General features: G+C 32.4%; 2 protein-coding genes across 3 annotated transcripts in view; one reads left to right on the forward strand and one right to left on the reverse strand.

Annotated features, from left to right (window-relative positions):
• Nucleotides 1-13500: 13500 nt before the first annotated feature.
• Nucleotides 13501-38564, forward strand: LOC118192390 (potassium channel subfamily K member 6-like). Its single transcript, XM_035363343.2, has 5 exons — nt 13501-14394; nt 31677-31805; nt 33989-34200; nt 36704-36890; nt 37966-38564. The coding sequence occupies exons 1-5, from the start codon at nt 14181-14183 to the stop codon at nt 38187-38189; spliced, it is 966 nt and encodes a 321-aa protein (XP_035219234.1). The 5' UTR covers nt 13501-14180; the 3' UTR covers nt 38190-38564.
• A 12847-nt stretch (nt 38565-51411) lies between these two features.
• Nucleotides 51412-72089, reverse strand: part of trsn (translin) — a 21213-nt gene continuing 535 nt past the window's right edge. For both annotated transcript variants that reach the window (XM_085812977.1, XM_085812976.1), the window contains exons 2-7: nt 70229-70306; nt 69942-70035; nt 60361-60457; nt 56879-56994; nt 56573-56652; nt 51412-51782 (exon numbers count right to left, since the gene is read on the reverse strand). In XM_085812977.1, coding sequence (XP_085669103.1) covers nt 51546-51782; nt 56573-56652; nt 56879-56994; nt 60361-60457; nt 69942-70035; nt 70229-70300 — 696 coding nt within the window. In that variant the 5' untranslated portion in view covers nt 70301-70306 and the 3' untranslated portion in view covers nt 51412-51545. The remainder of the gene's footprint in view (nt 51783-56572; nt 56653-56878; nt 56995-60360; nt 60458-69941; nt 70036-70228; nt 70307-72089) is intronic.

Raw genomic sequence — 72089 nt, forward strand, 5'->3', positions numbered from 1 at the left:
AACTGGTTTTGTATTCTTTGATTCCAAGTTATATTTTTTCAACGTTTCGGCTAGAGTTCGAACTACACGAAGCAGTGGCGTAGCTAGGGTGGGGCAAGGGGGGACATCTGTCCCCGGGCGCAGCATTCAAGGGGCGCCAAATTGATGCTACGAAATTTTTTAATGAAATGTTTTCCATTCTTGGCACACAGAAAGGGGCGCAAATTTTCAGTTGTCCCCGGGCGCTGGAAACTAGCTACGCCCCCGACGCGAAGATAGACCAAAAGGGATTTTACCATAAAATCTTTTCACCGGTTTTTTCTGGCACAGTCTCTTTGATAGTTCCTTTGTTCTCTGTTCTTCAGACGGATTAAGTTATGTTTGTGATTAAAGAATATATTTCGCAATCAACTAAAGTGTCTACAATTGTATGAAAAAATATGTTAACGAAACAATTTTGCTATTAGATTAAAATTACAATACCAGGAAATAACTCTTAATTTTTCTTTAATCATTCTTAACTCAAAAGTTCTTAAAGTGCACTTTCAGAAACTAGCTGCGTCGTCAATTGTAATCTGTATTATTCCACTCATTTCGATATCACGTCTGCGCAAGGCTGAGAACTTTGAATCTGCGGCTAAATACACTTGTCCTCTGGCCCTTTACATGCCACCCTCCCTCCTTTTTTCTGTGATTACCACTACTAGCCGGTTTTCTGGAACAAAACTGCCGAGAGAAAAAATGTCAACAAATAATCGCGAGAGACATTTACCAGATCGAAGTTCCACATAAGGTGGAGTCATTGATAATGCATTGAGTTATCGATTCACGTGTCGTCCAGTAACCAGACTCTTCGGATAAGATATTTGAGATCACAAGTTCTAAACCATGAAGGTCTCCATATTTGACCAAACTGTCTTCGGCAAATTTTTATTTTAATTCACGAGAGAAAATTAAGTGACAGATGGATTGGCTGCTGAAATGTGCTTTATGTTGTTCGTTTGTATATAATGCAGCATATACAAAGGAACATACATTTTCAATTATATAAATTCATTGCTGACGGCAATATACAGGTTTGGGCTATACAAACAGCCTTCGACACAAATTGGCTTCATTAACTTTTGGCCTTTAATTCTGTATAAGTTCACTTTACGAAAGGTTTCAGTTTCTAGTTTTAATCTGTAGTTTGACGAATGCACAAATGGAAATTCCAGAGAAGTAAGGAACACAAAACAATGCGCTATGTTATTTGGAATTCACATCTTGAAAAGAATGCATATTTATATATAAATAAGGTATAAGAACTGATTTCTTTTAATCTATATGTGCAGAAATGAATGATTTTTTTAATACCTGAAATAAAATGTTATTATTTTCACCACGCGAATAGTGCCCTGGTGAGGCATTTGTTAAAAGTTATCTAGTGATTTAAAAAAACAGAGCATAGCTACATCTTGAATATTAAGTCTTATTTCTAAATTTAAATAGTCGCTTGCAAGGCCAGCCGCCTAAAATATTTATAAAAAAGAAAAAATATATATATAATGATTTCAGTTAGTGTAATTTCATAAAAATAATTTATATTTCTAATTAGATCTCTCGTAATTTGCATGCATTTTTATTTAAATCAAACAGAATAAAAAGCAGAAAAAATATTCTTAACCACGTTTATTGCTTTTAAATCGCTTAGTTTATTACTCAGTAGCAAACAGACTAAATTTGAAAGGTACATATTTTACAATTTGCTAAATAGCAACATGCTGGCGCTTGGAGGATAAAAGTACCGAATTTCAGGTAGTGGCAACACATCTTTTAAATAGTCAAATTTGTTGATTAAAACTGAAAGATAAGTATCTCTCATTTTGCCGAATGGCTACAGTCTGGAGATTTATTTCGAAGAGTGTTACCATTGCTCGCTTTCAAATCGCAGATTTTATTAATCAAAAATTTATAATTCGTACAAAATATGAAGTAAATAAAAAAGGAAAAAAAAAAAATCTGAAAATTTTCAGATTTTATATTACGCCCAAAGGGGCTTTTATTTAACGTTTCATGTGCTATCTTTATTTATTAAATATCAAGTTCTTCGCACTTAAACCATAAAATTCAATTCAACAGCAATATTACAATATAATTTGAAAAGAGATTAGAGATTAGAATTTCCGATACACAGTCTCGCACGCTGGAGATTAAAATGCTTATTTTTTCGTACAGTGTTGCTATAGCTCGCTTTGAAATCGTTGAGTTAATCAAAAATTCGTTAAAGTTTTACAAAATACGAAATAGGTAATAAAACAAATTCCAAATATTGGCTTCCAGATGCCCATATTTGGGTGGAGAATTACGTTATTCAAAATTTGATGGCTCTAGGTACCGTTGTTTTATCACAATGCGAGAAACATACATACATTTGAAGCGGATATTTTATGTTAATCTTTTACCCGTAATAAACTTCTAACTCTTTAAATGATTAAAATTAGGTAACACAATGATTTAAGGAAAGGAACACGACTCGTTTATTTTCTTCAGATCAAATCAAATGATCTACCAGTTGTTGCTGCGTGACAATCTTATGTTGCCATTTTAGAAAAATTAAAACGTACAGAAATTAAAGATAAGATGAAGAGGAAACATAGAGGACGCTACACACTTCCCTTCCCAGTAAAAACGATTAGAAGATATAATCCTTTAAACTGGGGTAGAAACCTGACAGAGCTTTCATTGCGGCGGCGACAAAATTTTACCTCGGGGTTCTCACTGTGTGTGCGGATCTGGATAATCCATGAGCCTGTGGGTTTCAAGAGGCTGCTCATCATTGTCTTTTATGATAAAACATGGTTTCAACCTATCAATGAAATTCTTTTGACAGTTCTATTAATTTCAATGTCAAAATACTTTGGTGCTCGGTTTTTGACAACATAAGGCCCAAGATAAACTGGTTGCAAAGATGAAGTGGCCACGTTAGAGTAGATGAAAACATGTGAGCAATTCAAAAGGTGTTTTGAAATGAATATGGTTACGTTGCCATGGGTAGTCGTTGCAAAAGGTTTCATGTTACGGATAATACTTTGTAGTCTTTACACGAACTCTGAGTGTGTGAGATTAGGGATAGTGGTGACGAATTCTCTTCTCTAAAAAAAACTCGGCTGAAGAATATCCTGTCTTCTTTCAGTACAGAGCGTAATCCGAGAAGAACTAAAAGTAAAGCGTGTACCCAAGATTTACTTTGTTGTAAATGTCATTTTATGCTTGTCTTTATACTCCTGTGTTGTCGTTCAATCAAACCGTTCGATTGGGGTTGGTATGCTGCTGTTCTGGATTTTTGAAAAACCGAAGTATTTGCGCAAAGATGAGAAAAGTTGACTTTCAAACTGACGTCCTTGATCAGATGTAATACGCTGTGGTATTCCAAAACGAGAAATGCAAGTTGAGTTCAACCCTTCGCAACAGTTTCTGCTGACGGATACGCCATAGGACGGGCTTCAACCCATCTTGAAAAACGATGAATCATCGTTAGATAGTATCTGAAACCTTGACATGAAGGGAATGGTCCAACAATATCAATGTGACCGTGTTAAAAACGTTCAGGTGGAACTTGAAGTCCATAAGAGCTGGCTTTGTATGTCTTTAGACCGATGTTTACCTTAGATCGTAGGCATTTCATACATTCCCTACACCATAATTCGCAATCTTTATTGATATTTGGCCATATGAATCTTTTCGTTATTAATTTTCTTGTACAGAATTTAACTTTCTTGTATTATTAAGAGCTCTTTTTTATAATCCCTGTATGAGATAGGGTATGAATAGAAGAAAATATCTGTCGGCGAAAGTTTGAGGGATATATGGGCGGTTACCGTTGGTAGAGACATAACAATAAATCGATTTGTCGGTGACTGAAATGGGAATACAAACCCCTCTCAGCCTTGAGTTGTTTTTTTAAAATTGTTAACTCTTCATCATCTTGAAATTCTGCAATAGTTTCGTAATCAATTGGAGATGGTATTAATTCTGGAAAGAGCATCTATAACAACATTTTCTTCTCCCTTGACGAAGCGAATATTCGTTGAAAATTGAGCAATATAACTCAATTGGCTTGCTTGTCTAGGAGAGGCTTTGTCTGAATTTTGTTGAAAAGCGAAGGTGATAGGTTTGTGGTCCGTATAAATGTTGAAAGGCCTTCCCTCTAATATGTACTTAAAATGCTTTATGGCAGTGTAGATGGACAAGAGCTCTCGATCATATGCGCTGTACTTTCTCTGTGATAATTTAAGGAGCGTGAGAAAAAGCTTAATAGACACACCTCTCCCTGGTCAATTTGATGAACGACGGCCCCGATAGCTGCATCTGAAGCATTGTATATGAGAGTTATAATAGCGTCAGTTGAGGGACGAACCAGCATATTAGCCAGACAAAGCGCATTTTTGAGGTTTTAGGACGCATTGCGAGAATCTTCGGTTCATGTTAGCGATATTTTACAATTTTTGCATCTTCCAGTGAGTAGTGAGGTTAAAGTTTGTTGAAGCTTGGCACACTTTGGGATGAAGCGGTGATAAAAATTGATCATCAATAAGAACCTGTGCAAGCTGGTGGATGATGTGGGTTCGGGTATATTTTGTATGGCATCAATTTTAGTCGAAAGAGGTCTTATTCCTTCAGTTGTGATTTCATGCCCCAAATAATTAAGTTTAGAAATGCAAACATATATTTTGCGACATTGATGCATAAACCATAGTCGTTTAACCCTTTGAAAAACTGTGTGTAAGTGCTTACGGTGTGAGTCTCGTCTAGAGAAGCGATTAGCATGTCATCTAATTAGCAGAATGTAAAGTCTAATCCTGATAGTACTATATCCATGAATCGCTGAAATGTGTATACAACGTTGCGTAAACCAAATGTAATGAATGGAATTCAAACAGCCCAAAATGTCATAGCAGCTGTTTTGGGGATGTCGCTTTCGGGCATTGTTAATAAGCTCTAATTAAATTAATGGATGAAAAAATATTCTTTCCGTGTAGAATATATCCACAGTCGGTGAGGAACGATGGAGGATATCGATCAGGAGTGTTGATATTATTAAGATTATTAATCTCCACATAGCCTCCAATCACCTGATTTCTTCAGGCTGAGATGCAGAGGACTGGCCCAGCAACGTTTTGAAGACCTTCATGACCTTGTTGCAACATAAACTCAAATTCGGCTTTTGATGCTTTTAATTTTTCGTCTGAGAGTTTTGCGACCCTAGTCGTAACAGGAGCCCCTTAGTTTCAATGAAATGTTCAATGTTGTGACTTTTGATTTTATTATTGACGTGTGTTGGCCGCAAAAGATCTGGAAATAGTATGAGGATTACTTTGTACTGATTCTGTACTGCATGAGCCATTAGTGAAACGACACCATAAGAGAGTCACTAAAAGAGGACAATGAAGTGATACCATCAATTAATTTACGATTTTTGCTGTCAACAAAAGGTGAAAGTCAGACAAACAGTCAATACCTATTATTAGTTTATTAACATCAGCTATCATAAAAGGCCAATTTCTCAGTCCCAAATCCAATTTTAGCAACTTTTGCCCACAAGTTTTAATTTTGGTTCCATTCGCAGCGAAGAGCAAATCGCTTTGCAACAACTCTTTTTTCTTTCGATAATGGTGGAATCACGGAAATTTCATTGCCAGTATCGATTAAAAATTGGGTGGTGCTTTCTTTGTCGCAAATAAAAGGACGATTGGCCCTTTGTCGTGTGCGAGAGTCGGGGATTCAGTTTTCCTGCGGGTGAACGTTGGTTAGTCCAATTGCAAGGATTATTGCATTTGAAAGCCTTATCGCCAAATCTTCAGTGAAAATAACATAAACTTTATTTGCGCTACTGCGCCTATTGCTAGAATTACTTCTAGAGCGGGATCTGAACTGTTGAAATAATGTCTTTTATTCAGTTCGCTAACTTGTAGGGATAACTCTGAAATCTGCTCTTGTAGTTTAACTAAAATTTTATCATCTCTATAGCAAGCTACAGCGGCATTCTGATGTGACGTGGATTTTATTTCCCACATTTTATTGGTCATTGTTGCCAATTTGGCTAAATCATCGCCGCTGATGGATAAAATGCTCTAGATTGTCGTGGGTAACCTTTGAAGGCAGTGTGTTTAAAGAAAAGCTTCACCTACCTAATCTAAATTCTTCATTCACATAACAACTGTGAATATTTTCTATCACTTAGTTCCACCTCAGTTAATAATTTTTGGGATTTTTACGTTTCGGTTTCGGCGAAGATGGAAATAAGTCTGTCTTTAATAGCCACCTACTTGTCGTACCTTGAGGGATTGATCAGAATGTTCGGCACTTGTGAAATAATTCAGCGTTAATGGAACTTACGACATAATCGTATTTCTTTTGATCTGTCGCAATTGCAGCATTTCGAAATTGAGCTTCTAATTGGAGAAACCATATCTTTGTAATCCTATTTTCAAAACGCTGGGACTTTGCTAACTCTAGCGATTGATGTCGAAGTGTCGCTTTTGTTTTCGCCTTCGTTTTCTACTTTCGATTCTTGAGTAATGCGTCCGGTAGTCACCAATGAACTGGATATTTCATGTTAATCTATTACGCATAATAAACTTTTATCTCTAAATGAATAAAATTGGATGACACGGTGACTTAAGAAAAACAACACAACTCGCTTATTTTCATCAGATCAAATCAAATAATCTACCAGGTGTTGCTGGACAAGTCATCTTACGAAAATGCCATCTAACGAAATATATCTTATCTTATGTTGCCATCTTGCGAAAATTAAAACGTATACAGAAATTAAAGATAAGATGAAAAGGAAACATAGAGAACGCTACACATTTATGCAGATTCTTCATCATTTAATTTCTTTAAATATCATACAGGGAGATAATATTTGGTGGCAACAATTTGAAAAGTGATGCATCGTTTATAGCGATTCGACGAAAAACTCCGAAACGTAATTAATAGCCCTTCCGGGCTAACATCCTTTGGGCTGAAAATTCGAAATTAGGGTTTCAAGGTGCATATGTTCCGGTAGGAGGCTACGCATATTGAAAAATCTGTGAGTTATATACGTATACTTACATTCATACATGCCAGTTCTTCATCGCTCTTTAAAAAAGAGTGAAGAAGGAGTTGTCTTTTTAAATAAGGAAGGCAGAAATAAAGAGAAATTAAAGAATTTTCTCTTTCCTAACCGCGTGCCTTTAGGGTGTAACTGGTAGCACATTTGGCTAGTATTGAAGGTCTTGCTTCTTGTTCTGGCATGGGAATCGGTGATTTTTCATCTTTCCTGCTCCAATAAATACTGAATTGTTCTATAGCTTCCTCGCTGTGCAGTGACAAAAAAAAAAAAAAAAATAATAATAATAATCCTTATGACACGAGTTGAAAAGTCTGTATATGGCGTTAATTTATAGCAAAATAATACCGCAGGCTCTTCATACCTATTGATTGACACTGATACTTTAATCAGTTCTTTTTAATACATGTTTTATGTTCTATATCTTGAATTTCTAATCATTAATTTCTAAACTATTAGGCCTATGATAATTCTTAAGCTATTTCATTATTCATAATATCAACCTGGAATTTGAATAAAATTACATCATTACAAATGCAAATCTGGACTGTTTTTCAGATTAGTCTATTGTTTATGTTTTGATATGATTGGCTTCTATCTTTGCTCTAAAAATACAGACTGCTTCCAACTTTATCTTGTTAATTTTGATAATTTTTATTTTCACAGACTAAGAAGTATTATGCGAGTCACATGTTTTGTTACGCAACAGATTAACGTCTGAATTCTATAAAACTGTCGCTTCTGGATGGATAAAGTAAGAGATTTCTATTTCAAGTGATATTTGAAACATGATTTCAACAAGGCTTTTTCATCATGATATTTGAGAGAAAAACTGATGGAGGAAGTAACAGACTGACAATATCATCAGAGTAATTAATTTATGTTACAATAATTTTAATCCCTTATATGCAATATACGTTATTTGTAGGATTTAATGAGTCTAGAAGCTTACGTCGAACTCCCGCAGACCCTACTAGACTGACAGCTAATTATTACTTAGTCTGAAACGAATCACAAAGTTGTGAAAATGTTAAAATAAAGCTCTTTGCTGTGCTTACTTTAAAGGAAGTATTGTAGTCGCGAAAAATTTCGGGTATCGTATTTCAACGAAAATATCCATTTTGACCGCTCTCGAATCCATTTGAAATTTATTTTTTGCGTGGCATGTGTACGTGCGGACCGAATAAAAGATTTCTTTTTAAAAAACGGATTATAAAACGGACTTAAAATGGATTCAGAAGAGATTTGTTTCGTGACATCTGTATATATGTATCTCGCATAACTCAAAAACGAGTAGCCTCAGAATATTTAAATTTTGTATATATGGAACTGCTATAACATACAGTTGTGCACCTCCCTTTTTGGTTGCAATTTTGGCCGCACCAGAGATATACAAATATCAACTCTGCCACCCGCTCGGTGAGCTAAGTATTTTTATTCTTACATGTTGGTAAGTAATTGAATTATGTTTTTCTTATCTTCCGGTTAAGATTTTTATGCCTTTAGGTAATCTACATGCAATAGTTGCAGAATTATCAATTATTTAAAAGTTGTTTAGTAGAACTAAGCCTAACGACGTCGCCATTTGTTTGCATGTTTTTCACCAAAGACAGCGTCTTTCTGGCCGAGTGCGACCAAAAGTAAACTTTCAATTTTGTGCACCTAAAAATCTGTCTTCCTGCCCATTAGCCGAATTGCTTGTTTTTGCGTAGAACTTTAATTTTAATTGTAAAAAAAAATAATGTATTTGGCGTTAAGCTACAGTGAGTAAGAAAAGAATACAAGTATGGTTACATTCTTCATATTGTTGAACAGTATTAGAAAGCACAGCGAAATGTACCAGTACATTATAATGCTGTTTATTGTGCTTAGAAGTAAATTAGCATAAGTGTTGTCATCAGCAAAGGCTTTCAATTGTCGTACTCTGATTAAACTATGTTTCTGCTTGAAGTTTTTGACAATAGTATCATTTCAAGATGATTATCGCCCTCTTAGTCACCTGATTTGCTGCTTACATATTTTTCCTTGCTTCTAATAGTATTAATGCACAGCAAGAAATTTATTATAAAACCTTAATGATTGCAATAGAACTAATTTTTGCAGCCAGTTAGAATATTTCTGAAAAGTTATGATATATCATAAATTAAAAGACAATTAAAAAAATATGTGATTATTAATTTAATCTAAGTTTAATATTAGATAAATAAAAAAGTTAAATTTCATAAAGCAAAATGTTTAACAATTAAAAGTTTTACGGAAAGGAATTTAGACAAATATAAAATCAAGTTTAACATTGTGGTAATTTTCTAAGAACAGAATAATGTCGTCCGAAATTTGCAGCCTTATTTTGTAAAGTATTTACTTGGAATGTTTATATACACGATCACTCCATTTACTGGCATTCTGAGTATATTAAATTAAAGCATAGATTATTGTTATATTTAATTATTGCTCCTGATTAAAACTAAACCGAACATTTTTGGGTAATTTGGAAATAGAATGTTTTTTCTAGTTTTATTTTTTATCGATTTAGAGAAAGCTATAATAATAAATATAACACATATTTTATATTTCAGAATATAGTGGACTCCAATTATCCATCAATCTCGGGACCATTGTCATGATCGATAAGAGAATAAACAGTCAATAGAAACTTCTCCCATCAAAACACCCAAATTTGGGCAATCGGAAACGAAGAACCATTTTCATTGTTTTATACATAGTATAACAAAAATCGAACTTAACGACTAAGACGAAAACTCCTTACATAATTGCTCCATAGCTTATTTACTATTATCTTTTGTAAAAATATAGTGCTTAAAATAAATCTAAAACAATTATTTTCCTCGAGAGCTTTAATTCACAATTTAAATTGAAATAAAATGCAATGTTGTATTTTTTACTTATTGCGGCAACAAAAGCATATAGTATTTATGTTATATTATACAGTGCGTCCGTCATGGTGCACTTTTGATCGGTCACAGGAAAGCAACAAAACAAGGCAGAAATGTGAAATCTTTACCAAACAAAAGAAAACCTCTTAAAGTTTCATACCTATTCAGTGTAGTTAGATGCATGCCGTCACAGTCTACTCCGCAAAGAAAAATTGCCCTATCACTTTATCATGCATCAGGCTACACCACACGTTCACTTTAGGGCTGTTACGTTTGTACTGTACGTGGGCATGAGGATTTTCAGCAGTCCATATTCAGATGGTATGGCGATGAACATGTCCACTAACGGGGAATGTCGCCTTATCGCTAAACATAATCTTCTGCAGAAGTCCGTTACCACTTTCCACCTCATGAAGCATATCTGTAGCAAACGCAAATCGTTTGGGTCTATCCGTCGGTTTGATATCGTACAACAGCTGCAATTTGTAAGGGCTTCTTAGGTAACTCTTCCATATAGCCTTTACAGACTCATCACTGACCGATGGCCTGCCAAAACGGGGTTTGCCCAACAAACTGCCGGTATCCTTCAACTGCTTATCCCACCGATTAATGTTATTTCTATGTGGTGGCGGTTCGTTGTACACGCGGCTATATTCACGTTGCATTTTGGACACGGATTCGAATTCGGAAAGCCACAGAAGACACTGAACTTTCCTCTTTACGGTCCACATCTCGACTGGGGTGGGCGCGGATGGGCTGATCTGCTCCTTCGCATTTCGCGGTGCTACGTCATCACCTGTGTGCGCACATGCCTGCACATAAACTACGGAAACTTGGAGAGTTTTCCTTTTGTTTGGTGAAGATTTCACATTTCTATCTTGTTTTGCTGCTTTCCTGTGACCGGTCAAAAGTGCACCATGACTTTACGGACGCACTATATATATCATAACAGGACAATGCTTGTTCTTTCATGTATTATATAGTTAAAATAGTAGCAATGAGTTAAAATGCATACAGAATTTGATTACAGTATGTATTTTAATGCTACCGAACGATATACTAATAGAACTTAACAGAAAAATTTTTAATGGAAGAAATTTTTCTATGTGGTTGTATTTGATAGGACAATACTGCATTCTTCAAAACAGAATTGTAGTTTTTCATTTTAAATATGGTGATCAAACAATCATATTCTTTTCCAGAATATGGGGTATTTTAAATTATGGATTTTTTCCCGGTCCCTGGTTTTTATTTTTATATTTAATTTTATTCTTAATTTTTGGCGGATTCATACTTTCCATTGTATTGTCTACGTGACAGATGAAAAGCAGAAACCGGTCCTCAAAAGGATAATAGATAATTGAGTTTTACTCTAGTACTTACATTGAAACGTATCTTTAAGTCAAAGTATTCTCTTAAAAATTCACATGCTATCAATATTTGTAAATATTAAACATTAAATATCCGCAGAAAACAGTTTTAAAATTCCGAATGAAATTTTTTAGGCTGAAATTTAAATTGCAAATGTCTGAAAAGCTTAAATGAAATAATGTACCTTCTGTTTCTCATACCTGTTTAAATTCTAGCTTGTTACTTAAAGTCTGTGTTTCAAATTTTATATTCATGGCAGGAATAACGAATTCACGATTACATGTTTATTTGCTTCTGAATTTCTGAATGATATTTCTCGTTAGTGTAAAATAAACCTCCTTTCCTTTTCTTTTAAATTTATATGCCATTCGTGAAGTAAACATAATCACCCCTGAAAGTAATTTTTCAAATAAAATAAGAAGAAATCGAAAAGCTTTCAGATTTTATATTATGCCCAAAGGGGCATTTTTTTTTATTTATACATAACACACACGAGAGACATACACACATACATACGTTTCCTTAAGTTACATACGTTTCTCGATGGAGATAAAAATATTTTATTCTGCACAGTGTGTTGCCACCGCTCACTTTAAAATCATCGAATTTCTTAGTCAAAAATTCGTTACAGTTATTACAGTTATAAAGTATAAAATAGATAATAAAACAAATTCGAAATTCCAGATTCGTCTTCCAGGTGCTTATACGCGGGTAGAGGACTACGTTATTCAAAATTTGATGGCTCTAGGTACCGTTGTTTTTCGAGAGAGCATACCAAATGAGAGAAGCATGTATACATTCATATACATCCATTATTATTTAATTTCTTTTAATGTATTACAGGTAATATTTGGTGGCAAGAATTTGAAAAGTGATTCAGCCGTTTATAGTGATTCAACGCAAAATGCCCTTTCGAGAATAATGGGCCTTCTGAGTTAGCGCCCATTCGGGATAATAATTATAATAATCGCAATTTTAATTATTACTGGTTTAGGTCAATTAAATTTTTTATCAAGGTTTGTAAAATAAACAGATTTTTCAAAATCAAAATATGTAAATATCTAGGAACAGCATTACTTCTTTATAATATTGTCAGCAGCTTTACAAGATATTAACTTAATTGCAGACTGGCTCCATGGAAAGCTGTAAAAAGTGTTATAAAATGCACAAGATGAAACAATACTTTTTAAGAAGATATTAGTTATAATCTTTATACATGCAATGAAAAGGACTGAATCTTATCACTGGTATACATGAAATAGTTCTTTTCAGATTGTAATACGACTGAAGAGGATTTAATCATGTTTCCTTTATTTTCGAGTCAGCGGAAGAATGTACAAAATGTTCTAAGTATTCATTTTCTCTCAAATGTGAAAATATGTATATGTCTTCAAACATTTGCAAGTTTACCAATGGTTGGGAATGGCAATTTCCTAATCTGCCCTTTCTCGTTCCATTTTGTGCTCAAAAGATCTAAAATACAGGATATCAAATACAGAAAATAAATAAAATAAGGATCGTTATTTAATTATGACAAAGGGCTCAAGAGCTACTTCCATAAGGAAGGAATTTTTTTTGGAGGGGGGTGGAAGCTGGTAGTTTCTTTCATCATATACGGCGAAAAATATAAATCTCAGGCAGCCAGGACATTCTCTGAGAATCGAATTCAGGGGCACTGGAATTCAGTGGTTTCAGTGCATTAATGGAGACAGGTTGTACTTGGAGAAAATCGAAAAAGTGCTCATGCAGCTGCTAGCTTATTTCGATCGTATCAAAAGCTGGAATGTTCGATCGCTGTCAGCCGCTCAGCCACTGATGGCCTAAAATAAATAAAGAAGGAAACAAACAAACAAAAAAGACAAGAAAAAAAGACTTGTTTTTTCAGCTGTAGCTCTACTTCATAGGTAGAATAGTAATTTTAGATTAAGTGGACAAAATACTTCATCTGATCATCACAATAACATCATTCACAACCAATAACATCAATCACATACACAACTAAAGAACAGAAACTGTAGTAACTGGCCATGAAGATTGTGACTAAAAATGGCGGAACCAGTTTGTTGGTTTACACGTGAAAACAAACGATAAGAGATAAAGACGTCACTCTATGATGTCATCTGCTCTATAATACGAATGCTTTCAGCCGGTTCTGCCAAACTTGACACTTTGCTGCAGAAACTGCCGTCTGTTTACTTTGTTGACGATCAAAATCCCCAGCGATTCGAAATTTTTCCGTAAGTTTTCTGTCACCACTTCTCTTGTGTCGTCGTGCTTAAAACGTATGGAAAGTTTCTGAATCTCGGGGATTTAGTTTGTCCCGAAATCTTTGCTTTTGGAGTTTTTAGAGTTGTGCAGTGTTGAAAAATATTCATTAAAAATGATTCCACGCAGAAAACCAGTTCACAGTGCTCGCGAGTAACCAGCTGATACCGCCAAGAGTTTCTAAAGTGTTTTGCACCACCAGCGTATCTACCATCAGTTTACAAAAAACTTTCTTGAGACTTTTTTTCCTCTACATTTACTACTTTGAATTTTTACTGTGTCAGACTTACAAGTTTATCGTATCACATATATACAGAGCCCTAGTTTCATACTTTCATCGTCATATTTAACAAAATAAAGCTGCTAATATCTTAAAAATAAAGTTTGGAATTCTTTCTTCTAAAATCCCGATGAACTATTTGGAAATAATGTGTTCTTCATCTAAATTAACTTGTTCTAAGCAGCTGCATTGGATTTACGGTCAGGTGAGGTGACAGATTAAGCCCTTACTATACTAAGCGAAATATCGAATCTCAAGAATATTTGTTTGTTGCCAACAGTTTTCAGCAATAATGAACTTACTTGCCATTTTGGCTTGCCAGGAGGGATTTCTCGCTAAGAATAAGAAGAATGTTCTTCTTATTTTCTATTCGATTTGTTTTGCTCTCTATTTAGCTCTTGGAGGACTAAGTTTTTTGGTGTTGGAAGGTCAGCAAGAAGATACTATGCAGCAAAAGATTTTGGATGTCAAAACCAAGGTTACTAAAAAATACCCAGATGTTCCTGGTATGTTAATTTTAACAATTTAATACACTTGCTAATTATGAATAATAATTAACTTATCAGTAAAATAAGTGAAATTTTATCTTGTTCCGAAGTTTAATATATGTAAATGCCAAGACAAGTTTACGCTTGAATTAAATAAACAATAGCTTAAAAAGGCCTCAATAACTTATTTTATTATCATTATTATTTATTATTCTTTAAGAAACTGATGAAAATACTTTTTCCCGTGATGAAATATGGTAGCTCATACAAATATATTTTACTTATTTTAAATAGATTACATAAGTATATATTTTGTTTGGCCTCAATAACTTATTTTATTATTATTTATTATTTTAAGAAACTGATGAAAAAAAGTATTTTCATTGATGAAATATGTTAGCTCATACAAATATATTTTATTTGTTTTAAATAGATTACATAAGTATATAGTTTGTTTATCGGTTTTGAAAAAACTTTGTTTGAACTGGTACTTTGTTGAAGTACTTTTGACATTCCTTAATGCTTGAAAACAGTATGTAATTATCTTATTATTACCTTTTAACTTTGTTTATGAGTATAAACATTTCTGTTAAAGAACTATATATTTAATACCAAATACAGACATTTGTTAATTAAAAAAACCTTTAAGAATATCGTTTGTCTTTAAAAACATCGAAAACATTGTACCATATACTTTTCTATTTTAGAGGGTTAATAAGCATATAAACGTATAAGAATTAATTTTCCAAAAATTTTAATTTATTTTCATAACTAATAAATTAATAGGAACAGGACAAAATGATAACTATTTTAGTAAAGCGCACTCACTACCAGATATATATGAAGTAACTATGTTTGGTTTGGTTTGGTTTATGCTATTACGACAAAACCTCGGAGGCTATCAGCCTAAGGGGAGGGATGCCTTCGTGGAAGACTTTTTAAGGAAAACTGGCTCGTATACATGTTACACATGGGGAAAGTTACGAAATTGCCCATGCAGCCAGCCCATTCTCGGGATTCGAACCTCAGACCAAATTATCAGTGGTTATCGACTTTACCACTCGGCCTCTGGTGTGCATGGATGTTTAGCTTAGACTAAGTGAATAGTTATTAAAAAAAAACTTTATTTTATTTTATTTAACTTTTATTTCAAACTTTTATTTTATTTTGCTATTTTTTCCCCACAAACAGAACCCCACAGACAAAATTTTTTATTTACTATACTGCAAATGAAGGAATTTTATTTTTGTATTTACCGATTTTATTCGAACGAAAATTATATAGTAAAAAAAAAAAAATAATAATTTGATTTCTGTGAAACAAAATGCAAAATATATTTCTCTCAGTAAAATTAAGGAATAAAATTACTTTTATTAGCCTAAACATGTAAGTTATATTTATTTTAACTTACGAAAAAATAAAGAAACTGACTTTTGTTTAAAGGAAATTGACATTTTTGATTGACATAAATTGACATAAATTATCACATAAGGGTTATATACCGCATTAAAAAATACAACATATTTTCGCGAGAAGTTATAAGGTATTTGTCCCACCTTCTTGACATGCCTTCGTGGTGAGGTGGTCTGCACGCTGGGCGCGTATTGGAAAGGTCCGCGGTTCAATTCCCAGCGAAGGCTTCGCTAATTTTTCATCTTGCCTGCTTCCAAAAATACCTAATGTCTCTACAAACCTTCCGTAATTATTTTCCGCTGTTTTCCCCAAATATACATCGATTTGTTTTCTCTCAAAAAACGTCAGAGAACTGCACAAAGTTGGCACTGCGCACCAGCTGTGTGCCAAACATATTTCGTGGCATGTGGCATGTGGAAGACCAAATTTGAAATTTGGAATTTGTTTTATTATCGATTTTATATTTTGTAAAACTTTAATGAATTTTTGATTACCAAACTCAAGAATTTTAAAGCGAGCAATAGCAACACTCTACGGGGAAAAAAAAAAAAAAAAAAAAAAAAAAAAAAAAAAAAAAAACACCACCTTTTTATTTCTAGCGCGCGGAACTGTGTATCGGAAATTCTAAAGAAAGTCTCATCTTAAAATTATTTCGCGACATTGCTATTGAACTGAATTTTATGGTTTAAGTGCAAAGAACGTGATATTTAATAAATAAAAGTAACACACAAAATGTTAAAAAAACGCCCCCTTTGAACGTAATTTAAAATCTGAAACATTTCAGATTTTTCTTTTGTTGTTTTTTAAATTTTTAAACTTATGTAATAAATACATGATTTCAATGAATGAAAAATGTGAAAACATATGAATAAGCTAAAAATCTTAAATTCCTTCTGCGCAGAAAGAAAAGCAAGTAAACCTTGATAGCTGTAGACTGGATAATTTTATATTCAATATAAATTGATAAGTTCAATATTAATTACCATTATATGTATTCTTTTGCGGTTCAGAGAAATTGATATGATTTTGTCTAAGCTCGAACTAGAATTATCAATGAAATATTAAATCACGCAAACAAAAATAATTCAAAAATGTCAAAATAAAATTACGAAAGAAATTTTTTTACGTCTGGCGTCAAATCTATTCCATAATGTATAGTTTACAGTTAGAAATGTCAGTTATTTATAATGAATTCTGTGTAAAATTTATTTATTATGTGAATTATGTGAAATTTGTATTTCCTTAGAAAACTTCCCATTTACTGCAATTAAAAGTGGTTCCAAACTTAAGAATAAACCATTGTAGATGCAGAGAACTTTCACTTATTGTCTATTTATATTGATATTTAGTCATTTGAAAATGTTGAGATACTTCTCTAAGCGGTTATCTCTTCTTTTAAACCGCTATTAGCACATGGTTTCGAATTCATAGCTATTATTTTAGCGATTTTACCGCACGTCCGCTGGTAGTCCAGTACTGGAAGGAAAACATACGTCAAAGCAGAAGTATTAGGACTCTCTTCTTCAGAAAATTTCTGAGCAAAAATAATCATTAGGAAGACTCTTTGAAACTAAATTCGGCGTTATTCCTGCAGTTTTCTGTTTCTTAGTTTTACCATAAACAGTGATGATTACTACTGTCGAAATCTTAAAACTGTACATTACACTTAACAAAATTGGTCTAGTTTGATTATTAAAGATACTTTATTTCTGCAAGGCAATGCATGCCTTAATACTGCCCATTAAACGATTTGCACTTTCTGAGAACCCAGCATGGAGTTGCTGCCATACTTTTATTACATGCCGAATTTTACGTATTTTTTTATATACTTGAATTTTTAAACAAATTCTTCAAAGACAGAACATTAGAGAGAAGAACCTCCCTGACCTAGGTCTTGAAAGCCCTTAACATGGTATTGATGCCTCAACATCTAGAGGCGATTCATGAGTGCGCCACCACTGTGGTCAGCCAGGGCGATAAATATGGACAAAGTCAGTTTTATGAAACGCAAGACAAAGACAACCGGTCGCCTATACAAAAAGAACGACGAAAACAAGTCAACGTCTGTCCCCCCAGTGCTGACCAACGGAGGCTAAACTCCCGAGGTACCAGTACGGTCGCTGCCGAGCCTAAACTGATCACCAAAGAATCGTGGTTCTAGTAAGGCGAAGGCAGTCTATTTACTCCAGGAGACGAGTCTACCTACGCACAGATTTTAGCCAGACCGCCGAGGATTGCCTCCCAAGTCGAACTCCTGGGGGGGGGGGTGCCAGTTGCGGAAATGCTCCGGGGCGACAGCATTTTAGAAACAGGCGATCAGGTGAAGATGTTAGGTTTTTCGAAGCAGGAAGCAATATAGGCTGCGGTAAGGATGGCACCTGTGCATTCCCGTAAGTATACATTAAGCATCACCAGGTTTTGCTAATTGTTAAGCTTCTCAGTTTTGATGGAGAACATCTCGAAAAGAGGCGGTTCGAAGATTCCCACCCTTCTTCCCCAAACATCAACCTCTCGAGAGAACTTTCGGCTCGCCATGTATTTTGAATGATCCTTTGCCGCTACATACCTTATAAACATCCATGCTTTTTCCGGTATTCGAACCCACGCCCATCGGTATCGGCGTCAGCGTCACTAATTACTAGACCAGTTGGGCGTCTAAAGGCGGAAACATGTGAAGCAGGTAATAACTTCAGACCTTTCGATTGCAACCGGACGTGCTTTCCCATTAAGTGCTTCTACGAAGGCATGCAGGAAATAGAGAGAAAATACCTTGCATTCTCCCACTACACACACTGAAAACGTGACAGGATCCTGTCATGTTTTCAGTGTGTGTAGTGGGAGAACTAATTGCCAGATTCCGGTGGTGACGAATTATCGTCCACCATCATTTTAGTTCAGACGCCACTCTCTGAACATTGATTGAACATTGATTTCATAATTTTTAGATATTTCAAAGCAGAAAATCTAAAAATTATGCAATGCCCTCATCGGGATTGGAACTCCGGACCTTTCGATTGCTCGCCGGACGTTTTTTCTAATTATACTTCGAAGGCCAGCGGTAAGGACAGAGAAAAATACCTTAGAAAGTAAACATTGTTCTGGAGTTTTTTCTACGCTGCTAGAATCGAAGCACTAGTGAAACGCTGGGATAAATGTATTACTGTAAAGTCAGAGGCATTACACTCAGAAATAAAAGTCGTTTCCACTATCTACGTGAGTTATCCTGAAAAATCAAACGTTTCAAATTGACTTCAAAACCCTTAGTAATTTTACTTGATTAATGGGTTTTCTTCATCAAGCACGTGTAAATCGCCATAATGGAAGACAGGGATTTTTAAAAATGGTATTGTTTTCATTCAAGTTCTTCACGCTAAATTACCACTCCTTAGTGAAACTGTCTGTCTTCTGTCTTATTACATTGCCTGAATCGTTTAATATTTAAGTGTGAAAACAAGTAGTTTCTAATCAAGAACTTAAGGTTCTTTTCAGATTCTTCGCTTGAAGCTTATAAAGCAGGTAAATGTACAACAATTGAGTACAAAGGTATAACGACATTCGCAGATTAAAATAACGTTATGCGTTAAGACTATTGTTAAGTATGTATGGTATAGCTCACTTTTTCATTCATTTCTTACCAATTAAAATAGAAATGCCCATTTCAGTCACGTAACACGTTACCAAATTTTTGTCAAATGGATGCATCATCGGGATATGCTCAATATTAACACAAAAAGTTTTAAAACCGCAAACACTAATTGAAAGGCAAGAGTTCTGACGAATTCTGAATGTACATATCATTCTACTTTTCAGATATTGGGAAGCAGAGATCCGGAAAAAAAAATAAATAAATATAAAGCCAGCCCCTGCCCTTTTTTTAGCAGAAATACGTGTTTTTTCCTTCTCCTCTTCCCTTTTAGAGAGAAAAAGAGAAACTTTAGTATATGAAAATCTTCAATGTTTAAAGTTATTAAGATATTCAGAGTAAAATGCAAATTCAAATAAGATTTAATCAATTTTTTGTATAATTAACTCTATGTATTCATACGTTTAAATTTCGACAGCGTACTAAAAATACCATGCATGTAAAAGTGATTTATGAAGTTTCATAAATCACCTATATACTCTAATTTATAGATTTCAGGTTTAACTCAGTTAAATGTAAATGACAGCAGTTCAATAATCCATTGTGGATTATTGCTTCTACCTTCTGCTATGTATGTCGGCTTGATCGGTATAGTGGTTAGTGATGCTAGTTGCTGTACAGTTGGGACCTGAGCTGGAATCTCGTAGAAGGTATGAGTGTTAGTATATATACAGTGTCTGAAACACGGGGCACTTAAATTGCTGGCAAGCCTACAAATTTACCCCACTCGAATAGTTTTAGTGGTAAGGGAAGAGGGATAGCAGATCCATGTATCTATGCCCTTGGGGTGTTCTCCATCAAAATTGGGGTGAAGCCATACAGCTAAGGCAGTGGGACTATACTTACACAGCCAATGGTGAAAATCTAGTGTTCTTCCTACTTCTTTTTATTCTGCTTATCTGCATACGCTGGAGGTAATATACATTCTTTTTACAACGAAAACGTACAGCGAAAAATACTGCATACCAATAATCATGTCTAATAAATAATAATCTTAAAATTAATAATCATAACTAATAATCATGTCTTCATACTAATAATCATGCTCATCAAAATTAGGTGATTATACGTTATAAATAAAATTTTACACAATAAAACCAGTAACTTTAGACACACATAATTGCAGCAGTGGACGGTTAATTACCGCTGTTGGAAACTGAAATGAGTACGTAAATTGTGTTTATGATGCTTTTTACATGCAAAATATAAATGCTGAAAATGGCTTTTAAGTTTAGAGCTCGGCAGTTTAACAGTAACGCAGTTTGAGGGTTTTCGTATATACATGCATATATATATATATTTAATATATTTTTAGTGTAGTGTTTCGTGTAAAATGTTTCACACATAGTGCTGCTCTATTAGCGCTCTTATTATACTGCATAATGTTTCGTTAGGGCTCTTTGTCAGATTAGCTTTGCGGAGAACAAGCAGACTGAAAACTTGTTAAACGAACCAAGTCGTTTGAAATACTGGTTTTGCAAAGTGTTGTCAAAAAAAAAAAAATCTACGGAATCAGTTCTAAAATAACAGGCAACAGTTTAATATTAGCAAAAATGATGATTATTTGTTACTACTTGTTTGTCCGCTGTTTCAGCAGAATATCATAGAACTGTAATAAGAAATGTCAAAGGAAACAACATAAACTAATCACAGTCATCTGTAGGACTAAAAGCCGACGTTAAGAATAATCAACACAAAGTTCCAAGATAACAATAAAATATAAAATAAAGAAATTTTAAATACCGAAACGAATGATAGCAATCTGTTCTTTTCACGGAAGAGATGAAATTCAAAGTACAGCTACCATGAATCATCCATGAATTTTCGTTTGGCATGGGTACGAAACTTGAAGTATTCATACTCTGTACTACAGCTAACTAGTAATTAAAGACAAAATTTAGGAGGGAGCTTAATATTGGCAGTCGTAATGATTCTGCATTACGAAAAATGATTCATTTTTACTAGTAGAAGAAATCCCGTGACATATCGTCGTATTTTATGTTGTTGCAAACGAAAATTCCTTTCTCTATATGAACTCTGTTACGTGTCTACTCAAAGCAGAAATGATTAGAGATATGGTGGAAGATGAGGATATACAAGGCATAAACCATTTTGTACTACCACCAGATTTTTTAGTCGATTAAACATTTTTGGCCATGACAAAACGGTAAATTAATGCCGAAGAAGAATGATAAGGAATATTTCGAAGATTTCTCGGTAAATTGCATTTTATCGATGTAATGCACGCCTAAGAATTCATTGGCTTACATATCTTGGACTCTTATTTCTTTGTTTAATTGTTTTCAACATCAAAAACCCTTAATTTATAGCTGTAAAGTTGGCAGTTCTATGCACATGTAATTAATATGAATAATATTTTAAACTATTTTACTTTTCTTATATTTTAGTTTTCAGTTTTATGCTTATTCTTTTTTTCTTTTTGAAAAAATTCACTTGTCAGTTATCTGCTTTTGTTACATATATTAACGTTCCACTTTCATTCATAAATGAATAAATAATTTTAAAAAAATTGCATAAAAATTCTCCTCATAAAATGTTTGGTTGCTATAGAGTAAAATAAAAAGCATACTTTGCATCTGAGGGAATAACTAAAACCTGAACCAAAACCTGAAACTAATACGCTAAAAGGCTCGAAGTCACCCACTTTCTTTTGCAAAGTCCATTACTTTTGAACGCTTGTTTAATAAAGTACTATGATTGTCTTAATTTTGTATGACTCTTTGAGTTATGGATAGTATACCGATTCTTAGTTTTAAGCTTTTAAATTAAAAAGAAGAAGGGGAAAAAAGAGAAATTTATTTTTAATTGAACTAGTCTTTTTTTTTTTATTTTTTTAAATTTTTTTTTTTATTTTGGGCAACTTCTGAAATTTCGTAGACTTATTTCTTAACCTTATAGAAAATTCTAGATATCTCAGACAAAGAGCAATAATTGAAGAGTCTTGATTACGTAGAAAAGCGCTTCTGTTAGATTGACGATGCTTTGCGTAATAGATAGAAAAAATCTCTAGAAATGTTGTAACAAATATTTTTTATCTTTAAAGAAATTGCGCAAGTTTATATCACTGTAAAAAAAGATATCTGAGTTACAATTTGAAGTATTTTTTTTTTATTTCTCTTTATTATTGAGCATCTAAAAATAGAAATACTACATAAAAAAGATAAGACCATTACTTTTTTGGATTTTAATATTTATTTAGATGCAGCTTTGTAATCAGCATTTGCAGATTTCTGTATAATATTTGAACCTAAAATAATTGAATTGTTACTTTACAATCAGAATTACACAGTGAAATGTTATTTAATTCAAAATTGGCAATAAAGAATGCTTTTTCCTTATCTGCCTCGGGAAAAGAAATCAAATATTTTTTGCACTGTGCAGGGTAGTCAAGAGCCACGAAGGAACTCACTAGTTCACTACTAAATAGGAATCGTATCTACTTCGATACTTTTGCGGACTCAAGAGATGCCCAGTACTTTCTCTGACACTGCATACGAAGAATTTTTTAATTCATCCTGCACGAATTAAAATCTAATGTAGATGATACTTTTGCACATTTGAGAGACAGCTGGAATATAACTGCGCAATATAGAAATATAGTTACACGATACATCATTTGGCCCATCATGAAGATTTTACATGTTGGTATCTTGCAGTCAAATGTAGAGGTGGGGAGAAGAAGAAAAAATACCTAGATAAGAATAAGTCTTCCTAAGTACCAAATGCGCAAGAGTGCAGCTCAGAGCTGAATTATCAATAGCTTAGGGCATCAAGGAAATACACAAAAACATACTTAGGGACTTCAGGGAAAAAAGAACTACAAAAATTTCCCATTTTCGGTTTTATAATGAAGTATAATATGCAGCTACACCAGACCGAGTGAGAAGGAAGTGGGAAAGAAACCGGCTAAAATGTATGTGAAAGTAACATAATTTTTTTAAGCGCATACGGCTTCACAAAGTCTTGAAGTGTCCCTTAGTGTAGTTTAGTTGCTATCAGACTGAACGACATATTGCCGGACAACGCGTGGAGTGGAATATTTTCAAGAATGTTTCTCACACAGATATGGTACCGCCTTCGGTCCATAGGCGGAGTCTGACACCAAGGAGAAATTATCTATCATTCGCATTGACAGAAAGAGATTCTCCTTTTCATTAAGCTATCAGCAACTCCCAATGTTTTAAGTCTCAACATAAAATATTGGGGTCTAGCCTTCAAACTCACTCCGGAAAATGCCGTTTTCAGAAAAAGTGCTTACTAAACCTCGCTTTTCCCGGTTCTGACACAATTTTTTAGAGGCAACATCGCCAGGATTACCATCACCCCTGAATGTGTTGCTTTCCCACGTTCTTCGACGATTAATAAAACTACACTGAACTCCCAATTATTTATCAGTTAATTTGATGATTATGAATGCATGGGTGTGCATAGAAAATCAGAAAACATGTGTAACTCAAAAAGTAATCTGTATATGGTAAAAAGTGAACTTTTCAAGGCTTTTAACTGAGACATGGCCAGCAGTGTTTAAAATAAAACTTAATTAATATAATAATGATGTTTGCATAGCTTTTTAATATTTTTTGAAAAAGTCTGATATACTTTGTTTGCGAGCCATTTTACATCATTTCTAGCAACTGTTAAATTTTGATGAAAGCAATGAAGTCATTAAATTAAATCTACGTTTCTTGATTTATGTAACCTAAGATTCACATTCTACATAATGTAGTTCTCAGTCTTAATTATATACCCCCATCATTTTTTATTTTTGTGCTTCTAATCAATCACTATATGAAGAAGGTCTTAATCTTTTAAAATCTGATAGACTTAATTTTCCTTAACTTTCTCCTGATAACCTTCTGTGTTTCGTTAATTAACATTTTCAAATACTGGAGGACCAGGAATTTTTTGTAAGAAGTCAGACGCTATTAGTTTTTCTTCTGCAAAAACTTCGAAGCCTTAAAATCTTTCTGGTGAAAAAATCTTATCTGGTGCAATGCAACTTTTTTGAATCATGATTCACTCCCTCTCTTGATTTAAGGGAAGATGGCATGAATAGTGCTTATGCTGTAGAGCCATTAGGTTATTTCGAAGCAGGAGACATGAAAAATGTGCATTGCCCTCGCCGGGACTCGAACATCGGACCTCTTGAATATACGCCGAATGTGCTGGCCATTACACCACGAAGGCATGCTAAGAAGGCGGGAGAAATACCTTACATACTCTCCCTTTTAAAGGGCAAATGGGGATTACGGGGCTCAGTCGCCAAATTCTGGTGGTGGAGAATCATCACCCACCACCTTTTTTAGTTCGGGCGCCTGACCATTACACCAAGAACGCATGCTAAGAAGGCGGGAGAAATATCTTATAATGCTAGTTTGATTTTTTTCTTAAAATGCTGTTTGTTTAAAATCTTTTTATTCATAATTCTCCTTATTCTTACGTACGATTAATAAGCATACCAATTGTCGGTACTTTTGTATATAGTATTATCCTTATTACATGAAATCAAAAATGTCCCAGCAAATATATTTATTCAGCATAAAAATTAACTTACATCGTGCTCAAGCATTCTCGTTTTCGTAACCATTGGTCGCAGACAAGCATTTCTAGTTACAGAAATGTTTTAAATAAAGCAAATATTTATATTTTGCAATTTCAAAATTTAAAAATTCACTTTCGTAAAAATTACAGAAATCTAACTTTTTCCACATACTTATTCTAAAAAATAAAACTTAAAAAGTTTGATTCGCTCTTGATGAAACGTGATGTAGATTTTCAATCAGAGTTGAAGTCATACTCAAACCACTGGCGAAATCCACAAATTCTGAACACAATTCAAGCACAATTAAATGCAGAATGATGAAATAAAATATTTGCCATTGATCATGAAGGAATCTTCCTCAGAAATAAGAGTACTATATATAGGACAAATGTGACTATAAGATATTGCTGGCTGCGAGATTTGGGCGGGAAAATGAGGAACCAACCTAATTTCCTCAGGGATGATCATTTTGCTGATCAAGCTCAAGAGCGAAGTGTTATTTCATTCGCCATGCATTCTAGATATTAGTCCAACAGTCTTCCACCTCTTTCCAAGATTAAAAGAGCCTTGAGTGAAAAAAGCTTTTCCTTCCCGGAAGAGATTTCTTCAGTCGTTATTCTAATGATAACTATTCTGAGATGTCGGAATTAGATTTTTGAGTAGCAAAAGTACTACGCAGTGGAACCGTAAGAATAAACTACCTGAAATAAAGAAACTCGTAAGAATTTTTTTTACATTAGTCTTAAAACAACTACTCTCTTAGATAAAAAAGAAAAGAAAAAATGTACGTTTCGGCTAGAAATAAAAGTTAAAACTGTTTTTGATATTAGATATCCACCAAAGAAGTGACAAATTTCACACTTTGGACTTTGAATAATACTAAAATTACGGTATATAAGACTAAACATTTGCTAGAAAGTTTGCTAGAAATGTCAAAACTGTGAAAATAATATGCCTGCATAATAATGTGAATAATTAATAGAACTGAAAGCTTCTCTGTCAGTTCTTATTTTAAACACAGCTTTAGCCTTTAAAATATTTTAAAACATTTATAAAAATTGCAATGACGTAAACTAAACTAACGAAAAACACAGCAGAGTCTGGTTTAAAAAAAAAAAAAAAAAAAAAAAAAAAAACATAGGACAAGGAAGGAGAAGGGAAGGACGATTGCAAACAATCTTTCCGGAAAAACATCGATGATTCCTTGAATACGGTTCGAGTCGTTACAAACAACAATTGTACTTTTGAAATCCCATATCATCTTTAAACAGATAGATTTACAACAAGCTTTCTTCACACTCAGTAATTTTATTTAAAAAAATCTGATGTGTACACCACATGACTTCCTTGTACGGAATATTAAATTATACGCATTTTTACTTGCATTTTATTTAAACTTATTAGATTGAATTAAACCTACTTCGCCGACAGCGCATAAACCACAATAGAATAAATGCATTCTTTAAAATTCACTTTGTTTACCATAGCGACACTCTGGCGCTAGGTTTACTTAACAGTATTATATTTCATTCATATTTTAACTCAGAATGCACAAAATGTATATCATTTAAAGAATTATCTAATCGTTGCCACATGTTCTATTCAAATACTATAATAAAGCTAGAACGATGTATAAAAGAAATTAAGCAAACAAAACAAAAAAGCAACAGTTTTTCACAGACGATTGAGTATTTCTCATTTAATTAATTCAGTTCTCACTTCGCGAGAAGGCAAAAATACATAAAAACTCAAAATATCTATATTAAAAATTACGAAGTATCTTAAACGCTTATTTCCTCGAAAAAATTCCAGAAAGAATTAAACATGATTTAATTGGCAATAATAAATGAATGCGTTATCTTTGTTGTTGCGAAGCTAAGTTTCTCTAGATTGGCAACAAATCCACTAGTCTCCTGTTTCACATGTAAACATCAATGGCCGCCATTAAAAACAGGCTTAGCGGCAATTAAACAACTTTAAAATTGCTGATAATTCTAAAAATATTGCACACAGATTTACTAAAGGCATAAAATCCTTAACCGGAAGATAAAAACAACATAATTCAATCATTTTTAAAGCAAAAAATGTACAATTTAGAAACATATAAGAGTAAAGAAACTGAGATTACCGAGCCGGGTAATAAAGTGGATATATATATGAATATATTTATATACGTTTGGTGCGGCCGATTGCAACCAAAATACGAGGTGCACATCTACATGTTATAGCAATCCTATATACAAAATTTCAACGTTCCGAGGTTACTCGTTTTTGAGTTATGCGAGATACGTTCGTACAGACGCCACGAAAAATTCTCTTCAGAATTAATTTTAAAGCAGTTTTATAATTTTTTTGAAGGAAAAGAGTATTTTATTCTGTCCTTACGTACAGATATCACGCAAAAACATCCTTAAATTGCATCTGATACCGATCAAAATGGATATTTTCGTTGAAATATGCTGCCTGAAACTTTTCGCGATTACAATACTTCCTTTTTACTTCGTACAAGGAAGTAAAAATTATATTATACGTATAGCAATTTTCAATAGTTTCAAACTGCACCATGTCTGCGACTTCTACAAATGTGGCGGTATCATTGTTTACGTGCTTTACGTGCTTTTTTACGTGTCCCTATGTTCCGCGGAACACAGTTTAAGTAACGCTGATCTAGATGAATGAAATGCAGGTCAAGTTTAACCTTCACTGCCATAAGTCGAGATTAGTTTCATGATGTATGTGTAACACCATTTGCTTTTTAATAATATTAAGGGCTTTTCAGCGAAAAAGTAACAGTGAATACTTGCAATTCGAATTGCTGATATCCTAAAATAAATACATTATGAAAAGAGTATTTAGTCGGACTCGACTGGATTATCAGCTTATGGTAAAACACACTGCGGAAGGATGCTAGAATGGAAGACAATCTAAGGAAAAGTGAAATTTTTTAAAATGTCCTTCACGAAAGTAACTTAAGAAAATAGCTTACGCACATTTTGCTGTAAATAAAAAGTTTCACCAGTCATCAAGCATCAAATTGAAACATCTTATAGTTGTCTTGTTTTTCTTGATGATTAAAGTTTTTAAGAATTTCAGGCAATATATTACTGTAGAACTATAATATGGTTCGTAAATAACAGTAAAACTGATTTTTAAGAATAATTATTTCTATAAATTAAGAATAGAATAATGCCTAACTTGAAAAGTGTGATTTCGTAAATCACATATACACACTAAAAAAAAAATCTGATGTGTACACTACATGACTTTCTAGTAAGGAATATTAAATTATACGCATTTTTTGGTGCATTTCATTTCAACTTATTTCTTCGAATTTCATTAGAGATATATTTTTCATTCAATGAATTCAGTTCTTACTTCGAGGCAAGGCAAAAATACATAAAACTTCAAAATATCTTTATTAAAAACTGAAAAAAAAAAAAAAAAAGAAAAGAAAAGAAAAAAGAAAAACAAAATACAGTTAAAACAATTAGAAAAAACAATTTTTAAAGCTAAAATTAGAGTTTCTACGGAAAAAAAAAAAAAAAAAAAAAAAAAAAAAAAAAAAAATGGCCAGCGGTCAAGAAGGCAGATTCTTCGGTTCACAAAACTGAAAGTTTACTTTTAATTCCATTCGGCAAAAAGACACTGAAGGTGCAGAAACTGAATTCGCTATTTTGCTAAATTTCAAATGTAAACAAATATGGCTGCCAGAGTAAAAAAAATAAGGCTAAACCGCAATTAAACAACTTTTAAATTATTGATAATTCTACAACTACTGCATGCAGATTAACTAAAGGTATAAAATCCTTAACCAGAAGATAAGAACAACATAATTCAATAATTTTTAAAGCAAAAAATGCACAATTTACCAACGTATAAGGATAATAAAAAAAAGCTGAACTTCTAGAGCCGAGTAACAGCGTGGGTATATATATATATATACTTTTGGTGCAGCTGATTGAAACCAAAAAGGGAGGTGCACAATTAAATGTTATAGCAGTTCTATATACAAAATTTCAGAGTACTGAGGCTACATATTTTTGAATTATGCGAGATAGATATATACGTACACGTACGTCAGATTTCGCGATTATAATACTTCCTTTACTTCGTACAAGAAAGTAAAAAGGATTTTTTAATGTTGATTTTCAAGACCTTTATGATTACCTCACAGTTAAATATTACATAGTGAAAAAAAAATATTACATCGAGTAATATTTTATCTACAGGAAGTTTTCAAAGGTCGAAAAATCTCTTTTTGCTAAAGATCTAGTCCTGTATCAATAGCATCAACACTTATAGAAAACTGGATGACGGCGGTTTGACGGTAAAAAGCGATTACAAAGGAGGGAGGGCTTATTTCCTTATACCGGCAAAATCAAGTTGAAGTGGCGGTGCAAAGTGACAATCAATTCTTCTTAAAGATAACGATAGTTCTATTACGTAATTCACGTCTGCTTTCATCTCCATGACACCCATGCTGCCAATACAAGTATTGTTATCTCTTTTGTATAAATTACTGATAAGCCTTTAATAATAAAAGAGCTTTAAGAAATACATCACAAATAGGTAAAACTACGTAGATAATAAATTTATTATCTTAAATTAAGATACTATGACCTTGATTATAAATTCTTCTTCTTTTCTTTATATTACATGTGCTTTTACTACTTTTAATCAATTTACTGCTCATATTTTAGTAACTTCTAAAGCTAAATAACCGTCGAAATAATACATTATTTAATATAAAAATTAATTTCATAGAGAAAGATATTGATAAATTTCGATATTTGGAAACGGCCGTATATATTAGATTAAAAAACAGCAGTTAAATTTTCACTATTAGCTGAGTTCTCTAGTTTCATTAGAATCTGAAACATCGAATAAAAAAATGTAGCTTTTTTACATCTTCATATTTCTGATTTATATAAAATATCTTGAAATATCAAACACAGAAACTGCAAGTTTTAAAATTTCAGGCAACATTTTTAGCAAAGTTCCCAAATTGCAAAAAGCTTTCAAATTTTCACAAGTCTTGATGTACTTCTTGATGTGAACCTAAGTGATACACACTCCGCTTGATTCAACGCTAAAAATGCCTCTATTAGAATAACATAGCATGTACAAATTTTTCGAACTGAATTTATAAGAAGCGATTATACGCGATTAATTTCAGATAGCAAATATATTCGTCTCTGAGCATCATGCAGTTAACTGTCTTCTCTTTGGAGGGGGGGAAAAATCTTTGTCTATAAGCGGAGTTAACAAGATGAACAGATGTTCGCTCGAAGATATAAATGAAAAAATAGTAAAATAATAACTTTCATAATCAGCTTTGATCTGTTTAAAAAACTGCCCTACAATTGTGCGTCACTTCAGTCAAGTCCTTACTACTATTAATTCTTCAGCCTTTGAATCCGGTAATAGCTAATGTCGACTAAAAGTGTTCTGCTTAATTTCCTATTCGTAAAAAGATGATATTTGTGAAATTTATTTATTTTATTTTTTAAGTATTGAGACATCCTAGTAATCTGGAAAACTTACTAAGTCTGAAAGCATTCTGCCCTAGCACTCTGTAGCTACAAATGTACCTAATGCTTCTCAGTTTCTTAAATTCGCCATTCTAGCTAAGATAGTAATCAGGAGAAACTGGTTATGAGGGTCTGGTTACAGCCTAAGCTCATAAAATCTGAGCTTAGAGTACGAGTACCAACTTCTTATCCATTCAAAAAAAAGCAGGAACGATTTTTCAAAACGTATTGCATTGTCAGTGCTGTAGAGAGAACTGCAGGTAATATTATCTACGAAACGAATGATACGATGACGAAAATATTAATTGTGAATTGGAAGACGATGCCATTCACCTGGATTTGAATGTAGCAGAGACAGACTGAAAAATTTGAATCGGATATTCACTCGCATAGGAAAGAGAACTTCTTAATTACATTTAAGAATATTCAAATACTGAGAAACTTGATTAATGTATATTAGGATTAAAAAAAACTAAAAACTAGCTTTTCAGTTAATTTCAATTATTATTAATTAATCGTTTTTGAGATTAAGCTATTCGTAAATTATTTTGAACTAAGGCAGCCTCTAAATTTTAATAGTAAAAAAAAATGCTAAAATTTCACGGCTCATCACGGAAATATGTCGTGTTCCTTCCATATATTTGGATTTCTGACCATAAAAACCCCAAACAGTAAATATTATTAGGTAGAATACAATACACCTGGCTGAATGTCACGTGAATAAGTTAGATACCCTTTCTAACAAGTACTATTTGAAATGAAAAATTTAAATAACACAACGAAGCATTTGCAGTTTTTTATGTAAATCAGAGGAAACTTTAATCAATGAACACCTTAGAGTCAAGTACAAAAAAAAGTTTCATATCTGGGCATTCAGAGGAGTTGAAAAAATATTGCCAGAAACACATTCAAGATCTTTCCACTTTCCTTTCCCAAATAAAATGGAATATTTGAAGGAATCCTCCCCCCCCCCAATAACAAGTGTAGAAATAAAACATTTTCTTCCGAAATTAAAATATGTAGATACTGCTAATAAAGTAAGATAATTTAATAATTAACCTGTTTTTTATTTTTAGATGATCTGAATAATTTGTAGCTTTATTTTTTATTAGACATAAGATATTAATACACCCCCATTCTTTTGAAACAGCTGAAGCTTTGGATGAATTTCTAGACGAATTAGAAGACATAGGAGTTCGAGGTGTTAGCTCCACCAACCATACTAAATGGACATTTGGAAACGCTGTTTTCTTCTCAGCCACTTTGCTTACTACTATCGGTTAGTTATATCTCATTCTTGCAATTATTATTTCAAAAACTTTTCATTCTATAAAAAAGTGCTTGTTAGTGAATTGACTAAAGGTTACTAACTTAGTGAGATGTTGTCTTTTATTAATACGCAATAAGCTTAAAAAATGTACTTGCATAATTTCCAAGCGTTTGTTTTTATTGCATCAAGTGTTTAATGAATAGCATTTATTTGAGGAGGATGACCATGAAATGATACAGCAAAGAATTATTTTTGGTAATTTCTATCTCCGGTGGTATCTTCCATTTCCCAAAAGTGAAAGATTTTAATTGTAGAAATCGTAAACTGGAATATATTCCAGTATACCCAGAGGGTGTTTAGACATTTTTAGAATGATTTCGGGCCATTTAATTAATGTTTGAAATGTAAAGTATTTTTTTTTTTTTAATTTTTGAAATGATAGCCTTTTTTCTGGACTATTAGTCTGCATCATAATTTCCATGGCTTTTCGTAAGATTTCCAGGGGCATTGATTTCTGTTTGTCTATCACTACAGAGTCCATCAATCGTGGTGGCTTTGCGTTTAGAAAGAGCTCTTTACAAAACGTCAAGGGCATAAAAGTCCATATGTGAAACGTCAGCAGACTTCACAGGAATATGTTGAAAAGCTACCTTCATTTTTTTCAAGAAATGCAGTGATATTCGAAGTATGACTTGCTGCTTTGTCTTGATGAAGTTCCGCTCTTTAAAAACCATTGGAGCAAAGAGATTGAATTTTTTTGTAAATATCGCACGTAAAATTTTCTCTTGATAGTACATTAAATTCATTTAAAAATTTTTTCTCACTCTTCTTATTTTTAATTTCCCATTGTAAGAGAATTCTACAGCAGTCATAAAACCTTTACTGAGACTTTCTTTGCATTGATGGAACCAGATTTATACACTTTTTCTCTTAGTTTTTGTTAATACACAGACTTTTTTTGTTGCAGCCACTTAGGTAAACCCATGCTGCATCAAGGTCACAATATATATTCATTTATCTCTCGCTAAACTATTTTCACGCAGGGTTCTACAAACTGTTTTACGTTGAATCACATGCCTCGTCAAAAGCTGGTGAAAATTATGTTTTTTACCTTTTTAAGTTGCAAATCTTGTTTAAAGACTTTGTAAGTTGATTTCTGCGTCCACTATTTTCTCTTGTTGCCAACCATTTAAAATTGGAAACATTACAAATCGTACGTATCTTTTTCGGGTATTGTTCGCGGGTTTTCGTCCCAAGTAGAAGTAGTGACTGGCGGTTTTCCCCTTTCCGATTAATAATACTGTTTATTTTGCATTTTGATATTTTAATATCATGGATTTCACAACGTTTTTGAATTATGGAATAGGAATTGGCAGATAGGCTCTTCGAAAAGAGCAAAACCATATCCTTAAATCCACAACTTGCTTACAAGTGACATTTTGAAAGACGAATAAATATGAAAATAACAGATGATTTCCTCATTTCAAATAATAAAATGTTGCCAAAAATTTGTATTCTTAAACATTTGCTTTTTTTTAATTCTTAATCGAAATCGTTTTAAAAATGTGAAAACATCCGTAGAAAGAGAACTTCTTAATTACATTTAAGAATATTTAAATTCAGAGAAAGTGAACGAAATACGGAATACTTTCGGTATATAATTTTGCATTCGGCTTAAGCTACAAGTTGGAAAAACATACTGAGATCAATTATAACCACTTATTCTATTCTACTAAGATATATGTTTTGCCATATAAGCAGGGCTAGGAGAAACTAATTTTTTTCAAGAGCGGGCGAAACATTAAGTTTTTTTTTTGTTTTGTTTTTGTTTTTGTTTTTTTTGTTTTTGTTTTTAATTCTTTATTATCGAAACTGTTCTAAAAATGAGTTAACATCTTCTGTATTTTCCTATAAAACAAAGTAAGAAGCTGGAAAGAACGATCCCATCTAATTTTTAAAAAAAATGAGATTAATTGACCTTTGTTAGCACTATGTTTGTTAGTAATTCCAACCTATAAAATGATTAAATTAAGTTAAAAATGCAAGTTTTTCTTCACAAAGTTTCGTTTCTAGAAGGAATAATTCATCAAGTGTTCTTCAAAAAATATTTATGCTTTGATTTTGAATTCTTTGACCAATTTTATTTTTTAAAATTTATGTTAAATAAATAAAGCAATTAATTACTTTTTTAGGTTACGGCCATCTGTCACCAAAAACTCCTCATGGAAAGGTAGCATGCATGGCATATGTAGGTTTCGGAATCCCTCTGACCCTGTTTGTTTTAGCTTGCTTCGTTGATAGTCTCATGAGACTATCAGAAGCTTATAAGCGCACTCTCTTCAAAAAACTTCAAGGCTTTCTCGAACCAATGACTATACGCTTGATTCATATTTCTTCTATTATGGTAAGTTATAGCAACTCATACAAATGCAATAATAAAATTAATCTCTCAAAGAATAAGCCATCAATCATTTTTAATATTTATATATCTTATACGTTTAATTAAAATCAACTGTATTTCAAACTGTGTCACTTTATAAATTAAAGATACAGTATAAAAGATAATATCACGAATTTAGTACTGCAGTATATCCAACAATTTAGAAAGCATAATTTATGGTTGAATTTATTGTTCATCAAACAGTATTCATATCTAAAGTACAATAAAAGTTATGATGATCCTAATAGTCAGGGCAAAACTATTTTGAATCTTAATTTTATCTTCAACAAATTTTTTTTTAACTGGAATGCACATGTAAAGTGCAATAAAGTTATAAATCTTTATTTTAGATTAATTTTATTTTAGATAGCATTTATTAGATAAATTTATTAAAACTAAAACATCAAAAATAAATATATGGCCATTAATTTAAATTGAAATCTGCCCTTAACATCAGAAGGCAGAAATTAAACCCACCTCATTTTTGTTACTTTTTTTCAATGTAAACTAATATTAAAATTACTATCAAGCACTGCTGCAAATAAAAATAGATTTGAAGATTTATATCATAACACGATCAATAGTACAATGCACAGATTCATCCAGAAAACATAGCCTAAATATAGCTTAAAAATTAAATTGGCTTAGTAACCATTTTGTTAATTAATATCATCATTTAAAAGCAAATTTTCATATTATATAGATGGCTAACAATGCTGATTGAAAATATCACTTCATTCCAAAAAAAAATTATGTACAAATATATCGAAATCTGCTACTCACTTTCTAAACGGCAAATTCCATTCTATCTGTATGTAAAAATCTACTTTGCAACGGCAAATTAAATAACTCCTGAAGAAATTTACTTTGGTTTTAGAAAATCCTTTGCAATGTACTATGCATTTTCTTTACTTTTTGTTATCAATTTTTCTACAGTCGAAATATTCATCCTAACATCTGATTTGTAGGTTACGATGATAAAAGTACAAAAATTATGACATGAGATATAAAAATATTTACATAGTCTTAAAAATCTTCTGAAAAAAGAATTTACCACAAACTAATACAAGAGATTACTTATACTAATTAATAAAAATATGTAAAAACTAAGTAATAAAAATAACCTCTAATTGCTCTTTGTTCCATAGATTCTACCTAACATTTGAACAGAAGTTATATAATCACAGTTAGATCTGCATGCAACAGTAATTTTCTTGATAACAAAACAAGCATTACTTCCTAAATTGCTTAGGTTCTCATTATTAAGCTCACATTTTTTGATTACATGATTGCAAAGATCCTTAACATTTAATAAAATAAAATCATTCCAGCATGATATGAATTATCAAGTACTGTTGAAATGCATTTGAAAAAAAAAAACGTTTCTTGCAAACTTCAAGAACTAAAATTAAAAATATATATATACTATATATACAGTAAGACCCCGCTTAACGCGGGGGATACGTTCCATCGAAGTAGAGCGTAATGCGAAACAGAGCTAAGCGAGGCTATCTTAACATGTAAATAATGGGGTTAGGGGAAGACGGATAAAAAATGGTTAGGCATTAAATTTAATAATGTTTTTTTTTAATAAAAATAAAATCAAACATTTATTTCTTACAAAAATAAAAACAATATAAACGCATATACTTTTAAAAACAAATAAAATTCTCAGTCAGATCCTTCAGTCTATTCTGGGTTTCCAATTTTCTGCCTTTTTGTCAAGAAGGCATTATGATAGATTGGCTTAATAGCATATTGCGTTCAATTTCGTCGTCAATCCATATAGACAGTCGTTTTTCCATTTCCTCTATAATGTTATTTCTAGAACGGGTAATTCTAGTTGCAGAGCTTGACGTAGTTGCAGTTGCCGATGACAGTATTTTTTCTTTATTCTTAAGAATTGTCCTTATTGTTGAAGTTGCCAAAATCAATGCAGCACTAATTTGAGATTGACGTTCACCAGAATCTAATCTTCTAATCACTTGCATTTGAGTTTCCAGTGAAATGCTTTTTCTGGTTGCTTTCTTTTCTTGTTTTTTATTATCACCCATGATAAAAACTAAAGATCATAATATTTGTCACTGTATTAATCGTTATAGTATTATATAAATTTAAACTTACAATAATGTCAACAAATGTTTCAAATGATAAAAATGCGTCCACAAAGCAAGAAACACAACTACACTGTTTCGGATGTTATTTGGAAACCTAGCGCTGCGCACAATTTCGGAGAATCCCCGGGTTGAAATAAAAGAGCGCTAAACCGAAACAGCGTTAAGCGGGGTCTTACTGTATATATATATATGCATCTTTTTCTTAATAATATCCAGTTATATTTCATTAAAAATAATTAATTTAAATTAAAAAATAATAATAATACATTTTAAATACCATGGACTATTTATATGCTTCACTAATAAATTGATGGTATTTCCTAATCAAAATTAATTTTTATCATATAAAGCTTTCCATCTTGGTGTGCTGTTTCATTGTTCCAGCAATGATCTTTCAACGTTTGGAGTCTGACTGGACCTTTTTAGATGCCATATATTACTGCTTCATCTCTTTAACAACCGTGGGGCTTGGTGACTATGTGCCAGGTGTTGATCCACAAACTCCAAATGTGGATCTCTATCGAATTTGTGCCACAAGTAAGTTAAATAGAATTCAGGAACTTTTACAGTACCTTAATAAATTAATATATTTAAATTACTTGAATTCAGCACTCAAGAAATTACAAAATACTATTTTACACTGAAGAAATAAAAGTGCTATGCATGGAATTACATAATTTTCACTTTCTCTGACTAATGTTTAAAATTTATCGGGGGGGGGACTAGCATAAAGGACCAAGACGCAAGAGAAACACGCCGACGTGGAAAATAAAACAGGCAAATCAATGGACTAGCATAAAGGGCACTTGAATAAAATTTATCTGTGCCTCCCCCTTTTTTTTTTTTTTTTTTTTTTTTTATATTAATGATTTTGATGAATCATTAGTATGATTCATCAAAATCATTAGTATATATAACATACGTAGACTATAATTTATAATTATAGCAAAAGGGATATGTAAACATTAGGAAAAAATTATGCTTCTATAGTTTTAAGCTAAAGGGCATTCAAAAGGGAGATTCTTCTTATTCCGGGAAAAAAAGTTACTAGTTACTATACAAAATATGTTAAATCTCAACACTTTCCCCTTCACCATAATTTATTTCTAATGCCCTGCTTTATAAACTAAAAGGTATTTTGTCTCCAACAGAATAAAGAAGCAAATATCAGTTTGAGAAAATGTTAACTTCATTATAAATTAAACATGAGAACATTTTCATTTAGGTATTTTTAATAAAGCAGAACAAAAATGAATTTGATTTCATTTTTGTTTCTTCAGAAAATTTTCAGAAAATCTTCAGAAGATCTTCAAAAGATCTTCAGAAAATTGTCATTAGATCTTCAATATTAGTAGATATTTTTCTCATAAAAAATAATTTTAAGGACATTTGAAAATTTCGTTTCTCTTCTGTATTATCTTCTCTTCTGTATTAAATATTCTAAATTATATGTTTGCTTAAAAACTTGTTAAACTGTTCTTTTCCTCCATATAAAAACTGTTTATCCTATAATTTGGGCAGTTATATGCATAAAATGACTTTTCAACTGAATTTAAATATTCTTAAAACCTTCATAACAAACACTGAAATATGCTTTTTTTTTCTCTTCCAGTATTTATCTTTTTTGGAGTTGCTATAATGATGTTTATGATGTCTGTCACTGCTGACTTTTTCCAAAATTACAACAGCTGTTATGTAGAAAACCTGCCATTTACAGTATCTTCAGAGAAAATTCCAATCAATACTGTAGATGTAGAATCGTATGGTTCCATACATGTGCAAAACTCGAAAATCATCACAGAAGATTTAAGAAACAAAATCATCATACCACGTTGAAAGACTCTCTACTTGATATACTCTCAGATAATATGATGTGATGATGTATATATTGAGAGGGGGGATAATCAAAATGGAATATATGATAGTGTTGAAGGGAAAAAAAAAGGTTGCTGCCAATACTGTACTGCTTCAGGGTACAATTTAGCATTATTACTGCAGTGCTGGTATTCTGAAGTAGACAATATAAGATTAGAGCAAAATGTTGCCAGTTTTGCATTGCGTTTACCATAAAATGCCACAGTTTTAAAAACCATCTTTTAATGTTTTTGTAGGAAGAGATTAAAAAAAAATAATGTATTAAACATTTCTAGCTGGTTAATACTTTATAATCTATGTATCAGTTAATACTCAATAAAAGACGTTGTTCTTTTTTTTCTTTTTGTTGGTTTTTTTTTTATGAAGAAAATTATTCTTTTCATACATAAAATACATACATTTTTTTTTCTTTTCCTTCTCTTCCCCACAAAACAATGTTTACTCAAAAATTCTATTGTTAGGCAGGAAGGAAAAAATATTATGTGAATCAAATTTAATTTCTCGCACCAAATGAATTGTACAAAACATTAATTTTAGAGGCTATGACTTGACTACGAATATGTTAAAAATTTAAAAGCTGGATAAAACAATATGTATTTTATTAGTCTTTAAAATGCAATTTTTATTTTCCAGCATTCCTGATTTTTAATGTGTCTTCATTAGATAAACTTCAGATAAATAAAGTCTTTAGAATGAAGGGATTACAAAACTGCCTTATTTAACGTTTGCTATAAATTTAAAAAAACATTACACAGAGCTCAGCTGTGATTAAATATGTTCAGAGTAGCATAATTATAAGTTAACATTTTTTAGCTCCAAAAAGAGGTTAGAAATATATTTTCAATATATCTTCAGGTTCAAAACAAATATTAGTTTAGTTTTATGATTTATCAGATTTATATACAATTAATATATTAATTACTAGGTCTTTTAAGATATCAAGGTCATGTTACTTTAAGAAGTATCATTAAATATTTTGCCTTCAGGGAAAAAAATTGTGAAATAAGTATATTTTTCAGATTATACTTTTAAACGTTTTATACTATTTATTGATGTTTGGAATTAGATTAACAAATTATTAGAATTCGTACCTTAAAAAATCAGTATAATCAACAGAAATTAAAACATTAAAGATTTGTCAAGGTTTCATTGTTGGCGAAATGGGCTAGCTGCATAGCCACACTCCATAGCTGTCTCCTGTATATTAGCATAAATACAGATTTTTTTTTTCCGTCTAAAAATATTTTTCAACTGAACTTTGACTAAAAATTTTGCATTTTAAATAAAAGCTTTAAATAATTATTTAAGTATTAAAAGAACCCATCTATATTATTATTAAAAATACTGATAAAATATACCAAAACTGTAAAATAATTACACAATAACCTTACATTACAAAACATTAAAGAGGGATAGACTTTTTAACAAACGAAAATTAATTCTTGAGAAATTTTCCTTACCGCATAGATTTTCAGCAACAAAAGTTTTATTGTCTATATCAGTGATTCTCAACCGATGGTACGTAAGGGAAAAATAGGTGGTACGCAAAGAAACAAAGTATTTTTTAAATTCAAAAATTAAATACTCCAACATCCTCTTTAAGTTTTTTTCTTCAACACTCGTAAATTTATGCGATCTGAGCTTTGTTCAAGATCAATAGCCGCCCATAGAGCAAAATATTCCGTTTTTATTTTCACAAATATTCTTTTAGCCATAGACATAACAAAATTTATCATAAATGATGTTTTTAAAAGGAGTAATAGAAATAGATATTGTATTTAATAGCCAATAAAAATAATTAACAAGCTAAAAGTATCTCATTAATTTTTTTAGAATTGATCGATTTATTAGCATGTTTACACTTTATGTCGCTACCGCTTTCGATCTCATATTGATCTATTTTCAATTAGAATCCCTTTTTTACATCGATTTCCTGTCTCTAAACAGCAGATATTTTATCTTCTTGTTGATTTATAGTCCTTACATGCGATTTGAGAATATCGTTGTTTGTTTTTGAAGAAGGCGTAATATATTCTGCATTTTAATATTTGTGAAAAAATAATAAAACAAATCTAGATCCAATTAAAGTACGAAACCATCGTTTCTCAAAAGACATCTTGAATCTAAGCATGCCAATTTAAAGGATAAATCTGAATAATATTTTAAAAGGAAATTATCGGAATTCAAAAGTAGATAAACAAATAATGAAAGGTTTTGTTACTTTGTATGGATCCTCCCTTTTATCTATTAACTAAGTGTTGAGGACCCTAGTGAGCAGCCCACGGTAAGTCCAAAAACAGAAACGTAAAACTCAAGAAGGGTTAATTACCCTTTACTGCTCAACGAAAGGTTAACAGATGGTCCCTTTCTCAGGACGTACAACAAAACCTCCACTTGGACTTAAAATAAAAATGTACGAAATAAGAACTTAACTAATGACTAACTAAGGCTATTTAGCCGAAGCTGACACAATTTCTAAACAAGTTGGCCCGTCATATTAAATCAGCTAGCGAAGCTAGCAAGGGCACGTAATATGGCCGAACGTAGTAACAGCTTAGAGGAAGTAGCCGAAAGGAGAACGCACTCTATTCAGGAAATCTAATTCTCTCTCTCGAAATCAGTGGAACTTCTACTTAAATACTACTTCTTCTCATATGCATTTAACGCGATTCTAAAAACTCATTCTGGTAAGGAATTGTAAGCTGAAATTAGAACAGATAGGAAAGTGTGACAAATTCAAATAATTGTTATAAACTTAGGATATACCTTACAACTTCAAGTGAAAAACATTTGGAAGCTAGTTACCTGGTAAGCCTAAGAATTACCAAAACTGGGCAGGCTCACATTATTGAAGAGAACCTTATATTACCAGCAGCTAAAAATATTGTTTTTATTCAACGGAAAAGAGGAAAATGAACTTAATAATATTCCGTTATCAAATGATACAGTAAGTCGACGACTTCATGAAATCGCAAATTCCATAAAAGAGACATTATTAAAAACATAAAACACAGTGAATATTTCGCATTGCAGTTGGATGAAAGTACTGATATAACGAACTTTGTCTAATTATTAGTTTACATGCGTTTCGAAGAAGATAAACGAGTAGGCGAGGTCTTTATTTTGTGAATCTCTTCACGATAGAGCAACAGCAAATGCAATTTTCAAAGAACTAGACAAGTTTATGTCTGAGAATAATATTCCTTGGAATATGTGCATTGCCATATCCAGTGACGGAGCTCGGTTTGAACAGGTACACATTCCGGTGTTATTTCTCAAATAAAGAAAGTCTCAACTGAATCTAAATTTACTCACTGCTCCATTCATCATGAAGCTTTAAATAGCCATAACAATCCCCGAAAACCTGAAAATCGTTTTGCATCAAACTGTGAAAATTGTTAATTTTATTAAAAGCCGAGCTTTAAATTCAAGAAAGTTTACGATTTTATGCCAAGAGATGGGGTGTGACCATGAAACGCTTTTGTTACATTCCGAAGTAAGATGGTTATACAGAGGCAAAGTTTCAAATCGTCTTTTTGAACTTCGATCAGAAATTCAAATTTTCCTTTATGATTCAAAATTTGAATTGTAAAAATGTTTATTTAGTGAATTATGGTTGGCGGGTTTAGCATACTTAGCTAATACTTTTGGAAAGTTAAATGAATTAAATTTAGGATTACGAGGACAAAGTGTTAATTTCTTGCCATTACCAAATGAAGAAACCAAAATTAGAGTTTAAGTATATGAAGTAAGTACCAAATGTTTATGTCACCAATGACTATTGTGTACGAAAATATAAGCGTATATACGCTTTTGTCTATATGTAATTGTGTATGTCCTTGTTTATATGTAATTGTACCCATGTATCTTCTAGTGTTATCACATATCTTGGCACTGTATAGTTAATATACATCTATTACGCACTGAATAATGATGTACCTAATGTGTCTGTATATATGTATATGAATTTATGTTCTGTATATATGATAATGTAACTATGCATCTGCACATTTTATCCTGTAACACGGCACCGTATCGCAAAGAACTAACTAGAGCCCCACTCTAAAATTAATTGCACCAAAGACACTGTACTACACAGTACTAATCTAGGGTCTAACTTTTAATTCACTGTACTAATTACTTATTCCAGCATAACATTGCGCACCTAATATTTCAGTATGTACACGTCTTCTGTAATCTAATGATAATGCTTCAAAGGGTCATAGTGTACTCAACATATGAGTACACACGTTATGTATATATGCTACCGCATCCATGCTTTTGCATACACGTTGTAACATGGCAATGTATTATCCAGTGTCTAACATTAATTAGCTTTAACGCCACTGCATGAAGTACCAAATTTGTATGTATGTTTATATATTAGTATATTAGCACAATGAACACGTATGGTTACCTAGATAAAGGTGGACGTGGCGCTATACCGATTAACCGTCTTGGTAGAGGGGTGGTGCCCACGTCCTCCGTCGCATGTCGCATTACCAAATGAAAGAAATGATAAAAAACTCGAAATAATAATCAAAGAATTGGATAATAATACTTTAAGCTTTTTACCACTTTTAGAAAGTTTCTAACAAAACATAATTTAAAAACAAAAGAAGAAATACCATCCGACATTAAAAATCATTATTTTTCATTGATAACTAATTTCAACGTGTATTTTCCCGAGGATTATGAAAAAGAAAATTGGACTAGAAATCCATTTTGTTCAAATGTACCGGAAATTTTTTCTCGTGAAGAAAAAGAACAATTCATAGAAATTTCCTGTGCTCGAACTCCAACTGCAGATTTCAAAAATAACATGCTAGTTAACTTTTGGCTGAACCGAAAAAAAATAATTTAAAGGCATTTCAAATAAAGCTATTAAATTTGTATTGCCTTTTTGCACAACCTATTTGTGTGATCAAGGATTTTTTTCAATTTTATATTTGAAAAATAAATACAGAACAAAATTTAAAATGGATCCTAATTTACGTTTAACTAAAACTAAGTGAAATAAGACGAGACATAAAGGAATTTATCTCTCTTAAACAGGCCCAAACTTTGCACTAATTTAATTTTAGAATTAAAGTATTATATCTTAAATTTTGATAATTAACATGGTAACCAATTTTCAATCTAATATATTTTATGTGTGCACATGTAATACAAACAAACAGCCAATAAATTGCGCAAATATATATATATATATATATATATATATATTGCCATTTTGCATATATACATTTTCTGGCATTTTTGGCTCAAAGAAACTGCAAAGTGACTACAAGAGATTTGGCTTTAGACCTTCAGGTTGCCACAGGAACTCAAATTAGCCATTGAACTGCTGCATGAAGGTTTAACAAGGTTAGACTATATGCAAGAAAACCAATCGTTTGGGTCCCAATCATTCCAGACGGGGACGGGCCCATTTAAACTGGTCACGTCACCATATTCAATGGAGCCAAGACGACTGGGCTCGAGTATTGTTTACTGGCGAGTCCAGATATAGCTTGAACAGTGATTCTAGACGTGTTTTGATCTGGAGAGAGAAAGAAACATGCAACTTGCTTTCCTTTGTCCGTGAAATAATCCCGTTTCTGTGACTGCAGTTTAATGGTTTGTGGAACAAACATGACAAATAACCATATTGAGCTGCATATCTTTCAGGGACGTTTTGTAGCTGCTTGGAGATACGTGGAGAGGTTCTGACACCCCACGTTAGACTGTTTAGGGACGCTGATGGCCAGAGTTTTTGCTAATGGATAACAATGCTCAGCCTCTTTGAGCATGTGTGGTGTCCGAATACTTGCAAACAGAAGATATCATTCGAATGGATTGGCCACCTTACTCACCCAACTTGAATCCTATTCAGATATGCCTTAGGTTGCCAAATTCCTCCCTGGACCGTCCAGGAGCTAAAAGTGCACTTTTAGAAGAATGGCATGCAATTCCACTTGTCCAATATTTTGGTGAAGTCCATGAAATCAAGAAGTGAGGTATGCACATCTGTCAGAGGTGACCATACACCATATTAAAGAAAAACTTTCACCACAAAGAGGTGACATTATTTTTTAATTTCCCTACATTTCATTTTAATTTCAATATTTTTCAAATAATCAACTGTCAAACATTATAATTTATATTAGTTAATGCTTTTATACAAATTTCTATTAATAATTTTTCATTAAATATCAGTTACATCACAGTTCTGTAATTATCCTTTAATTTTGAAGATTAGTATATATACTGTGAATCTGAACAAGTGGGCAAAACTTTAGGGAGTGATAGAAGACAGCTATATGAGCAATATTCATCATAGAATGTATAGTTGGAACGCAAGCAGTGAGACATTACAGAGTAGTTTTCCACTGACACATTTAAAGAATTAACACAAGAATGAGAGGAGATACTTTAGAAAATATTTTATTAACAGGAATGTAATTGATGTACATGCTCAAAAAACGTTCTGCAAGCTGTAATGCAGGCTTCACACCAGCGTGATAGGGGACTGATGCACATTTGCAAAGACACCAACCATTTCCTGAGTATCGCCGGCAACAACGGTGAATCTGACCATTAGATACACATTCGTTTCAATGGGGCATTCATAGATTAGGCTTTTCATATGGCCCCATAGGAAAAAGTCCAAACACGAGAGATCCGGTGATCTTGGTGGCCAAGTTATGGGATCACCTTGACCGATCCATCGCCCTGGAAATTTCGTGATTCATATAACCAGCCATCGTCTCACGATCAACGGTAGAAAATATCGTTGGGCACGAGGACCAACCCTTTTTATACCATTTACGATGCTACCTAGTGTCTCACCATTGAGTTCCGACTATACATTATATGACGAATAATGCTCCTATAGCTGCCTTCTATCACCCCCTAAAGTTTTGTCGACTTCTTCAGATTCACCCTGTATGCTTCGACTAGCATTACTCTATGCTAGTTCTGTCTGGGGCTAAGCTGCCAAAATTCACCTTCAACATACCCAAATTCTTCGAAACAAAGCACTTCGAGAGATTATCAATGCACCTTGGTTCATTCCAAATTTGTATATCCACTGTGATCACAAAGTAGACACAATTAAAAAACGTGCCAGCAATTTCTTCTATTCAGTTTTCACTCATCCTAGCAATTTCATCAACTCTCTTAGATGTTCTCCATTTTTTTTATTCCTACAAGACTCTTCAGTTCATTGATTTGGACCTTCCATCAGAAACTCACCTTCTTCGCCAACTGATGGTTACCGTTTGACTTAATACTTTCTTCTTATTTTTTACACAATAATTGTTTTACTAATGGTCTTCACCAGATGCAGAGTAAAAGGAAGCACTACGTTCTGAAACTCTAATTCACTATATGTTCTTAGCAGTAGTTACTATGAAATAAAAGTTGTCAGCACCGGTGCCATAATATCTACAAATAGGAAATCTTGACAACTCATGCAAGAAATAATATTTGCAAATTTGCCATAACTCGATTTTTGTAAAGTTTGTATATGACATGTATGTAAGAATAACCATTTCTCATTAAAAAAAAATACTGCAATTTTTTTCTTCCTTCTTTCATGTTTAAGAATAAAGTTTTATCACCTTTCAATCGTTTAGATGGAACCTGATTCGAAAATTACAAATTTGGTTTTTAAAGCTAATTAATTTTTTTAATTTAGTTTAAGGTTACATATTTCTCAAAGATTCTGTCATTAATCTTATGTACTAGAAAAAGATATAAAATAAAATAAAGTTGAGAAAGAACAAAAAGGAAACATCTTTTCCCCCTCCGTGATAGTCTGACTTTCATCTACTCAATTTATAAAACTTCCATAAAATGTAGATATGAAATTGCTGAATGGTTGACAGATAGGATTGTAAAATCTGTTTTCTAGTAATTTGATGACCTTTCATCAACATTTAGTCTCTCTTAAATATGGGAAATGCTATAAAACCGCATATAAAAAATGCAGAAAAGACTGGAGTGCTTCAGCTTGCAAATATTGGGTTAACAGAGGTAGAAATGTAATCTGTCTTTAACAACTGGAATTTTTCTCTAAAATTTTTGTAATCGTACACACAATTTATATCAGGAAATATAATACATCAGAATAACTTTGCTCTACAAATATTCATGTGATTTTATGCTTTTTGGAATTCTATTATTTTAAAATTCTTGTTAAATTTGAAAAGACATTTCTGAGGAATATGTCATTTATAATTTGTTTTTGAATATGTAAATTATTGAGACATAAGCAGTATGAATTTTGTTTTTCCTAATGAAAAGAAAGCAATTTTCTTAAAGCAGAAATTTTTGCAAAATGTGTTGCATGACTAACTAATCACAATTTAACTCAGTTCTGAGATGTATTTTTCCTCCCACTTTACAATCAAGATATAAAAATGTTTCGCATTTCAAAAACAGCATAACAAAAAATTAAATAGAATTAATAATTTGGCTTAGAATTTCTACATTTAAAAATAAACACTAAATATATTATTCCTTTGCAGATCCTTCAATGATGATTTTTTTATTGATGTTTTTATAATGGAAAAATAGGATTGCAAAGAATTATATGATAAATTTGAGATTACCAGAGTCAGAAGCCTTGCAGGCATATGCAATAATCAGAATCTGTCATTTGGCTAATAGATTATAGCTGATTCTACATTTAACTATTCTATTTCTTTTTGGCATATTATTGTACCTATGCTGTATCTAATATTAAATTTGCTTTCATCACAAGTTTTATTTAAATTTGCATCATGTATATGTTGCATCATTCTTTTAGAAATATAGTGGGTGAACTAGTTAAGGTATTTTACTTGCACAATTATAGTACTTATTTTAATATTCCTTTCTTCATTTATATGGTTAAGAAACATGATAATCCTCTTACCTGATCTCATGGCACTAAAACCTTAGTGAAATGCTACAAGATATGTAACATCTTGTAGAATATTTCTTTCCTTTTAAATGTTGGTCTTTCAAATTTTGCATTATCTAAGAAAAATTATAAAAAATTGATGGCAACATAAGATATTTGATACTGCCATCTGCCATTCCAGTAGCTGTCATGCAGGCTTCACACCTGTGTGATAGAGACTAGTGCACATTTGCGAAGACACCCCTTCCCCCCGAATATCGGCGGCAAAAATGGCAAACCTGACGATTAGATCCATATTTGTTTCAACGGGGCATTCATAGATTAGGCTTTTCATTTGGCCCTACAGGAAATAATCCAAACACAAGAGTTAATTTGGCCCTAAAGGAAATAGTCCGAACACAAGAGATCCAGTAATCTTGGTGGTCAAGCTATGGGACCACCTTGACCAATCCATCACCCTGGAAATTTCGTGGTTTGTGTAACCAGCCCTCTCGGCAATCCATGATAGAAAATGGTCATTGGATGCGGACTGAACCTTTTTATACCATTTACACGCCCACCTAACACCTCGTCATTTGCGTTCCGACCATACATTTTATGACGGATATTGCTTGTACAGCTGCCTAATGTTCCCCCCATTAGTTCAGATTAACACTCTATATAAGAAGGATAAAGTAAAGTTATCTCTATATAACCTTACCTGCAGCCACACTTATACAAGATTGGACGGTGGTCAAAGAAACTAGCTATCAGACCACAATTACATCACCTACGAAACTGATAGAATTATCACAAAGCCTTTGTCAAAAGATATTACTTGCCAGGAAGAAAGATTAGATCATTTACAAGAATAATAAAATTATGACTTTCCACCTTCCACAGATGCCTAAATGATATAAGATCTACAGCAGACATAGAGCATTTTACAGATGATCTTATTACTTCTGTATATGAAGGATGTGAGGACGCCTTCCTGTAAGAACTACTAAACAAATTAACAAGCTACATTGGTAGAAAAGTGAGCTACACATACAACAGGAAAAGTGTCGAGCGCTGAGAAGACGAATGAAACAAGAAAGAATTAATAATATTGCGTCTAACACACTCATCATATTTTCATACAAATGGATGATTATTGAAGCAAACATAAATTCATGGGAAAACTTTTCCCATTACATATAGTACTTACCACAAGATTGTAATGTATAAGCTCTATAAACCTTCACATTATATTTTAAATCGGCGACTTGTGTGAGGGGGTCATGTGGCCCCTCAGCCTTCCTTATACTATCTTCGGATGCTCTAGACAAGAGAGACACGGTGCTATACCAATTAACCGCTATGGTAGAGGGTGGTGCTCGCATACTCCGTCACTTGAAATGGGGGCAGTGAATGGGCAATTTTAAAAATGTTATCAAGAGTGAAAGATTAGCTTTATTTACTTAAAATATGCACAGTAAGAACACACAGTAAACATTAAAGCATTTAGTTTTTAAACTAAAAATTTTAGAAAAAATCATGTTTTAGATGGCTACAATCCTTCCATACACATTCAGAAAGTCTTCTGCTAACATCGCCAATTACCTGTTGCAGCATCTTCACAGGAATATTTCCAGAAAAGGAAATGTTGCTTGTTAACATATGCTGACAAATGGAAATGGACTTTGTCACTCATCAGTAAACTGTTAACGAGATTCTGATTTCCATTAATCAACTGCAGAAGTGTCTGGCAAAACTTAAGTCTGTTTCCACAGGCCTGCTCCCAGAGTGCTTGAAAATTTTGAATCTTATAGGTATGGAAAATGAAGATCTTGATGTAAAAGCCATTGAATGCTGTGGTCTGAAAACGTGTTAGAAAATGATGATGAGCAGAGTGGCATGAATTCCATTTAACAGCCTCTCACCGCCCCTATGTTCACACTGTTTTTTTTCACTTCCACCTCTTTTAACCCTTTGAGGTCGTATGTCCACTCTCAGCCACCACAGCCTTTTTACCGTTCCGGTCATATGTCTGTTCTCAGCCACCACAGCAAGGAACTATACGAACTATACGAATTGTATACTGTATGCATTCATGTATCAGTTTACACTTTTCCTATACGAACCTCAATGCCTAAAGAACCTATTCACGAACCAAAACAGTGCTCCATCAATTGAAGATAAGGTAATCTAATCAAAGCAAAAGTTGTGACCCAGCGCTCATCATGCAAGATGCAGTGGCAAGTCAGTCGTCTTTTGAATATAATGAAAGCGACAATGTTCGACGATACCTGATAGAATTCCAAAGAATATTTTATAAATTGTATTTAACAATAAATAAACATTCTCTCTTCTTAAAATATTCCAAAGTAATTCCCCAAAATTCAGCTAGAAGAGAGAACAGGACACCTATGCCACATTTTATGTTCGTCTGAAAATTGGTGGCACAACTGGTAGGTGATTTCGTGATGGAACATATTCAAAATCAGGAAGACCATCGACCTCCGATAAGGAAGAAAGACTTAATGGAAAACTGTATATATTGTGGCATTGTGGAAACATAAAAAGTAAAGATTATAGTGTATGTTCAAACAGAAAGATTAAGGGTGGAAAGCACCAAACCAATTATTTTTGCGATACATGCACTCGAAAACCTGGCCTGCATGTTGGAGAGTGTTTTGAAAAATATCACACGAAGGAGAATTATAAAACATAATTTTTATACAAAAACATATCACTAGATTAGTGTATTGAATAAAGATATATCTAAAGTTCACAAAAGAATTACTAAATCTTGTTTATCCATCGTAAACTTGCGTGTTATGTATCCCTGCTCTATCGACAGAAATTAATTCCGACCAGTACGATACCCATCCCCAAATTTAATATGACCGCAAAGGGTTAATTACTGTCAAACCAGTGGCTTCAGAGTTTCATATCTAGTTCTTGATGGCATGGGCGGATGGAAAAGCATTATTATGATAAGTCTTGAATTCTCTTTGAAATTCATGCTGAGCAACCAGGTAACTGTTGCCATTTTTATAAAATGCCTTTACAACTTAAGTGTGTTGTGCTTGCTTCGTTGTTACTAAAAATACTTATAAGTTTTTTACAAGTTGGGCGATGGGATCATTCTTCCCACTTCAGCCAAACGAAGACAAGTGCTGTTCCCAAATCGCCCAATTCACCACCACACTCTGTATATATGCGTGTGTAAATATGCATGAATGCATGAATTCATTTATCACTTCAGTGATAAATATTAAATAAGAGCAAATCCCTAACACACCTAAATTTAACTTATTTTTCAACTAACAATTGTGCTTTTACATAATTAAGAAAACATTTGTGATCATGGCTGCTGATATTTTAGCTTTAATATATAAAAATAAAATTAAAATACTTTAATATATGATTAAGAAATACGATTATGTGCAAATTATTTCAAGTATAAAATACATAATCCTTTAATAAGTAAATGAAAAAAAAAGATTATCTTGCAAGACAATGCCAATCTGGAATACAAAAGATTATTTACTCAACATATATGGCTATACAATGCTACAAAGGAAAAGACACATTGAGCTCTTTACATAACAATATAAATAAAGAGAGAAATATGAAATAAAAGATAATAAAAATATACAAATAACCATCCCTGTGCTTTGAAAGAAGGCACTGTTTGAAATATATTTATATTTTTTTAAAAAATCTGTATTAATAAAAAAATTTCATAAACAATATGAGAATATTATATAAATAGCAAATTTATTCACTTGAATGTCAAAGACAGATAAGCAGTACCATAACAAGCAATGTATAAGCAAGCAATACAGATAAGCAGTGAAAGCATATGAATAATAAAGCTAATAAAAGCTGATGAAAGCTAATAACACACGTCTCTCCCATTCAAGATATAGGTTAGTTATATTTTTGAAAAGATGTAACTTAAATTATTAATTAAGAAGTTAATGCAAATTTTTTTAAAGATTTCCATATTAATCTGTTGTATCTTTGACACTGACTCAACTAGAATATAAAATTTAATTAAAAGTTGTCCTGATGTTTAGTAATCGATAAAATAACAGAAAGATTGAACTCTGAAGCTACAATATATGGTTATAAATTATTTTACAATTAGAAAGCAATTTGTACTTTTGCTTCTATACGTATATATAACAGTTTAGGAAATTTAACATTATTTGTCTCAAACACTAATCATCCTATGTTTTATGATGATGGAAAACATTTACATACCTGCAATGTTTGTCTGCTTATCACAATGATAATATTTTTACAAAGAACAATGCAAAATTAACATATATACATTCTTTTAATACAAAAAGGAAAGAAATACAAAATGACAATCTTGTTACATTACGGCATTACAACTGCAAATTCACAAGTTAAAAATTATTTCATAGGAAATCAGGACGCAGTCTTCTTTCTTAAGTTTGGGAAACTGATATACTTTCCCCATTTGGTTTCAGACCTCGAATGGATAAATCATATACAACTTCCTCAACTTTTTTAAGGTTGTACTTCAACCCATCAAACTTCTTTCTCAGAAGATCATTTTTCAAGTTCAATAGGCGGAAACCAACATTCATTTCAGAAACAAATTCTGAAATCTGTACAGGTCGACTGTAATCTCCATATGTTGCACAATTCAAAGAAAAACGTGTCTGAAATAATAATCATTACAATTAAACATAAAACTGCTTAATTCTCAAGTAGTGTTAAATCTATTTTTTTAAATTTGGGAGAATTAGGTTTTTCCCCCTATTGTTTACAGATAATTCAAAGCAAATTGTGCAAGTGGCTGCTTGCTATAAATTATTTCTACAGTAATGCTCTACAACTTCAGCATTACTGGCAAATAGCCTTATATATTTCTGGTATTAATCCAAAATTTCAAAGAGACTTAACACATCTTGAGAATAAACGATTCATATAATAAATAAAATACTACATACTACTATGGGCATACAATAATTATTTCATTAGCATCCAATTTCTTTTTTAAAATATAAATAGAGACCTTTTACGTTATTTAACAAGAATAAAATATAGTTGAGATTATACTACACTTCTACCAAACTGCCAGTTTGAAGATGGAAATGAATTCTAAATAACAAATTCTGGAAAACGAAAGAACACTTTCTCCTTTTAATTTTTATGCAGAAGCTTTAGCATATCACTGCTACTTGAATGTAATGATTTTGAACACCCAGCCACAATAAATAAATAAATAAACATAAATAAAAATAAAGTCCCCCCTTCCCTAAATGAACAAAGGATTTATTTCCTTTCTCAAACTAATATAGGAAGGAAGAGAGGGGAAAACAGGAAGGGGGAGAGAAAGAAATTAATTCAAAAACTAACAAAGATATAAAATTATCCAAGTTGATACGGTACAAAGTCCGAGATCCGGACTCGTCGGGCCGTGTATTTTTTATGATTACGAAAAGCTTACACTTGTGCGTTCCTGCTGCATTTGTGCATGCAAAAATTGCTAGTCTAGCTTTGGAATCTTTGACACAAGTTGGAGCCTTTTCTATAGAGCTTGCCAAGGTATTTTGTGGTACATACTGCTAGAAAAGACCAGTTTCATCAGCGTTGTAAATTTCTTCTGGAGAAAGCTTTTATCTATTCATGAGTTCAACAAATTCATCTTAGCAGCTTCAGTATCAAGCTGAAGCTTTTTTACCAGAAATTCTTAATTGCTTTCCAGAGTTTCTTAAACTGGGGTTCACCAAAAATTTTAGCAGTTTTGAAATTTCTTTAACTTATTATACAAAATAGTTTTACACAATGTATCTGAAAATAGATATAGAAAAAATGAAAATGTTCCTACGCATTCTTTTTATAATATAAATGTTCATTTTACTTGCTTTGCACTTGACGCTGTCATTTTGCCTGTTACTTATTTAAAATTTTCACATTGTTCTATGATTCAAAATTAGAAATTAAAGTTAATGACCTAAAATTGCAATAGTATATTACAGTACAAGTGAAAAAATTGACAGTTTCATTCACGCGTGTGTCGGATTTGTGCAGTACTTATGGGATCCCACAAAATGTTTGTAAATATTATGGGGTCCCGGGGTTCGAGAAAAAATCTCAGTGATGAAAAGGGATCGTGATAATTTCACTCATGTGTGTGTGTCAGATTTGCATAATGCTTACGGAGTTCCACAAAATTTTCAGATTATGGGGTTCTGGGGTCGCAATAAAAATCTCAGTGATAAAAAGGGATCATAACTGAAAAAAGTTTAAGAAGCCTTGCCTTATACCAAGGTGATTTTTAAATTTGGTTAATTAACCTCTCGAATATGTGCACTCAGTTTTAAGTTCTTTTCTTAGTGATATTCTTTTCTAGTACTTTTGCCATTAGCATTTCACCCATCAATGGCACACCCTCACTGTGTGACGCTGTCCGATCCAATCAAGTATCACTTTGTCATGATCTTCACTTTTAGCATAACGAATAATTTTTCTGTTATTCGTTGCAAGCAGGGTGCTGGAATCCACAAAAAAATTCAAAAAGTTCCTTTTTCTGTTTTCTTATGCCGTATACATAAGACTTTCTAATGTCATAGTCTTCGCATAATTTTGAGATGGATATACTTTTATCCATTTTTTGCAGCAATTCCGTATCTTGTTTAATGGACATTCAAACATGCTTTCTTTTTGTAGATCCTGTTGCAGCTCCAGAATTAGAAAGTCTTTTCGACATGATCGAAAGTTGAAACTTTAATTTTCATCAAATCAATTATATTTTGTAGGCTGTAATAAAAACAGCCTACAAAAAAATAATTGAGCTGGATCAAATTTGAAAGTTAAGAAACAGCACAATCTATTATATTGGCTGAAATTCCTTGAAATCAGTAAAGTATAATTTTAACCTAACTTAGTAGTGTCCGTTCTACATTATTGGCTATTATCATGATATTGGCAATGAAAGACTAGTTGTTCTGCTAAATTTTGTCTTGCTTCTATCGTGCACTGAGACAATTAAGTTTGATTGTATCAGTTTAGTTATTTATTATACTTATGTTTATTTCTTGCACATGCTTAATGATTATCTGAATCCTGAATGAGTAAATTCCCACATATATACTTATTGAGTCTCGGCTTAAAGGCTTATTGAGTGCTGGTGCTGATACTGCCTGATGCAGCCTCTGCGGGCCTTAAATTCTGCTTGTGTCTCCCTAAGTTCTAAATTTTTGCAGCCCATAAATTTTCGATCCCAGTGTTTTCCCTAAATTCTAAAAATATTTTCATCCTTTAATTTTGTTGCTTGTGCTTCTCTAAATTTCAAAAAGCTTGCCTTCCCTAAAATCTGCCAGCCGGTGCGGCCATACAGCTCTGCCTATGGTTCTGGGTTTATGTGAAAAACAAATCAGTTATTCTTAATTCAAATAGCACTAAATGTAATCTTTTGGCCTATGAGTATCATTAACAAAATCTATTTTTAGAGTATGGTAAGAAATTTTTGTTAAATTTTTCCTTCTCAATATTTCTTAGCGTATTTAACTTAAATCTGTAATCATTGCCAAGAAAGAATGCCAACATAAAAGATTGCTTTACTCTTTGCACTAATATAAAAAATTACTAACATAAAAAATTGTTTGAGCATCATTGCATGAGTAATTACTCAAGTGGTCCTGTGTTGATAAACATGCAATGATGAAAGGAAAATATAATGAATAATGATTTGCCAGGTTAGTGTCAGGGAAATAAAATAGTAGGCATAAAATTAACAATGTTTCTATCTAGAATTTTTCGGTTTGAGATATATGCCAAGCAGCCAAATTATTGATCACACAAATTTGTGCTAAATTATTTCTTCAATAACGAAGTATTTATTTAGCATTTTAGTGCCGAAGGGAAATTAAGAATCAAGGTTCTACACACGTTTTATCAAAGGGGGGAGGGAATCAAATGTGCATGCATAAAGCATTTAAAAAAAAAAGTTGCTGGTTTTGAGGTCCGGATATTAGATTGTTCCAGATATTGGACGTCCGGATCTCGGACTTTGTACTGTGTTAAAAATTTCAATGTAATGCCTTGTTTTCAGAATTAACACCACCAAAACAAACGGCTGGCCAGATCTAAACTTCGTATTCATAATTAATTGATTATATTTACAGAGAATTTATAAAATAATTTTTTGCAATATCTTGCTCTTCCTGATAATTTATGGGAATCTTACTACTACAAATTTATTCTGATGAAAGATGAGAAACATCACTTTTATAATAAAAAACAATATTTTGCAATGTCATCCATTAACTCTAAAATTCTGAGATTCAGGCCAGAAGTTTCAAGCGCTTTCACTCCTCTTTTCCTATTTAGTAAAGAATATTCTGGACTACTATTGATAGTTCTCTCTTTGAGCAACTGCAAGTATCTGCATAAAATAAGCTTTTTTGTCAGCACCTTGCAGGATACAGGCCATCCAAGAAATGCAAGAACACTGTATTTTGGAGAGGGTTAGAGATCATCTTCAGTGTGACATTTGAAAAATTTTTCATGAAATAAAATATGCCCCAATCAGTGGTCTGGCTACAAGACCAATGCTATATCCTTTCCACGCAAACAGAGTGCAAACACCTGCAGTGCAGGCAGATTTTGCTGCATAAGAAAATATGATTGCACTACGGAAAACTTGCTAGAAAGCTGCTGCTTGTTAAAAACAAACCGCTCAATATTTAATTAATGTGTCAATAATATGAAAATATTCTAAATAAGACAAAACTACATTATTAATAAAAGTGGAATATCCTTTATCAACTAACAAAGATTTCTAGTTTATTTAACCCTCAAGGCATCATTACTCTTTTCTCTTTCAGTTGTTACATGCATCAAAGGTAGAAAATGTTCATAAAAGCAAAAACAATCTTTTAATTTACAACATAGGTTTGCTTTCTAAACTGCCAATTCAATTTATATTTGTAAAAATATTATTTATAATTTTTTTGGTCAGTGACTAGATAACTGATATAATTCAAACTATTATATGCTTTTACATAAATAGTGGAAAATATGAATAGGCCATAATTAACCTTCAAAAATAGTTTAATAAATTCTGAGAAAGTTCATATTTTTAAACTTGGCTAGACAAGTTATATTCCATGCTAATATAACATAAAATTTTATCAATATGATATTTATCACAAAAAGAAACATTTAAAAATGTTAATAAAGAGAAAGATACATAATAAAAAAATACAAAAAAAAAAAAAAAAAAAAAAAAGATGAATGCTATCTGTCTTGGTTTACACATATTATATCATTTGCTTGTAAGGCAGTCATCATTCATGTATATTTGAATAACCTTTTGGTTGCAGCATTTAGCTTTTTTCAAGTTTTGTTTCAAAGTAATTTTATGATATTCAGCAATGTTTAAATGATAGTAAATAAATACTTTTTCAAGGGAGAAAGATAAGTTTTGGCAGTAATAACTTACCAATTCATCGGCTAACAGCAAAAGTCCTAACAAGTAATCATCTAATTCTACATGAAACTGGTCAGTTGGATTAGCACTAACTACAAAATATAAATATGAAAATTTTAATATAATATTGAAATAGAACAAAAAATGATAAATGTTAAAAACTCCCAATCAGAAAAGATAATTTTATATTCAAGGAAATACTACAAAAAATATAACAGTCTTTTTCCACAGAAAAATAAATTAGTATATATTTCAATTCTTTTTCTAATGCAACTAACACATTAAACTACTTTATTTATATCCATATCAAATACTAACTTCCTAGAAACTCAGCAGCTTCTTCTCTTTCCAGAAGTTTCCCAGATTCTAGATAAACAATAAATGCAGCAGAGAAAATCAGTCTCTGTGTAACAAATCTCCAATGTTCATGATACCTACATTTTGTAAAATTACAATAAATAAAAGCTCAAGATAAAAGTCCATATATTAAGAAAACAAATATGCAGCTTTTGCAATAAAATGATATTAAAAACTAAAAAAAAAAAAAAAAAAAAAAAAAAAATTAGCCATCTTAAAATAATTATTAATAAATTCCTTTTTATCCTATACACAAAATTATAGCATGGCAAACATAATCTATTATTATAAATAAAAATTGAAAAATGCTGCCCAACTGGGATAGTGGTTAGCGACGCTGACTGCCATACTAAAGGGCCCAGGTTTAAATTCCGCAGAAGGCATGGATGTTTGTAAATGCATAGGGTCACTCTAAATATGTGGCGAGTCGAAAGTACTCTCAAGAGGTTGGTAGCAGAGGAAGAGGGGTGGGGGACCCTCAGACCCATCCCCACAGGTTCCTCTTCTTCAAAATTAGAGGCAGAAGTGAGCAAAGCTGTACTGTCAGCTGTATGGTGCTCAAGGCTATTGCCAACAAAAGGCGCAGTCTTGCACTCCTTGCCACGATTAGACAAGTGAGATAAGTCACAACAACAAAAAAATTTTAAATATTTTCCAACCCTATGATCAAAATCTTCTTTGCTATACTTATATTTCTTAATAAGATATATACATATTTTCAAATAATTAAGAAAATTTCTATAATCTCTTAAGCATTCAAGAAAACAAAATTATGAAAGTTTCTCACAAAAATGAAACAAAATATGGCACCACATCACAAAAAAATATGGTATATTCCTGTTATGCACCTGCAAGGCACTATTTTTGGGTTTCAATGTATGTTTAGCTTTTCCTTCACAAGTGCCAAAAGCGTGGCATATGCTTAATGGAAAAGTACTGAAAATATGTATCGAGTTAATAATTACATATATGTTATACTAAAAATAATTATGATAAAAAACGAATTAATCAAAAAATTAGTTTTTGCATATAAAGTTAAATGATGAATTTATTAAACAAATTTTAAAAATTAGCAGCAAAATAAGAAAGCAAAATTAAACAGAATATTATGAGAAATATTAAATAGAAATAAGAAAAGAAAAGTATTAATAAAGAGGTATATCAATTTAGATAAAGACATGACTGACAATGCTAGAACCATAATCTGTTTCTACATACAGGAAGTTTTAAAAAAGCTGAGGTAAAAATAGGTGCTAGAATAAATCAACTGTTAATAAATGCACAGTTCAAAATGACCATAAAGTTGTCCCAAGATGTTTGATAGCAAAGCCAAGAAGTGAAATGAAAACAAAAGAATAACACACAAGAAGGAAAGGCAAATTTAATTGTGAATATTTACAGCAACTGCTCAAAAAAGCAGTCACCAACTATAACACAAACTTCATAATAGTGATGCAGCTCCATCAGTACTCAGAATTTCTTTTCAGATTCAAGTGGAATCATAAACAAGGCTTTTGAGATATCTTTATAAGCATAGCAAATCTGGCTGTAATTAGGGCCGAGGTATGAGACCATCTTGCTAGATAGATTAGTGTCGAAAGGGCATCCAGACAGTTCTTTATATCTTGTCAAAAATGAGCTGCTGCTCCATCATGCTGAAACAACATATGCTGCCAAGCTGTTGAAGCTTCAACTGAGGTCATGAAGCAATAGCAAATCTGGCTGTAATTAGGGCTGAAGTATGGAACCATCTTGCTAGATCCAACTTGCTTGCTTCCTCTGGCAGCTCTAGCAATATCTTTTGAAAGAAACTGGTACTTTCTGCCATCATTTCTGGTTCAACATAATGCCTGATGCTTAGACAGAATGATTCTTATCTAAACATAAGAATCATTGCTGATGTATAAGCAGACATGTTGCTGAGTTAACACTTGCTCACACACATGCAGTCTATATGTTAAATTCTTTGTCGTACTGAAGGTAGCTTCATGTGTGAAAATAACATGACAGAAAATCCAGCTGTTCCACAGTTTTGTTGTACAAACAAATGACTGAAGTCCACATGACGAGGACATTTCCATAACAGTAAGGCTCTCAGACTCTTTCAAAAATGGTGCGGGAGCAACTGCTCATCATACAACATAACATATTGTGGAATGCAACACAATAATGTCATGCTCCACAAGCTTTCTTGCTTATGGCTCTCAAACTTTCTAAAACTAGCATCCTTACCCTCATTAACATTGCAAAAAAAAGGAAATCCCAAATCATACAAATGGCAACAAAGACACTGAACTGATTTATGACTCAGCTTGCTTGTTAAGAAAATGTTTGTTATAAATTTGCTATATATATCTCTATTAGCAGCTTGCTTCATATATGAAATATGTATCAGCTTTCTTGTCATTTCTATATTGCTTCATCACCTCAGCTGAAGCTTCAAATGACAAATTCAAAAGACATACTACAATTAAATGAGAATTTGTAACTTAATAAAATTTCATTTAACACAGGTTAAAATTGTTACAGAGAATGAATGAAAGAAGACAAGAACTTACTAAATATTAATAAAATATATGAAGAATAACACACTTTACATTATTAATACATACTTTACATTATTAATACATACACATAAAACCAGTGTAAAAATAGCATTCCACTATAGTACAAATAATTGATATGAAACAGCAAAAACAGTTCAGAATCCCCTGTATCATCAACAAAAGTCTTGAGACTCAAAACTGACAGCTTTTTTCCATTATAAATAGTTTGTATGGGACTAAACTGGCATTAGATCTTTATAATACAGACTAAAATACATTTCCTAATATTTACAGGTGATTATTTCTTATCATGTCCTAATTTACTTGCTGTATATTAAAGGTTGTAGAGACATTAGGATTTTTGGAAAAGCCAGAGATGAAAAATTAGCAAACTGCCTTCGCCGAGAATCAAACCACGGACCTCTGAAATACCAGCCCAGTGTGCAAAACCACTACACTATGAAGGCACACTGGGAAGGCAGGAGAAATACCTTATATACTCACACTTTTAAAGGGTGATGGGGTTTTTAGGAGACCCAATTGCCAAATCCTGGGTGAGGAGAATCATCATCCAACACCCTTTTAGTTCGGGTGCCACTTGTAGAGACATTAAGATTTTTGGAAAAGCCAGATATGAAAAATTAGTGAACTGCCTTTACCGGGAATCGAACCATGGACCTCTGAAATACCAGCCCAGTGTGCAGAACCACTACAACACGAAGGCATGCTGGGAAGGCAGGAGAAATATCTTATAAGGTAATAATGAAATATTAATCCGTACTTTTTTAAATATCAGTATTTTAGATAAACTCCGAGAAATTTGATTACATACATGAATTACAAAATTCAAAAAATTCTTTTTTGAAATTAAAAATTAAATGAATAATTAAAAATCACCTATAATATTCATCAACAGGAACTTTTTCTTGTAAGACTGCATACTGGTTTTTAACTGTTAAAAAATGTTCACGAGCTTTTTGGCACAGTGTAGGTACTGAAAATAGAAAATATTAATAGTAATGTTGCTATAAATTTGCATAATTTATAGCAACACAAAATTCTATAAGAAAAGAATAATAATGTAACAATATATAAAACATTTCAACTACATAGTAAAAAGCAGAACAACACAGTTATAAATTATTCAAGAAGAATTAATGATGTACTGTTGACAGTAAAGTTTTCAAGAAATTCAAATTAAAAAGTAATGTTAAAAATGTCAAATTATCTTTTAACTGAATAAATACAATTCTTGTTATTTCAACACTAACAAGAATCATCATATAGTTTGAAGTGTGATATGAAAAGTTTTCTGTTTCATTAAAATTCCTTCAATACCAATCTAATTTATGACAATGTTTCATTAAAAAGTGTTATGAATATTAATTTCATTCTTCAAGTATGTCCTATTTAAAAAAAATTAGATCCATTAACACATTATTGCACAATAAAAAAATAAAACTATAGACAATTAATTAAATTTAAATGAAAAATTTTTAGAATGCTTAATCTTTAAAATAGTTTGAAGATGGTGAAAAAATAACATAAATTAAAGAATTATGGATACTAAAATTCTAACTTTTCATGAATTAAATAAGCCATCTAATTTTTTTTTCATTTATACATTACACAATATGTTGAATTTTTTTTAAATTGAGTCCCATAATTCAATGAATGCTACACATATTTGATGGATTTGCCCAATGTCAAGAAATGTATCACAAATGCTACCAAAATGCTTAATATTAAATGGAAAAAAAATTAATGTTGTTGGTCACAGTAAGATTTGTTGTTAATATCAGTAATTTATCACACAGAATTTACCAAATGCTTAAAAATTAATAAAAAAAATTTTTAAATAAAAAATAAAAATATCATTCCACTTAATTTTTTTTAAATAAATGGAAAGAAAAATCAGTTTAAAAACATTGTTATGAATAATAAAGCTATTTTAAAATACTTATAATATTCAAATCATTTCCCAGTGCATTCCATTCATATTAATTTTTAACCCCCCTGAGTAGCACAGCTTTTTGGATATACTCAGGAAGACCTCATTTAAACAGCTTCTTTTAGCTAAATTTTTATAATTACTTGTTTTAGTCCCCATTTCTATAAACTTCCATTTACTAAGATGATATTTATATCATTATAAAAATTAAACAAATAAAATATTTTAAATTATAATCTAATATATACCAAGTGACAAAAGAAAAAAATCTCATGACTAGATAAAAGGTGGTTATGCTACTCAGGGTTAAAATACTGCAACAGTACTAGGTGATCCAAACGTAGCACAAAATTTAAAATTTCAATAATTCAACAAGTACAAATAGAAGTGTGATGTAATTTTTCACAGAAATGCACAAAAGATGCAATTTTTTTTTAATAAAGAAAGATTTTATTTCCAAATTGCCAAAATAGTTACATTTTTCACTGACAGGTGGCGTTTCAACTCTGTTAGAAATCCTTACTGTGATGCAGCAAGGTTTGCAATGCAACTAGGATAACAGATGTTTAATGTGACGGACATCATTCTCATAGCCATCAAATGTGGTCCCATACTCCACATAGCACTGACGAGGGTTCAGCCATAATTCTGTTGCATGATGGTGAATAACTTCCTTCAATGTGGCCAGTAATGTAGGATGATCACTATATACCCGTGACTTCAAGTAACCCCATAACTAACAATCACAAGGTGTACAGTCCAAAGATCCTAGTGGCCATTCATGAACAAAATCTCAAATGTTGATCACAGCAATGACTGGTCAGGACCTGTACAGAAGTACCTCCTGCACTACTGGTTACATTATGAAGCCCTGGCCTCTCCTGCACGGTGGGAATGACGATGTCTCTTAAAAGCATTGGATAATAGTTGATTCTGATATAAAAATGTACTGCTGTGAACTTCCTGAAAAGGGGCTAATAATGAATGACACAGTGAGACTCTGCAATGCTCTCATCTTTTGCAGAAGCAAAATGGCTTCCACAATTACATCTGGGTTCCCTCTCATCCAGATGCATCAGCTGTGTTGTGTATATTTAGACTTTCATTAAGTAGGCCTCATTAGTTTACAGGATGTTTGACAGCCAGTCTAATATTGTTTTCCATCTGCTGAAAAGGCCAATTTTTAAATTCATATCTCTGAAAACCAGTTGGTTTTAGTTCCAGTACATGGAATTTGTAACAATACTTCTAGAGGATGATCATAATTGATAATCACACAGTCTCACAAAATGCTTATTCTATAGGACTGCTACAGCACCACCTTGTTGCGGCAAAGCCAGCGAACTATTAAAAACAACATTACCCTTTTTGTGAATGGCATTACTTACGTTTTTGTATTTATAAATGTTCTTTTGCTTGTTCTATACTTCATGTTTATGATAGGAAATAAATAAGTATAAAATACTATCTCCTAATATCTGGTGCCGAAAAAACCATTTACGAAACAGGACCTTGAACTTATACTACCTACTGTTGGATTATTCTTGCTGAAATATTTTACTTCCGACATTAAAACTTAGTTTTGTTTTTGTTCTTTTCTACTACTCGGGCAATGGCGCCGACCGGTGAAGCTGTAGACAAAATGACGCAACTGAAACGAAAGCGGAAAGCCGTGCGAAGTAATGTTTCTCGCTTTTCTACTGAAATTGGTACTTTGAACGATGATTTCTCAATTGAAAAAGTTGAATATATTTGTAATCGCTTAACAACTGCTTTAAATGATATGAAACTAATAGATAACGAAATTCACAACTTCCTTTCTGACGATGAAAGTGATAATTTGCTGTGTGAAAACTACATAGATACTGGTGAATCCGCAATTTTCAAAGCACGAAAAATTATTCAAAATAAATTATCGCCAACTCCAAATAATGTAATATTCGAATATAGATATCAATGATTTAGCGATGATAATTGGCAACCCTCCTACTACAGTGCCTATGACTCAACCATATACAGTTAAATTGCCAACAATTAAACTACAGTCATTTACAGGAGAAATTGAACAGTGGCAATGTTTTTGGGAACAGTTTAAATCTTCTATAGATGCCAATCCACATCTTTCTGTTATTGATAAACATGTTTTCCTCAGAGGTTATTTAGATGGTGAAGCTAAACGCCTTGTTGATGGAATTAGTGTAATAGGAGACACCTATGAAACAACAAAAAAATTGTTGGAGGAAGGATATGGAAATAAAGATCGAATTATCCAATCACACTTAGATTACTTAGAACATTTAAATGTTATTCAAGATCCATCTCCTACGCATCTAAATGATCTTCACATACAATGTAACAGAAGAATTCAAGCTTTAACTGCTCTGGGTGAAAATATTGAAGCATACGGTAGAATCCTAGTGCCAAAAATTATTCATGCATTCCCCAATGATATTTGTTGCCGCTGGATTATCTATGCCAAGCGAAGGTAATATTACTACAGTTACATACCTAAACGAAGGTAATATTACTACAGTTCTTGGTAGAAGAAGTGGAAGGTGTAGTTGCAGCACAAAGAGTTAAAGGTATGTCTTTTTCTGATCACACCCTAAAGTGCACTGTAGAAAATTTTAATATCAATTCCAAAACACTAAACAAACGTAAGAAAATTTCACCATTTTGTTCATTTTGTGATACTACAGGACATTGGCCTCAATATTGTGAAACTGTTAGAGACTATGATACTCGTGTTCGAAACTTAAAACTTCATATCACTGCTTTCTGTGTACTAACCGTGGTCATAGAGTTTCAAACTGCCCAAGAAAAAATACTGCACGGTGCACTAAATGCAAGAAAAGGCATCATGTTTCTATTTGTCCTCCTGTTGAAAACAATCAACTGCGGATAACTAACAGTGCTGTAAATCACATAACCTTTCCTAAAACAATTTTCACACATTTGCTAACTGCTCGTGTGTACGTTACTGGCCCCACAGGCATTACTAAATTAACACGTTGCATTTTAGATGGTGGTAGCCAAGCAAGTTTTGTTCACACAATCCTCATTGAAAAACTGAAGCTTAACGTTATCAGTTCTGCCTCACTTTCAGTTCAAGCATTTGAATCTTTTACTTCACAAGAACAACGTAGATGTGTTCAACTGTTACTTTCAAGTTTGTGGAGCAAACAAGCATTTTTGATCTCCGCATTTGAAAGCTCCAATTCCTATACTACACATCCTACTACTCCACCAGAAATAGTTCACTTTGCTCAGAAAAAAAGATTGAGAATTGCTGATCCTCCGGATGACTCTTCACTGCCCATAGAAATACTTATTGGTAGTGATCATTATTGCCAAATTGTTTCCACAGAAGCTCCAATCAAGCTTTCAGAATCTTTTGTTATGGTACCGTCAGTGTTTGGATGGGTTCTTAGTGGAACAAGAACACATACTACAATCACTGAGAAGACTTCTGTCCATCAAGTTTGTGTGCAAGTTAAGACTGATTGTTTAAATGATCAGGTATGTCGCTTCTGGGAATTAGACTCCATAGGGATAAAAGATGCGCAGAAATGAAAAATGACTACTCGAGATGAAGAAATTTTATCAGAATTTCACAAAACTTACAACACTGAAGACAATCGAAGAATTGTGTCTCTGCCTAGAAAACCATTGGTCACGCCTTTGCCTACAAACAAAATTATAGCGGAAAACAGATTTCATTCTCTTAAAAAAAAAGACTTGCATTTAGTGATGTGTTACACAATATGACAACTGCATGCTGAATTACATTGAACAAAACCATGTTGAAGTTTGTTCCATAGATGAATCCAATGAGAAGCCAGTATATTACCTTCCTCATCATGCTGTAAGAAAGAAAACACAATCTGAAACCAAGTGGAGAATTGTGTTTGATGCTTCCTTGCATGGTATAGGAATGATTTCACTGAACGATACCTTGGAAGCTGGCCCGAATCTTCTTCCTGAATCTATTGGTTGTCTACTAAGATTTCGATTGCATGAATTCGCTGTTACATGTGATGGTAAGAAAGCTTTTTTACAGTTGTCACTACATAAAGAAGATAGGGACGTCACAAAATTTTTCTGGTACAAATTAAAATCTGATTCATCTCAACCTACTACTTTTACAGATGAAATAACTGTTTACAGATTTACTCGTTTACCATTTGGCCTTACTTGCAGTCCGTTTTTACTCTGTGCTGCGACACGAGAATTGGCTGCAAAACATATCGCAGAATTTCCAATTGCTGCACCAATGATAGATAAAACATCTCTATATGGATGACTTTCTTGCTAGTATGAAAACTGAATCACGCATTATAATGCTATATCACGAGATCAAGAATTTAATGGCTCTAATAAAATTGCCTATGGAAAAATGGGCTACAAACTCTTTAAAACTCAAAGATGTATTACAAACACATGAAGAATCTCACAAAACGGAAACAACTGTCTTAGGTATTGGCTGGAATACAACTTCTGATACTTTGAAGCATGCATTCAAGACTTCCCTCTGTGTTTTTACAGACAAACCACTTACAAAGAGATGGTTACTCCGCTGCATTGCTAGTTTTTATAATCCCTTAAGCCTTTTTTCACCGTTTACTATTCTTGGGAAAATCTTATTCCAAGATACATGGATTCTTGGAATCAAGTGGGATGAATTACTACCTGCTAATTTATCAACTTTATGGTATGCAGCTGTGAAAGAACTTGATGACATTTGCTCCCTTCAAATTCCTCGATGCATAGGGATTTCATCACGTTCCTTTTGCTATTCATGTGTTTTGTGACGCATCTGAACGTGCCTATGGTTCAGTTCTGTACATTGTTACCTTTAAAGGTGACCAATCGAATGTGAATTTAGTGTGTAGTCGCAACAAACTAGCTCCTATAAAGAAAGTTATTTTACCTCCTTTGGAGCTCTTGGCTGCCCTGATGGGAGCACGATTGTTGCAATATTTCTGTGCTGAAACAAACATCTGTTCGTCAAATGCAACATTGTGGAGTGATTCTCAAGTTGTCTTAAGGTGAATACACAGTGACCCCAACAAATGGAAAACTTTTGTTAGCAACAGAGTAACAGAAATTATTTCCTATACCAATCCTTCACAATGGAGACATTGCCCTGGCAAAGACAATCCAGCTGACAAACTTTCTCGAGGTGTTTCACCATCAACACTAAAAAACCTGGAAATTTGGTGGAACGGCCCTCCATGGTTAGTCAAATCTCTAGAATATTGGCCTCATTCTGATACAGTCTGAAGATTACAGTCATAACTTCGAGGCAAAGAAAGAAAAAGTTCAGACCCTTCACATCGTATCTACTCAACCAATCATAAAGGCTGGAAACTACAGTTCTTACGTTCGACTGTTACGTGTAACATCTTGGATTCTTCGCTTTATTCACAACTGTAGGAAACAAAAAAAGTTAGTGGGTGAGTTACATGCCACAGAACTGAATCAAGCTCGTATTTATTGGATACAGACCGTTCAGAAAGAATCCTTTCCTTCAGAATATGAAGCTCTGTTGACAGGAAAATCACTCCCTAAGAAATCAAGGATAAAACAATTTAACCCTTTCTTCAAGAACAATATTATACTTCTTGGTGGTTAATTACAGTTTTCTGATTTATCTCATGCTGAAAAACATCCCATATTATTGGAAGGTTCTCATCATTTTACAAGCCTACTGATACGCCAAACACATTTACGAAACACATTATCGGTGTTCGGATTGTACTTTCTCAGCTTCGTTCAGAATATTGGATATTAAGAGCAAGACAAGCCATTAAAAAGGTGATAAAGACTTGCCTTCCATGTAAAGTACTTAAATAAAAGAGAAGTGAACAGATAGAAGCTCCACTACCAGCTGAGCGAATTCAAAAGTCATCTCCTTTCGAAACTACCGGAATTGATTTTGCTGGACCACTCTACGTAAAAAATAATAACTCCATTACAAAAGCCTACATTGTTATCTTCACATAAGGCTACAACTCGAGCTATCCACTTAGAATTAGTTTCCGATCTGCGTACTGATGTCTTCCTACTTGCATTACAACATTTTGTCTCTAGACGTTCACTTCCTCATACAGTGTACACTGATAATGCCACAACTTTCTGCACTGCGGACAAAGAGCTGAAGTTATTGTGGGATACTATATCCTCTGCCAAGGCACAACAGTTTTATGCCCACTACAATATCAAATGGAAATTCATCGCCCCCCGAACGGCTTGGTGGGGAGGATGGTGGGAAAGAATGATTGGCTCAATTAAGCGATGCTTCGGAAAACATTAGGTAAGGCTCTTTTGGATGACGCTGGTTTGATCACTGTATTATGTGATATTGAAGCCGCTCTTAACAGTAGACCGATTGTCCATGAATATGGAATAAAAGATGACTCTGAGGAAGCTTTAACACCCTCGCACTTCCTCATAGGAAAGAAATTAACCACTATTCCTTCCAGTCTCACAAATCCTGAAACAAATTTAAATCATATGAGGAAAAACCGTCAACATTTGATGGTCTCCTTTTGGAAAAGATGGCAAAAGGAATATTTGATGGACTTGTGTACATTTCATCAAGTGCGGAATCCATCTGAAACAAATAAAATACGGAAAGGGGACATTGTCCTACTACAAGAAGATGTTAGACCTCGCCACACCTGGAAGAAGGCCTGTGTTGAGGAGCTAATCCTTGGCCACGACAAAAGAGTCCGTACTTGTGTTCTGCGCACCAATGGACATACCATTACCCGACCTGTGCAGCTGGTCATCCCCCTGGAGGTTGACCAGGGAGGGGAGGATGTTGCGGCAAAGCCAGCGAACTATTAAAAATAACATTACCCTTTTTGTGAATGGCATCACTTACGTTTTTGTATTTATAAATGTTCTTTTGCTTGTTCTATACTTCATGTTTATGATAGGAAATAAATAAGTATAAAATACTATCTCCTAATACACCTGTTGGTGTAAAACAGAACTATTCTGTCAATATATTTCATTATTAAAAAGAATCCCATGCCTTTCTGTGAAACCTGCATTGTGCTACTGTCTGCATTTTCAAATTATTGAATTTTCGCCTTTCCGCTTGCATTTGGATGATGCAGTTTTCTTATATACTACTGTATATAAGATAATTACATATTTTACAAATTACTGAACGTAAAAATTTATAAACTTTTCTTTAAAAAAAGTAGTCTATTTCTGTCACACAGAGTTCTTTAACTGGATATTTAGGAGAATAAGATAAGCATACTACTGCAAAAAACATGAACAGTAAGAAGATATTAATGATTTTTATCATACATCATTTATTAAAACTTTGACATACAGTGAAGTCTAGAATGCTTCACTTAAAATAGATTCTGATATGTCCCAGACCTAACAAAATTAAAATGAATTTACACTATACGTGCTGATATACCTCTGAGATGCCTTATTTATTCTGAATGTTAGATTTTTGACATACCTCAGACATTATAAAATTATAGTCATTTCAAAAAACAAGTATAGACTATAAAGTGAGCATTTATATACTTGAATATATATATATATATATATATATATATACACATATAACAAACATTCTTCATTCGTAAAAGGTAAATTTAAAGTTAGTTTCTAAATAACTTTGATTTTTTTAAAAATTTGGTTTTTCTACTCTTAATTGACTTATTACTCTTAATTGAATTATTCTAGTCTTTAATTGCTAATTTCTCTAAATTCTACTTGTTTAAATTTCTTTTTAGTAATTCACAACATTTGGTTTTACTTTTGGTTTTGAATTTTCCTTCTACGCTTGCCTACATGGATGACAAAACATGAATTGAATAATTGAAGAGTTAGATTTGGAGGCAACTTCTCCTTAATAAGTCTGTCTCCTGCCTGCTCAACAATTATTCACTTATGTATTTTCATAAATTTTTAGGATTACAAAATTTATTGGAATTATATATTATACATTTATTATACATTCATAGATTTTGATACTTACACTTAATTTAAATATACTATCAGAATTTAAATGATATTGTAGATTGGTTTGCAGCAATAATTAATCATTTATTTGTAATTCAATTTCATTTAAAATTTAACTAACTTTAAATTTGCTTTTTACGAATAAAGAATGTTTGTTAAATTCAAATTTCACTCCTTGCAGCAATGGTGCAAGGGAATTATTTAAATTTAATTTTATTATATTCTTTTTAATATATATACATAGATATATACAGACACACAAATTCACTCACTTAGGTTCTTTCCCCTAACACAGTATAGTTTTCACTATTTTTAAGCACAACAACTTGGAATTTTGTTCATATGTCAGGGGGTTAATGATTATAACAAACAGGATAAATGGTATTTAGTAAAGTAATTCAAAAACGTGAGAATAACTGAAAACTTTCTATATTATATTTCAGTGATTAAAATAATAATAATAAATAAATAAACATAAAAGTATTACAAAAAAATTAATACAAAATATTATAATAGTTATGATACTAACTCTGCGATAAACCTTTAGCTTTGTGAACACCTTGAAGTAAAGTTATAATTTCCCGACTAGTTTGTTCAATTTCTTTGACGATAACTCTAATAGCCTGAAATGGGAAAATATTTAAAACTGCAACTTTAATACATGATTGGTATTGCATTCCACCTGAAGATGAAAGAACTATAACAATAAAACATCACTTATTTGATCCTTATATTCACCATAAGCATATTTTCAGAAAATAAAAAAAAGTTTACATAAATAAGAAAATAACAAGTGAAAATAAAAATTTAACTCACTTCACGTAAGTTGTCTTCATCTTCCATATACTTTTGGAACACAGAGAATATTTCAGAATAACTCTGAGCCATGGTTATCTAAAAGAATTTTTCATTACAAAATTCATTAAAAATTATGGTGTGATACATATTTTAATATACATTATCTTCGAAGTTTTTTATTTTATTTTATTTTTTTTTAATGTTAGAAGTATCTTCATGGAAATTCTTATGAACTTTTTGGACATTTGCATTATGCTTTGGCAACTAATCAGGATCCAGAGTATTGTTATTCATTACAAGATCTTTACTTATCTTTCAAACTATACCTACATTTGGTACTTTCTAATTGCCTGCAGTTCCCACCAAAAAGGCTAAAAAAAGTATTCCCGAGACAACACAGTATGTCACCAAAATAGTTATGTGACAATTTGCAATGTTGAAAAGAGACATTTATGTGGTGACAGGTATGCATGCAGTGTTGTGTAATTGTTAGCTATTTTGATATTTATTTTTTAACTGATTAGTTTTTATTTAAAGTGGTTTGTTTAATTGAAAGTTTTGATCTGAGCTGCAGTTGTTTTACTCAAATTTTAATTAATGGTGATGATTAACCTTTATTAACTTTTGAGGAGAAACTTTTATTTAATTTCTATTTGAAAACTTAATTTAAGTTTGTTTGGTATGACATTTAAGGTTCATCAATTTTAAATTTTGATTTTATGTAACACTTAAAAAAGTGGTGTTTAAACTTAACTGTTTTGCTAATAAATCGTGTTTTAATTTTTTCCCCTTCCTTTCTGTAAAATTAATGAATCTTTATTTTCTGATTCAATGGACATTTTTCAACAATTTGTAACTTACTAAAATTTTTATGTAACAGAAAGAATTTGGTACTTAAAAATGTGTGAAATTATTTTTTTATACCTAAAGCTGTCTGAATTCCAGAATTTGCCTGGAATGTTTCTATCATCTGTTCCAAAGGGAGGTTTTCACTTCAAGCTGACTTTGTCTCACTAAAAGTATCAGAAAAACATCTTGTCTTGTAGAAATGAGATCTGGCTAAAAGGCTAGCAATTTGTATGCTTTTACCTTGCAATGCATCCACGGATGGGGGTGAAAATTGTCTTTCCAGTGTGAGTCCCTAGTAAATGGTGGCTAGTGAAGAAGCTAAAGAGTAGAAAGTGTTGTTTTCATAAAGTATGAAAGGTTAGAGGCCTAGGTGATTTCATAAAGTATGGAAAGTGAGGCCTAAGAGCTGGTAGGATTATTCACCTTGTCTGGAGATCATGTAGTGTGAAGAAGAAATGATATCATTTATTGTCTGCTAGAGGTTGGCTACTCTCTTCAGTTTGCTTGATGGGACAGTGGAGTGTATCTAGCCGGAGAAAAGAATCACTGAAAGGCAATGAAAATTGAGAAGTCAATCAGTGAAGATGTTTTCCTGGCTGGGAATAGAAGACTGAAAAACATCATGGTGAGCTGTGTACGTTTTGATGGTCTGAGGGAAAGAAAGTTTTCCAGTCTAAAATCACTACCCTATTTGCTGAACCGCTTTTTCTTCCTTCCCCTACTATAGACATGGTTTTCAGAAATTATTGTGAAGCTAAACTAGTTCCTCAAAAATCCTTTCTAAGCTTTATGCATTATTCACGTATGATTTATGCTACTAAAAGGAGAACAAAAATTCATAAACCAGTGTTTCTTTTTTATTGATAAAAATACTATACAATAATAGCTAAATTAATGCATTTAAAAGCTAAACAATAAATTCTCCGCAATCTGCGTTAAAAGCTATTGAATTAATCAAAAACTAATTCAAATGTCAACAGAGAGAAATGACTGAATGTGTTCAAAATTAGTTTTTAATTACGACGATTCA

Source organism: Stegodyphus dumicola, chromosome 3 (assembly GCF_044657685.1).
Source record: "Stegodyphus dumicola isolate Sdum_Otavi_A_Nest chromosome 3, ASM4465768v1".
NCBI classification, from domain to species: domain Eukaryota; kingdom Metazoa; phylum Arthropoda; class Arachnida; order Araneae; family Eresidae; genus Stegodyphus; species Stegodyphus dumicola.

Bases quoted from the DNA above. Each gene is read 5' to 3' on its own strand.
- LOC118192390 (XM_035363343.2), top strand. From the start codon at position 14,181: ATGAACTTACTTGCCATTTTGGCTTGCCAGGAGGGATTTCTCGCTAAG. The intron at 14,395-31,676 runs GTATGTTAATTT...CTTTTGAAACAG, and splicing joins AAAATACCCAGATGTTCCTG to CTGAAGCTTTGGATGAATTT. The intron at 36,891-37,965 runs GTAAGTTAAATA...TTTCTCTTCCAG, and splicing joins CTATCGAATTTGTGCCACAA to TATTTATCTTTTTTGGAGTT.